The 72,089-nt window shown below is 33.6% G+C and overlaps 4 protein-coding genes, 1 long non-coding RNA gene and 1 pseudogene across 8 annotated transcripts in view; 4 read left to right on the top strand and 2 right to left on the bottom strand.

Annotated features, from left to right (window-relative positions):
• The first annotated feature begins 11,935 nt into the window (after positions 1-11,935).
• On the top strand, positions 11,936-12,775 carry LOC140180565 (uncharacterized). Its single transcript, XM_072221795.1, has 3 exons — positions 11,936-11,962; positions 12,044-12,179; positions 12,273-12,775. The coding sequence occupies exons 1-3, from the start codon at positions 11,936-11,938 to the stop codon at positions 12,773-12,775; spliced, it is 666 nt and encodes a 221-aa protein (XP_072077896.1).
• Positions 12,776-19,324: 6,549 nt separating this feature from the next.
• On the top strand, positions 19,325-22,478 carry LOC112766979 (DEAD-box ATP-dependent RNA helicase 39). The gene is made up of 7 exons (XM_025812865.3): positions 19,325-19,808; positions 19,897-20,037; positions 20,461-20,601; positions 20,889-21,058; positions 21,346-21,475; positions 21,590-21,638; positions 21,770-22,478. Exons 1-7 carry the CDS (start codon positions 19,671-19,673, stop codon positions 22,177-22,179), a joined length of 1,179 nt encoding a protein of 392 aa, XP_025668650.1. The 5' UTR covers positions 19,325-19,670; the 3' UTR covers positions 22,180-22,478.
• A 1,211-nt stretch (positions 22,479-23,689) lies between these two features.
• LOC112763115 (WAT1-related protein At3g02690, chloroplastic-like) lies at positions 23,690-26,933 on the bottom strand (annotated as a pseudogene).
• Positions 26,934-39,177: 12,244 nt separating this feature from the next.
• LOC112765460 (uncharacterized) lies at positions 39,178-41,681 on the top strand. The gene is made up of 3 exons (XR_003183785.3): positions 39,178-39,906; positions 40,752-40,859; positions 41,487-41,681. It is a non-coding gene; the product is annotated as an uncharacterized lncRNA (long non-coding RNA).
• A 4,803-nt stretch (positions 41,682-46,484) lies between these two features.
• LOC140180933 (uncharacterized) lies at positions 46,485-47,921 on the bottom strand. Its single transcript, XM_072222679.1, has 2 exons — positions 47,174-47,921; positions 46,485-46,839 (listed from the first exon to the last, which is right to left on the bottom strand). The coding sequence occupies exons 1-2, from the start codon at positions 47,510-47,512 to the stop codon at positions 46,639-46,641; spliced, it is 540 nt and encodes a 179-aa protein (XP_072078780.1). The 5' UTR covers positions 47,513-47,921; the 3' UTR covers positions 46,485-46,638.
• Positions 47,922-64,074: 16,153 nt separating this feature from the next.
• Positions 64,075-72,089, top strand: part of LOC112764888 (uncharacterized) — an 8,964-nt gene continuing 949 nt past the window's right edge. The window contains exons 1-6 of one of the 4 annotated variants that reach the window (XM_072222683.1): positions 64,075-64,797; positions 65,604-66,624; positions 66,698-66,754; positions 67,242-67,326; positions 67,784-67,967; positions 69,068-72,089. The exon at positions 69,068-72,089 is cut by the window's right edge and continues 949 nt beyond it. In XM_072222683.1, the coding sequence (XP_072078784.1) occupies positions 64,332-64,709 (378 nt within the window). In that variant the 5' untranslated portion in view covers positions 64,075-64,331 and the 3' untranslated portion in view covers positions 64,710-64,797; positions 65,604-66,624; positions 66,698-66,754; ... (1 more) ...; positions 67,784-67,967; positions 69,068-72,089. Of the gene's footprint in view, positions 64,798-65,603; positions 66,625-66,697; positions 66,755-67,241; positions 67,327-67,783 lie in introns of all 4 variants that reach the window. The other 3 variants (XM_072222681.1, XM_072222680.1, XM_072222682.1) reach the window with 3 other exon arrangements.

Raw genomic sequence — 72,089 nt, 5'->3', positions numbered from 1 at the left:
AGGACGGGAGGTAGCCATTGACAACGGTGAAACCCAACATGAGCTTGCCATGGAAAGGAGTATGAATGATTGGAAGAAGGCAATAGGAAAGCAGAGGTTCAGAAGGAACAAAGCATCTTCATACGCTTATCTGAAATTCTCACCAATGAATTATATAAGTATCTCTATCCTATTTTATATTTTATTTATCTTTTAATTACCAATTCTCCATAACCATTTGAATCCACCTGACTGAGATTTACTAGATGACCATAGCTTGCTTCAAGCCGACAGTCTCCGTGGGATTGACCCTTACTCACGTAAGGTTTATTACTTGGACGACCCAGTGCACTTGCTGGTTAGTTGTGCGGAGTTGTGACAAAGAGTTCAGATTACAATTGTGCATACCAAGCTGTTGGCGCCATTGATGATCACAATTTCATGCACCAAGTTTTTGGCGCCGTTGCCGGGGATTGTTCGAGTTTGGACAACTGACGGTTTATCTTGTTGCTCAGATTAGGTAATTTTATTTTATGTTTAAGCTTTTTACTTTTCAATTTTCGAAAAATTTCAAAAAAAAAATTATATTATTTTGTTCTTCAGAACTTTTAAGAATGAATTCTAGAGTTTCATGATGATTTGTTGAAGTCTGGCTGGCTGAGAAGCCATGTCTAATCTTTTGGACTGAGGTTTCAACTTATCATCACAAGGGCTTGTTGATTTCTATCAATCTTGCTGTTGAACGTAATGATTTGCTAAAGCTTGGCTGGCCATTGGCCATGTGTAGTGTTTTGGACCGAAGCTTTCACTGAAAGCTTGGCTGGCTAGTAAGCCATGTCTAATTCCTGGACCGGAGTTTTAGACTAACATTGCATGATTCCTGGAATTCTCATTAAGAATTTTAAAGTCCTTTTTTTCTCTTTTTCCATATAATTTTTGAAAATCACAAAAAAATTTACAAAATCATAAAAACCAAAAATATTTTGTGTTTCTTGTTTGAGTCAAGTGTCAATTTTTAAGTTTGGTGTCAATTGCATGTCTTTATTTTTCTTGCATTTTTCGAATATATGCATTATGTTCTTCATTGATCTTCAAGTTGTTCTTGATGATTTCATTACTCTGATCTTTAATTTCTCTTGTTTTGTGTCTTTTGTTGTTTCTCATATGCATTCTCAAATTGTTAGAGTCCTTAGTATACAAACTTCTAAGTTTGGTGTCTTGTATGCATTGTTTATTTGATCTTAGTTGCATTCTTTTTTTTATTGTTTCTCATCATTAAAAATTCAAAAAAAAATTTTAAAATTGTGTCTTTTCAAGTCAATAACACAGAGAATTGAAGATTCAAAACATTCAACAAAGAAATTACACAAAAAAAGCTGGGCGTTCAAAACGCCCAGTAAAGAAGGAAAACTGGCGTTTAAACGCTAGCCAGGGTACCTGGCTGGGCGTACCCTGGCTGGCGTTTAAACGCCAAGAGGACACTAGAGGGAAGATTTTGTTTTTGATTCAAATCTTTTTCAAATTTTCATAATTTTTTAAAATCAAATCTTTTTCAAATAATATCTTTTCAATCATATCTTTTCAAAATCAATTTCTTTCTATTTTTTATTTATTACTATTTTCGAAAATCCTTGCATTTAATTCAAAATTTTCAAGTTGTTACTTGCCTATTAAGAAAGGATCAAACTTTAATTCTAGAATCATATCTTTTAATTTCTTGTTAATCAAGTAATCAACTTTAATTTAAAAAACTTTCTTCTTTTTAATTTGATTTTTTAATCATATTTTCTCAATCATATCTTTTCAATCACATCTTTTTCAAAATTAAGTTTTAATCATATCTTTTTTATTTCTAATTTCAAAATCTTTTTCAAAAATCACTTAATTTCTTTCCCAATCTTAGTTTTCGAAAATCGTCAATCAAATTTTCAATTTTTTTTAATTATTTCAAATTTTTTTACTTTAATTTCGAAAATTCTTCCCCTCTTCCCACATCCTTCTATTTATGGACTAACACTCCTCCTCAATGTACAATTCGAACTCTATCCCTCTTGATAAGTTCGAATTCTCTCTTATCTACCTTCTCCTTCTATTCTTCTCTACCTCTGACACCTCAAGGAATCTCTATACTGTGACATAGAGGATTCCATACTTTCTTCTTCTCTTTTCATATGAGCAGAAGCAAGGACAAAGGTATTCTTGTTGAAGCTGATCCTGAACCTGAAAGGACCTTGAAGAGAAAGCTAAGAGAAGCTAAAGTACAACTCTCTATAGAGGACCTAACAGAACTTTTCAAACAAGAAGAATACATGGCATCCGAAAACAACAACAATGTCAACAATGCAAGGAAGGTGCTTGGTGACTTTACTGCACCTACTCCTGACTTCTATGGGAGAAGCATCTCAATCCCTGCCATTGGAGCAAACAACTTTGAGCTTAAGCCTCAATTAGTTTCTCTAATGCAACAGAATTGTAAGTTTCATGGACTTCCATTGGAAGATCCTCATCAGTTCTTAGCTGAATTCTTACAAATCTATGACACTGTCAAGACCAATGGGGTTGATCCCGAGGTCTATAGACTTATGCTTTTTCCCTTTGCTGTAAGAGACAGAGCTAGAACATGGTTAGATTCACAACCTAAGGAAAGCCTGAACTCTTGGGAAAAGCTAGTCAATGCCTTCTTGGCAAAGTTCTTTCCACCTCAAAAATTGAGTAAGCTTATAGTGGAAGTCCAAACCTTCAGACAAAAGGAAGGTGAATCCCTCTATGAAGCTTGGAAAAGATACAAGCAATTGATCAGAAGGTGTCCTTCTGACATGCTTTCAGAATGGAGCATCATAGGTATTTTCTATGATGGTCTATCTGAACTGTCCAAGATGTCATTGGACAGCTCTGCTGGAGGATCTCTTCATCTGAAGAAGACGCCTGCAGAAGCTCAGGAAATCATTGAAATGATTGCAAATAACCAATTCATGTATACCTCTGAAAGGAATCCTGTAAATAATGGGACAAATCAGAAGAAAGGAGTTCTTGAAATTGATACTCTGAATGCCATATTGGCTCAGAACAAAATATTGACTCAACAAGTCAATATGATTTCTCAGAGTCTGTCTGGAATGCAAGCAGCAATAGGTAGTACTAAAGAAGCTTCATCTGAAGAAGAAGCTTATGATCCTGAGAACCCAGCAATGGAAGAGGTGAATTACATGGGAGAACCCTATGGAAGCACCTATAATCCTTCATGGAGAAATCATCCAAACCTCTCATGGAAGGATCAACAGAGGCCTCAACAAGGCTTCAACAACAATAATGGTGGAAGAAATAGGTTTAGCAATAGCAAGCCTTTCCCATCATCTTCTCAGCAACAGACAGAGAATTCTAAGCAGAGCCACTCTGACTTAGCAACTGTAGTCTCTGATCTAATTAAAACCACTCAAAGTTTCATGACTGAAACAAGGTCCTCCATTAGAAATTTAGAGGCACAAGTGGGTCAGCTGAGCAAGAAAATTACTGAACTCCCTCCTAGTACTCTTCCAAGCAATACAGAAGAGAATCCAAAAGGCGAGTGCAAGGCCATTAACATGACCCACACGGTCGAACCTGGAGAGGAGGAAGAGGCAGTGATCCCCACTGAGGAAGACCTCAATGGACGTCCACTGGCCTCCAAGGAATTCCCTAACGAGGAACCATGGGAATCTGAGGCTCACACTGAGACCATAGAGATTCTATTGAATTTACTTTTGCCATTCATGAGCTCTGATGAATACTCTTCCTCTGAAGAGGACGAAGATGTTACTGAAGAGCAAGTTGCTAAGTACCTTGGAGCAATCATGAAGCTAAATGCCAAGTTATTTGGTGATGAGACTTGGGAGGATGAATCCCCCTTGCTCACCAAAGAACTGGATAACTTGACTAGGCAGAGATTACTTCAAAAGAGACAAGATCCTGGAAAGTTCTCAATACCTTGTACCATAGGCACCATGACCTTTGAGAAGGCTATGTGTGACCTAGGGTCAAGCATAAACCTCATGCCTCTCTCTGTAATAGAAAAGCTAGGAATCCTTGAGGTACAGGCTGCAAGAATCTCACTAGAGATGACAGACAATTCAAGAAAACAGGCTTATGGACTTGTAGAGGATGTCTTGGTAAAGGTTGAAGGCCACTACATCCCTGCTAATTTCATAATCCTAGACACTGGGAGGTGTATGGATGAATCCATCATCCTTGGCAGACCCTTCCTAGCCACAGCAAAAGCTGTGATTGATGTTGACAGAGGAGAATTGGTCCTTCAAGTGAATGAGGACTCCCTTGTGTTTAAAGCTCAATGATCTCCCTCTGTAACCATGGAGAGGAAGCATGAAAAGCTTCTCTCAATGCAGAGTCAAACAAAACCCCCACATTCAAACTCTAAGTTTGGTGTTGGGAGGCCACAACCAAACTCTAAGTTTGGTGTTGAGAGGCCATCATCATGCTCTGAGTATCTGTGAGGCTCCATGAGAGCCCACTGTCAAGCTACTGACATTAAAGAAGCGCTTGTTGGGAGGCAACCCAATTTTACTTATCTATGTTAAATTTCTATTTTCCATTGTTATTTTATGTTTTCTATAAGTTGATGATCATGTGAAGTCACAAAAACAATTGAAAAAGCAAAAACAAACTGAAAAATAGAATGAAAAATAGCACACCCTGGAGGAGAAAGCTACTGGCGTTTAAACGCCAGTAAGAGCAGTAGAATGGGCGTTTAACGCCAAAATGGGCACCATACTGGCGTTTAACGCCAGAAAAGGGCAAGAAGCTGGCATTAAACGCCAAAAATGGGCAGCAACCTGGTGTTTAACGCCAGGATTGGTAGCAAAGGGCGTTTTGCACGCCTAATGGGTGCAGGGATGAGAAATCCTTGACACCTCAGGATCTGTGGACCCCACAGGATCCCCACCTACCTCACCATTTAAATTCAAACCACTTTCCCTCCTAAACCCACCCATACATGGCCGAACCTTATCCCCCTCTCCACTCCTATATAAACCCATCTTCACTCCTTCATTTTTCCACATCTTAAACACCACTTCTCCCCCTTGGCCGAAACACTAGCCCACCTCCATCTCCTCTATTTCTTCTTCTTCTACTCTCTTCTTTCTTCTTTTGCTCGAGGACGAGCAAACCTTCTAAGTTTGGTGTGGTAAAAGCTAAAGCTTTTTATTTTTCCATAACCATTTTATGGCAACAAAGGCCGGAGAAACCTCTAGAAAGAGGAAAGGGAAGGCAAAAGCTTTCATCTCCGAGTTATGGGAGATGGAGAGATTTATCTCAAAGGTGCATCAAAACCACTTCTATGAAATTGTGGCCAAGAAGAAAGTGATCCCCGAAGTCCCTTTCAAGCTCAAAAAGGGTGAATATCCGGAGATCCGACATGAGATTCGAAGAAGAGGTTGGGAAATTCTCACCAACCCCATTCAACAAGTCGGGATCTTAATGGTTCAATAGTTCTATGCCAATGCATGGATCACCAAGAACCATGATCAAAGTGTGAACCCAGACCCAAAGAATTGACTTACAATGGTTCGGGAGAAATACTTAGATTTCAGTCCGGAAAATGTAAGGTTGGCATTCAACTTGCCAATGATGCAAGGAGATGCACACCCCTACACTAGAATGGTCAACTTTGATCAAAGGTTGGACCAAGTTCTCATAGACATTTGTGAAGAGGGCACTCAATGGAAGAGAGATTCAAGAGGGAAGCCGGTTCAACTAAGAAAGCATGACCTCAAGCCTGTGGCTAGGGGATGGTTGGAGTTCATCCAACGCTCCATCATTCCCACTAGCAACCGGTCTGAAGTTACTATAGACTGGGCTATCATGATCCATAGCATCATGATTGGAGAGGAAGTAGAAGTTCATGAGGTTATATCCCTAGAACTTTACAAAGTGACGGACAAGTCCTCTACTTTGGCAAGGTTAGCCTTCCCTCATCTCATTTGTCACCTCTGCAATTCACCTGGAATTGACATAGAGGAAGACATCCTCATTAATGAGGACAAGCCCATCACTAAGAAAAGGATGGAGCAAACAAGAGATCCCACTCATGGACAAGAGCATGAGGAGATTCCTCATCATGAAATCCCTGAGATGCCTCAAGGGATGCATTTTCCTCCACAAAACTATTGGGAGAAAATCAACACCTCCCTAGGAAAATTAAGTTCCAACATGGGACAACTAAGGGTGGAGCACCAAGAGCATTCCATCCTCCTCCATGAAATTAGAGAAGATCAAAGAGTCATGAGAGAGGAGCAACAAAGGTAAGGAAGAGTCATTGAGGAGCTCAAGCACTCCATAAGATCTTCAAGAGGAAGAACTAGCCACCATCACTAAGGTAGACCCGTTCTTTAATTTCCTTGTTCTTTATTTTCTATTTTTTTCGAAAATTATGCTTTATGTTTATCTATGCTTGTGTCTTATTACATGATCATTAGTGTCTTAGTGTCTATGCCTTAAAGTTATGAATGTCCTATGAATCCATCACCTTTCTTAAATGAAAAATGTTTTTAATTGCAAAAAGAAAAAGAAGTACATGAATTTTGAATTTTAAAATAGTTTAATTATTTTGATGTGGTGACAATACTTTTTGTTTTCTGAATGAATGCTTGAACAGTGCATATTTTTGAATTTGTTGTTTATGAATGTTAAAATTGTTGGCTCTTGAAAGAATGATGGGAAAGGAGAAATGTTATTAATGATCTGAAAAATCATAAAAATGATTCTTGAAGCAAGAAAAAGCAGTGAATAGAAAAAAATGGCGAAAAAGAAAAGAAAGAAAAAAGAAAAAAAAAGAGAGAAGAAAAGCAAGCAGAAAAAGCCAATAGCCCTTTAAACCAAAAGGCAAGGGTAAAATAAAAAGGATCCAAGGCTTTGAGCATCAGTGAATAGGAGGGCCCACAGGAATAAAATCATGGCCTAAGCGGCTAAACCAAGCTGTCCCTAACCATGTGCTTGTGGTGTGAAGGTGTCAAGTAAAAACTTGAGACTGAGCGGTTAAAGTCATGGTCCAAAGAAAAAAGAGTGTGCTTAAAAGCTCTGGACACCTCTAATTGGGGACTCTAGCAAAGCTGAGTCACAATCTAAAAAGGTTCACCCAGTTATGTGTCTGTGGCATTTATGTATCCGGTGGTAATACTGGAAAACAAAATGCTTAGGGTCACGGCCAAGACTCATAAAGTAGTTGTGTTCAAGAATCAACATACTAAACTAGGAGAATCAATAACACTATCTGAATTCTGAGTTCCTATAGAAGCCAATCATTCTGAACTTCAAAGGATAAATTGAGATGCCAAAACTATTCAGAAGCAAAAAGCTAAAAGCCCCACTCATCTAATTAAGACTGATCTTCATAGATGTTTTTGGAATTCATTGTATATTCTATTCTTTTTATCCTATTTGATTTTCAGTTGCTTGGGGACAAGCAACAATTTAAGTTTGGTGTTGTGATGAGCAGATAATTTATACGCTTTTTGGCATTGTTTTTAGTATATTTTAGTTAGTTTTTATTATGTTTTTATTAGTTTTTAAATAAAAATCACATTTCTGGACTTTACTATGAGTTTTTGTATTTTTCTATGATTTTAGGTATTTTCTAGCTGAAATTGAGGGACCTGAGCAAAAATCTGATTCAGAGGCTGAAAAAGGACTACAGATGATGTTGGATTCTGACCTCCCTGCACTCGAAGTGGATTTTCTGGAGCTACAGAAGCCCAATTGGCGCGCTCTCAATAGCGTTAGATACAGGAAACCAAAACCATACCTTGGCCGATTTCCGTTCCACCCGGAACACTTTCAAATTCACTTTTCCTCAACTTCCAATGTCTCAATGCTTCACCAACAGATTTCCAAGTACAAGCTCCACTCCAAGGCTTGCCAAAACCACCAATCAAGCTCCAATATACATATATACAAAGCCTAAGCCACAATGTCACACCCAAACACAATAACACAATACCCAACACCTCAAACTAAACATTTTCACTAGGGTTTAAGAATATCACCATACCCAATGATGAAGGGAGCAAGAACAAGCCTTCTCCACAAGTTAATTTGAACCTACAACACAAGGAGCTCATAAATTTCAACATTTTTGCCCATGAAACTCGAAACTAAGGGCTGGAATTCGAAGAAGATATTGTGTCTTACCTCAAAAATAGTTGTATGGGTTTTGTAGAGCTCAACGCTGCGGTCGCGTGGCCGTAAACGGTGCGTCAATCGGAGCTCCGGATCGAAAGATATGATCAATTAAAGTTGGAGCAAGGGTTTGTGTTTTCCTCCCGCTTTCCCCTCTCAATCTCAGCGTGAATGTGTTCTTGAGGGAGGGAGAGGCTGAGCTTCATTAATTAAATGAAGCTTGGCTGGGCCATGGGCCTAACTTGGGTCCGGTTGGCCCGGTTTGGCCCAATCTTGGGCCGATTTCTTTAAAATTAGTGTCGAAATTCTCATTTTAAATTTCTCTATACCACATTAACCCATAAAGACCTCATTTCTCACTTTCTAGAAAAATTTCTAATTTGTGGGTTAATTATTTACTAATTAATCGGGTTTTATAATAACAATGATAAATGAGAATATAGAACACAATTAAACTTGAACTTACCAATATCCAAGATTCTGTCGGAGAGCAACACGGTCAGGAATTCTGCGAATGTTGTATTTCTTTACACCCTATATTATTGCATCTCTGCTTTTGAATCTGTGCCCAACCCGAAATTCCACACTACCATCTAAGTTGTAATCGTCTTTACCCGTGTTGAAAAATGAATTTTTCTCTTACATCGCGTCTAGACTGGGTACAGATAACAAGGCCAAAATTGGGTGTGGGGCAGGCAGAAGATACCGACGTGATGCCTTGACCTGGATCTCTAGTACAAACTCCTCCTCATCATCATCTTTAGAAGAACTGCTCTCGTTACTATCCGCAACATACTCCTCGTCGGAGTCCTCACCATCAACATCCATGTCTTCCACTGGACTAGCAACGTGTAGCGGTTTCGGTGTGAAAAAGGTGGGCCATCCTACACAAAGTTCGACTAGCCAGATCCACTGCCACCGACATCACCAACCTCCGCAGAAAGCTTCATCACTTGTTCTGCCATGATTCTCCCTTGGATGTCAAACATCAGGTACACATGCTCGTCGCCATAGAGCTAAAATAGACGAAACTGAAAAGCTCTATTTTCCATCGGTGCTGGCAACCTATACCCCACCCTTCCAATCTCATTTCTCCCGCTACCACTGACGCTACTCAATATTAGACTCTTCAACTCCGACAAAGAACTTATTCACTGGATACACAATATCATTATTTTTCATATGGCAATTGGGATACACACTTACAACTAGAGAACTAGTACTACTAGACATTTTGGTTTATTTTTCAAAAGAAAAAGGGTTTAGAACAAGAAGTGAAATGTCTGTAGAGAATACAAAGGGTTGCACATCCTTTTATAGCTGCTAAAAATTTGTCGTAACATATCTCTTTTACATTGTAAACGTCATAAATATTCACATATCTCGTTTACAGTGTAAACGAAATAAGAGTACACGTATCTTGTTTACACTATAAATAAAATATACACGTATTCCATTCCGTACCTTATCCTGTTTACAATATAAATGAGATAAAAGATAAGATGCATTTTGGTAAAGATGCTAGTAATTACATATTTTGGTAAATAAAATATTTATTTTACTTATTTAAAAAAATCGATTTTGGATGTTTTTCATCATAATTTGAATTGATGTTCCTTCCAAAAAAAATTAAAATTTTTTTGGATATTTTGATATTTTTTAAATAAATTTTAGAATTTTTAAAATAATTTTTGGAATTCTAAAATGAATTTTTTAAATAATTTTAGATATTTGTTATTATTTAATTTTAAATGCTTTTTATATTTTGGATGTCTTTTTTTAGAATTTGAATGTTTCTCATTATAATTTGAATTGATGTTCTCTCCAAAAAAAATATTTCAAAAAAAATTGCTAGTTGGCTACATCTTTTATTAGTTACCTAGTGAGATTGTTTGAATATATAACTAGTAAATATGTCCCGTATATTTTTGTCTCAAAAAATTTATTACGTTGAAATTTTTAAACTTTACAAAAATAAAATATATAAGTTCATAATTTAGTCAAAATCGTTATTTTTATTTAAATAAATATATATATCCTTAAAAGTATAATAAAAAAAATTTTGTGTGTGTTATCTTTATAAAATTTAAAAATTTAAATATAATAAAAAATTTTAAAAACGAAAATGTCTTATTCAAACTTTTTTATAGACCTACTTAAGTATATACGTAAAAATCGAAGATGAGCGGTGGAGTGAGTGGGGAAGAGACTTTGAGGGTGAAACACGGTGAGGCAGCCGATAAAGTCGGCGGAAGAGATAAGGGGGAGAGCGGGGGAGGGATTGCATCAGGGGAAAAGGAGGATCATATTTCGGGAGGGGTTTCTAAGTCTTTGAAGGTTTCTTTCAGGGACAAAGTTGTGGGTTCCAAGATTGCTAAAGCTTTTTCACTTGTTGAAACTTTATCGGGAGATAACATTGCGGTAGTTTCTGGGAAGCAAGGAGGTCTCTTGCCATCGAGTGTCACGTTTTCCCAAGAAGCTAAGAATTGCTTGGCAGAACCTTATAAGGATGATATAGTGATTAAGGTGCTAGGTAAACATTATAGCTACACTGCATTGTCTCATAAACTCCGAACGGTATGGAGGATTAAGGGAGGTTTTGATTTATTGGACGTGGGATTTGACTACTTTCTTGTGAAGTTTGATGTGGCTGAGGAGCGAGAAAAGGTTCTCTTAGGAGGTCCATGGATGATCGAGGGAAATTATGTGGCTGTGAAGCCATGGGATCAAGAGTTTAGATCAAGTGAAAACTGTTTTGGAGCAACTTTAGTGTGGATTAGAATTTCCGGATTACCAATTTGGTGCTACCAAGAAGATGCAATACTCCGTGTTGCGGCTGCAGTTGGCATTCCCGTTAAGGTTGATTTGGCAACAAAATTAGCTGAAAGAGGACGATATGCTCGAGCCTGTGTTCAGATAGATTTAGGATTGTCAGTGACTAAGAAGATTCTTGTTGAAGGTGTTGAATATGAGGTTGAATATGAAAGTCTTCACCTTATTTGTGGCTCCTGTCTCAAGTTTGGTCATGATATGAAGGTGTGCAAGACTGACAACAATGCAGGCGGACGAACTAATGCCAAGGTGATCTGCGATGTAGCAAAGCAGCCAGAAAGCTCAAATTCAAAAAATCCAGTACATGTGGAAAAGGCAAGTTTTCATTTTGGCAAGAATCTTGGAGATAAGACTGTAAATGTTACTGTCCCGGATTTGGTGGAGAGTGATTTGCATGCTGTTCATGTAGACCATGCACAACATGAGGATTTGGAAGGTTGGACTCAGGTGATTAGGAAAGGAAAGTATAAAATGGGTCAAAAGCCTTCTCATAGCGCCCATCAGGTCCAACCAAAAGCAAAGAAGACTCCTAACAAGGCTACCAATACTTGGACAAGGCCTAATCACCAACGTACAACACATGCTACTGGATCCAAAGTAAAATTAAGTAGGGGCATCAATATTGGAAAACCGGTTAGTGTGGCTTCTTCGGGGACCCGGCACAATGTTCATCATCAGCAGCAAGGTGAGACAACAAATAGCACTGTGCGAAAGCGTCCTCGCCCAAACTCTTTGCAGAATTCACCAGTAGATAAGGATGGAGCATCGACAGCGGGTATGGTGCAAGTTTCGACGGAGAAAATTGGGCTGCAACTTGAAAGTCCATTAAAGGCAGGATCGTCGAAGACAGAGACATCATGTTGAGTCTCGGGTTTATTATTGGAGCTCCCTTTTTGCTGTTTTTATGGAAAGTTTCAATATCATAGCCTAGAATGTGAGGGGTGCGTCTAACAAGATGGCCCGTGTGCATTGCAAAAATTTGGTGAGAATATATAAACCATCTTTCTTCTTTCTCTTTGAGACTCATACCATATTTAATAATTTGAAGAATTTTTGGGATAAGTTGGGTTTTCATTGTGTTGGTATTGAGGAAGCAGTAGGACACAGGGGTGGCATTTGGTTTCTATCTTCTATTGCTAATGCTTCTTGTGTGGTTATTGATCAATTTGACCAATGTATCACGGTGAAAGTGAGTGTGGGTAACTTAGTTTGGCTTTGTAGTGCAGTATATGGAAGTCCTCAATTCGAAAAAAGATGTATGCTTTGGGATCATTTGCGTTCTATTAATTCAGGCCATAATAGACCGTGGATGGCCGTTGGTGATTTTAATGAGATTGTGGCACCAGATGAGAGTACAGGTGCTTATTTTTCTTCTCACAGAGCTAGTCTATTAGCTACTACTCTAGATGACTGTGAGCTCTTTGATCTTAAAGTGACTGGTAGGAGATATACTTGGTATAGAGCAGTTCAGGCTGGTAGGGACTTGGTTAAAAGGTTGGATAGAGCTCTAGTTAATGAGGCGTGGATGACAATGTTTCCTGAGGGTTATTCTGAAATTCTTAGCAGGCTTCATTCTGATCATTGTCCTATTTTAGTTCGTTGTTATGGTAGCCCCAGAGTGAAAGGTTCTCGTCCTTTTAGGTTCCAAGCTGCGTGGGCAACACATCCTTCTTATAAACATGTTATTAGTAAGGCTTGGAATCAAGAGTTTGGAGGCGTTACTGAAAGGCTTAAGATGGTTCAACAGGCTTCTTTGGACTTCAACTCAAAGATTTTTGGAAATATTTTTGTGTGAAAAAATAAGCTGGAATATCAGATTGATCAGATTCAACGGCGTTTGGAGGTTACCGATGTGTTATCTCTGAGAATTAAAGAAGCTGAACTGAGGGAAGATTACAATAGGCTTTTATTGCAAGAGGAACTTTTTTTGTACCAGAAATCTAGAGAGCAGTGGGTCAAGTATGGGGATAGAAACACTAAATTCTTTTATTTTCAGACTTTGGTGCATAGAAACCATAATAGAGTACATGGATTATATGTTAGAGATGGGTCTTGGTCTACTGATCCAGATATTCTCCAGGAAGAAGCCCTCTCTTTTTACAAGAATCTCTTTGGTATAACGGAAGAGGTTGAGGTTGATTGTTTAGGGGATGTTCCGATGCCCACTCTAAGCACTGAGGCTTGTGCTAGGTTAATTGACCCTGTCTCTTTTGCGGAAGTCAAGTCAGCAGTATTCAGTATGAGCCCTTTTAAGGCTCCTGGTCCAGATGGCTTTCAAGCTTATTTTTTTAAAGAATATTGGGAGATGGTAGGCACTGAGATTTGGAATATTGTCCGGTGCGCTTTTTTGGGAGAGTTCTTAAATCCTAGCATCATGGAAACTCTGATTGTGCTTATTCCTAAAATTGATAACCCTACCTTTATGAAGGATTTCAGGCCTATTAGCTTGTGTAATGTTGTTTATAAAATTATCACCAAAGTATTGACTAACCGACTTCGGCCTTTTCTTCCAGATATTGTTAGTCCTTTACAAGGAGGTTTTATTCCGAGTCGTGGTGCTCCTGATAATATTATTGTGGCCCAAGAAATGCTGAATTTCATGAAGCACACAAAATCCAAGAAAGGTACTCTTGCTTTTAAAATTGATCTTGAAAAAGATTATGATAGGATGGATTGGAGGTTTTTGGAGAGTACTCTCATTGCTTTTGGTTTTCCTATCATCACTGTTAATTTGATTATGAATTGTGTCCGTGCATCATCTCTTTCTATTATGTGGAATGGGAATAGATTGGATAGTTTTGCTCCTAGAAGGGGGCTTAGACAGGGCGATCCAATGTCTCCTTACTTATTTGTGCTTTGTATGGAAAGACTTGCTAGCTATATATCTCATAAGGTGGTCGAGGGTGTGTGGAAACCAGTTTCTGTCACTAGGGGTGGCCCAAAATTTTCTCATTTGATGTTTGCAGATGATCTCTTACTCTTCTGTCAGGCTACAAAGAGTCAGGTCCAAATGGTCATGCATTCTCTTAACATTTTTTGCAAGGCATCTAGCATGAAAGTGAATCTTGAAAAGTCTAAAGCTTTTTGTTCTAAAAATATGACTGTTCGTAGAAGAGATATTTTTACTAGTATTTCTTCAATACGTTTTGCTTTGGACTTAGGAAGATATCTTGGAGTTAACCTTAATCATTCCCGTACCAGTAGGGCTTCTTTTTATTCGGTGATTGAAAAAGTGAGGGGAAGATTAGCTAATTAGAAACAAAGGCTTCTAAATAAAGCAGGGAGACTTTACCTGATCAATTCTGTTGCAGCATCCATTCCTGTCTATCATATGCAGGTATCTTTTTTTCCAAATTGGGTTTGCGATAAATTGTCTTCTATGATGAGACAGTTCCTTTGGAAGGGTCAAGTTGATGGTAGAGGTCTTTCCCTTGTTAATTGGAGGACCGTGATCACTCCAAAAAAATTTGGCGGCCTGGGTGTTAGAGATCCTGCGTGTGTTAATATATCTTTACTTGGTAAATTGGTGTGGCAACTTTTTCATTGTCAGGACAAGCCTTGGGTTGCTCTATTGAGGGCGAAGTATCTGAGGAATGAGGGAGTTTTAGATGGCCCTGACCCTTGCAATGCTTCTCATGTTTGGAAGAGTATCTCAAAGGCTTTTGGTGCTCTTAAGGATGCCTTCTCTTGGTGCGTTGGGTCACTTGATCAATCTTTTTTGTTTGACAATTGGAGTATTGAGGGCCCAATTGCTCAAAATGTCCCTTTTGTACATATATCTGACTCTGATTTAACTATTAGAGACGTTTGGAAAGATGGTCAATGGAATCTCCATGATATTTTCTCTATCATTCCAGAAGATGTCAAATAGCGTTTGAATGCTTATAATCCGGATTTGAATGCTGGAGAAAGTTCGGGTTGGTCGTGGGGTGTGACATCTTCTAGACTCTACTCAGCTAGGAGTGGGTACAGTTGGCTAGCCAAAAGAAAGTTTGACTAGAATGAGCATGATAATTGGTTGTGGGTATGGCGACTACATATTCCTGAGAAGTACAAGTTCTTGATTTGGCTCAGTCTTCATAATGCTATTCCTACGGCAGAGTTTCGTTTGGGTCGTGGTTTAGCTTTATCTAGCACCTGTCATCGGTGTCAGAATAGTTCTGAATCCATTCTTCATTGTCTTCGGGAGTGCCCTAGTGCCAAGGAGGTCTGGAACCTTTTAGGCCTGTATTCAGATAACTCGAATTTACATGATTGGCTCTACAGAGGTGCAAGGAGTGGAGATGTTTTTCTTTTCTTTTCAACCATCTGGTGGATTTGGAGAAGCAGGAATCATGACTTATTTAATATAGATGATTCATGGAGTGCTAGTAAAGTGGTGAGTTTGATCCGTAGTTCAGTAAGGGAGTTTCACACTATTTTTGCTATGCATCAATCTCTGTCTCCTCCTTCACTTTGTTTGCATTGGGTTCCACCTCCAGTTCATTCTGTTAAATTGAATTGTGATGCTAGTTGGTTTGCTCCTTCTGGCTATGCTGGTTTTGGTTGTATCATTCGTAATCCTGATGGATGTTGGTTGAAAGGTTGCACTGGGAAAGTCGAAGTGTGCAGTGTTCTTTTTGCTGAATTGTATGCAATTTGGAGAGGTTTACTTCTTGCTTGGGAGAGTGGATTTCGTGAGGTTATCTATGAAACAGACTGCTTAGAAGCTCTTTTCTTGGTAAACCAAAGAATGCTTGGTAAGGATATTCCGGAATGGGATTTGGCAAAGCATATACAGGAGGTTATGAATGAGAATTGGAGAGTCTCTAATAGTGTTGCAGATTGTATGGCTAAAGCAGCTGCTTCTGTCGCAGACATTCACTCGAATTGGAGCCAACCTTAGAGTGAGTTTCAACATCTAATAGATTTAGATATGACCCTAGCCAATTAATTTGGTTGTCTCTTTTTTTTTTTTCTTTCTTTTCTATTTAGTCACCAAAAAACTTAAGTATAGACGTACTCTAGTTTTAATTATGATTATCGGTATAGATTATCATAGAAGAAATTTTGAGGATAATATGTATGTAAAATGATAAAAATAGGTTAGACCATGCTCTTGTCTTAAAAGGCTTGGCCTATGACCTAAAACATGCTATATTTTTTTAGCCTAAGGCTAATTTATTCAAAAACTTAGCCTGGTTTCAGACCTATAAATCTATTATATCAATTTAAAATTCTGACGGAAAAAAATAAAAAAAAATTAAAATTTAAAGTTTTAAACCCCTTATCTTTCATTTTTAAAAAATTTTGAGGATAATATGTATGTAAAATGATAAAAATAGGTTAGACCATGCTCTTGTTTTAAAAGGCTTGGCCTATGACCTAAAACATGCTATATTTTTTTAGCCTAAGGCTAATTTATTCAAAAACTTAGCCTGGTTTCAGACCTATAAATCTATTATATCAATTTAAAATTCTGACGGAAAAAAAATAAAAAAAAAATTAAAATTTAAAGTTTTAAACCCCTTATCTTTCATTTTTAAAAAGAAAAAATTACAAATTACAATATGATACTTTACTCACATTTAAAATAAGATTCACGAATCTTCCATACCCCATAATATAATAATAATCAATTCATCATCAGATATGCAAATAAATTAAATTGAAGGAAAAAATATTTAACAAAAGCTAAAATTTAATTCTCAAACTTCATCTCCAATATATATAGTAGACAGGGACGGACCCACATTCATCCTTGAGGGGGCATTTGCCCCCACAAATTTTTTTAAAAAAATTAATACTTATATATATATATATATATATATATATATATATATATATATATTGTTAAATTTAACATATAATAATAATTATATTGTTAAATTTGATTTAATATAAAAAATAAGTAAACTAAAAAAATAGTGATAATTAATTTTATTATATTAGTTAATTAATTAATAATTAAATTAAAACTTAGTTTTTTATTTAAAGACAACTTAAATTATTAATAATTTTTAAAAATAATTTAAGATAAAAAAAAACATAATATCTATATGTTAATATACTGTAATTATTTTAGTTAAAAAATTTATTTATACCATAAAAAATATAATAAATAGAATTGACAATTAAATATAAGATAATAAAAACTAAACTAATTGTTTAAGAACATATATAAAAGAATAATATTTAATTATGTTAAAAATAAAAAAGGTTATTATAAATTATTTTTTTGTTATTTTAAATATTATACTGTGTGTATGAAATTATATTTTTTATTATTTTAAATATTATAATAAATAATTATGTATATATATTTAGTTTTTATTAATATGTATAGATAGTTTTAATTTAAAATAAGTATTGGGATTCGAATTCCGTCTCGTATGTGTAGCAATTCATTGCCAGCCAATTGCAGACCTTTAAATGGAACTCAAATTCACGACGAATTAATCTTTAACTTGCTAGATATTGTAGGAAGCCGAAAAAAAATCTATACTTAAATTTTATTATATTTTTGCCCCCACTACTAAATTTTTCTGGGTCCGTCACTGATGGTAGATAAGTTTAATAACATCCTCAACTATGTTGTAAAGTGATGCAGCTTATTATGAAGAGATAATTGTAGCTTTAACAAGCATTGATTAACAATAAGAGTAAGATGACTATCAATGGTAGTTTATTGATGAGATAGATAAGGAGGAGGGATCTTGTATGTGTGTAAGAAGGATGAGACCATAAAATGGAAAAATGGAGGATAAGAAAATGAACATATGGATTACTTACTTTATTTATATTATTAGTGTATTAAAACTTAAACGGAAAGTAAGTTTGAGACTGCAAACATGATATTTCACTAAGAAATCTTATATGTAACTAGGTTTGACAGTAGTATCCGAATTTACAAGTACTCATCCTACCTTATCCAGTCATTGCGGGTAATAACCCAATTCGGAGTATGGTGCAAGTTTTCTTTGGGCAGCACGGGATCAAGTTTGGAATAAATTCGTCTCGGAGTATATATTATATAATAATAATATAATATAAATTATATAAAAATTAATAAATTTTATATTTTTATTTTAATTTAAGTATAAATATATAAATTTTAAATTATTATTTAATTATTATAGAGATAGATAAAGATGGAATAGATATCAGAAAAATAAATTAAAATACAATAGTTTAAAATTTACGAATAGAAGTGGGAGATAGTATTTAAATTGAGAAAGGACAAAATGGGATCGAATAAGACAAAAATTCGATCCTATCTGTCGTCCGGTGCTACGTCTATATATAACTTTTGTATATAAAACTGTGAAAATGATACTGAATAATTATTTTAATCGCAGTGAAATTTATTTCTACTTTTACAATGATTTAAAATTTCTTCCAGTTTTTATTTTTTATTTTTATCCAATTTTAGGGTTTTTCTACGTTAAATATGGTTATATAAGTTACTATTTGCATAATAGCTTTCTATAATATTATTACAGTTAATAATTAAATTTATTTTTAAAAAATCACTCATTCTTTAAATTAAATTAGTTTTTAAATAATTTTTTAGTCATATTAATTTTTAAAAGATAAAATATAAGTCAAATTAGTCCGTCCGTTAATTAGATGATGACGTGTCACGTTAAGCGCCACGTAGAATGATGATGTATCATGTTAAATGCCACGTGTCACTAGATGATTGATTGACGTATCAAGTCAATTAACACGTGGCGTGGTAGGTGTCACTACCTAACACATCAACCAATTATTTGGTGACACGTGACACTTAACATGAGACGTCATAATGCCACGTAGCACTTAACGTGATACGTCATCATCTAACTAATAAAAAGACCAATTTGACTTACATTTTATCTTTCAATGACTAATATGACTAAAAAAATTATTTGAGAACTAATTTAAAGAATGGTGTTTGCTACGGTACGATAATAAATTCATACGTACCGATACGTTTAAAATATGGACAAATAACAATAAGACATGTGGTATTTATTTTCCACGTCAGCATTTAATTTTTTCTTTTTTAAATATATAGTATATCACCACTTTTACTAAAACACCATTTTAATTAAATAAAAATAAAAACATTTATTTATTTAATTTTATAAAAAGACTTAAACATCATTTCTTTATTTGATTAGACAAAAATACCCTTTTAAATTAATCAAATTTTAAAATTCAATTAATCCTAATTTTATAGTTTCAAATAATTGAAACAACAAAACAAAAAACATATTAAAAAAATAAAAAATTAAAATTATTCTTCATCTGTGTTAAACATATTAAAAAAATAAAAAACTAAAATTATTCTTTATCTGGGTTCAAAAACCTTCTCGTTCACGCCTCTGAAAATTTAAGTCTTCTTCATCTTCTTCTCTCCTCTTTCTCTCCTCTCTCTCTCTGCTACTCGATCTCTCTCATCTGTCGCACTGTGCGTCGCACACAAGACGCCATTGTTTTGATGGGATGCCCTAGCCAATTACCCAAGCGACCGCGTGCTGTTGTGCTGTGCCCTACGACGGAGTTGTGTGAGCAAGTTTTTTCTTTTTACTTTCTTTTTTTGGTCATTTTGTAGAACACTTGAAAACTCTCTTATGTTGAGTTACATGAACTAATATCAAATGGGATTTCTTTAAGTTTTTCGAGTTACGAAATCAATTAGTCATCATGCACGGTTCAAGTGCACAATGGTAAGTGGTGGTGGCTGTATTAGGCCTCAAGAGGATTCACTTAATAACCCCATTGATATGGTAGTTGGTACCCCTGGAAGGATTCTTCAACATATTGAGGAGGGCATCCTAGTGTATGGCGACATCAAATACTTGGTGAGTAATCCACAATCGACTAATTCCAATATGCAATAATTTGCTACAATAATGAATTGGTACAATAATTAATATATTTGTTCTGCAGGTCTTGGATGAGGCAGATACAATGTTTGATCATGGCTTTGGTCCTGATATACGCAAATTTCTGGCCCCATTGAAACATCGTGCATCAAAGTCTGATGGCCTAGGTTTTCTGACCGTCTTGGTAACCGCAACAATGACAAAGGTATGCTGATCTGTGCCACAATCTACTAAGTAAATTTAAGGGAATAAAATTCTCACGAAGTGGTAGTGTTTTATTTCTTTCTTTTATAATTGCATCACTATAATCTCTTCAATCTTCCTTCTATCATGTGAAGATATAATATTTCCTATTACAATAATATAACTATATAATTCAACACATGCTTGTGTTCAATTGTAATTTCTGGCTTTTCAGAATATACTACAAATGTACAATAAATAAAGTGCATTTATATGAATCTGGAAACAAAATATGATGTAATGATCTTTGTAAGGGGACAGTATAGTGGTTATGTTTTAGAATGTTGCTCACTCACCTTCCATTTGTTTACCCTTGGTTGAAATCGTTCTATAGCTAGAAGTTAAGAATAAGTCATCAATTTGACTTTTTTTTTAAGTCTTGCAGGCTGTGCAAAAGCTAATTGATGAGGAGTTTCAGGGCATTGTACATCTGCGAATATCAACATTGCATAAAAAGATTTCTTCTGCTCGTCACGATTTTATTAAACTTTCAGGTTCTGAGAACAAGCTGGAAGCATTACTTCAGGTATCCTGCATTTTTCCACCAGTCTCATCACGCCAAACACATTGATATTTATGGTTTATTTTGGGAATCACTGTAGCTGAAGTAGCACAAATTGACTTTCTATTCATGTTAGGTAGTGGAATAATTGTCGTTTGTTGCTGGTGTTAGTTAGGAGTTAGGAGTTAGTAGATATTGGCATATTGGTGCTGTGCTAGCAATAAAAATACAACCTCTTTCTCCCTTTCATTTTTTAGCAAGTAAATATCACTACATTTTGTAATCTTTGTTTTCCGATCATGTGATGGCAGGTACTTGTGCCAAGCCGAGCAAAAGGCAACAAGGTGATGGTTTTTTGCAATACTTTGGACTCTAACCGTGCGGTGGATCACTACCTTGTTGAAAATATGATTCCTACTATCATCTACCATTGGAAAGTACCAGCAGAGCAAAGGGGAAGTACCAGCAGAGCAAAAGTGAAGTACAAACAAACACCCTCCCCCCCCCCCAAAAAAACACCCACACACACAAAATTTATGTTAAGCTACCTGGAAATAGGCATATTGTCAATTGTTGAAACTGTAGGGATTGGTTGAAAAATATATTGTTGAGAGGGAATAATATTAAATATATTGTATTAATGAGAATTCAAATAGTTGTGTTGATAAAATAGTCTTCATATCTTGGCAACAGTGAGATCTCCCATTTCCTGCTCTTCCATATTCCCATTTACTTATTTGCATCATCAATTTTTTTTTTTGCTTACAGGGTTGAAAACCTCAATAAATTTAAGAATGACATTGATGATCGTCCAACATTAGTTTGCACAGACTTGGCCGCTAGGGGTCTGGACTTGGATGTAGACCATGTTGTTAAGTTTGACTTCCCCTTGAACTCTGTGAGTATCATAGCCATGGTTCTATAATTTGGGTCTGAGTACCTTGCACTCTTTTTTACTTCTTTTCTTGATATTACTTAGTTTCTCACCTTTACTTTTCCTTTCAATTTTTAGATCGATTACTTTCATTGGACTGGTAGAACTGCTTGTATGGGTGAAAAGGGTAAAATCTTATCATGTACTTCTCAGTATAGCCAAATTCTTATATTTTATTTTGTTAGAACAATAGCCCTAAACACTTAAGCACATACCCTTTAAAATCATTGAAGAATAAATACTCTTTTTTTATTTTAGTGAAAGTAACCAGTTTGGTTACAAAGAAGGACTTGATCTTGGCCACTAGAATAGAGGAGGCAATGAGGAAGAATGAGAGTTTGGAGGCTATCACGAAAGGAGTACGAAGGGATATCGCCAGGACCCAAGTTAATGGGCAGAGTGGGAAGGACAGAAAATTAGTTAAAGTTTCTAAAGTTAAGAACAATCCTGGTGGACGTGCCAGTTTAGGGAATAAAGGATCGGATTTGAAATCCGGAAAAGGATCATCATCAAAAAAATCTATGAAGAAATGGATTAAGGTTTCAAATTCTGTAAAATCCTCCAATGCAAATAGCTCGAGAAAAGCTTCTTCAGGGTATAAGCAAACAAGTAAAAGGACCAGTGCCACCAAATCGACAAATTCTAAACTCAGTACTATAACTAGTTGAACTTCATTCTAGCATTCCACGGCCTATGAATATGTCATTGCTGCTAAAGCCGAAAGAAGACCTTAAGTGACTCTGTAAAAAATCGGGGTACATAGAATACAAAAATTGGGGTATGTGAAGTATATGGTTCAAGTATGAATAATATAAGAGTTGGTTATCAATAGCATTAATGTTAACATCTCGTGTCTTTCTTTTTCTCGCTACATTGAAGTGATCTGGATGATTCTCGCTTACCCATATCAAATACTCAAGCATATATGTAATACAATTAGAATTATAATGTGAATATAATTTGCTAATGATATGCTGAAAAGTGTTTTTATATATGGAATAAAATTTTGTTTGTTTATTCTTTATTATTGAAAAATATCTTTCAAAAAGATTTTATTGTTTTATATATATATCATATAATATAATTATAAAGAATGTGTATCTATGATTGTAATTTAAAAAGATTTACTATTTAAAGTGGATATTATTTTTATTTACAAATTATTTAAAATAGATATTATTATTCAAATTTATTATTTTAAATTGATATTATAATGTACATGATAATATAATGTGAAAAGCTTTGCGTATTAATACATAATATTTATTAATAAATATTTAATTTTTTTTAAAAGACCATAACATTACCAAAATATGTTAATTTTAATTTTACTATTCTATGTGATAATAAATACGTAATATTTAATAATAAATATATAATATTTTTAAAATTATATATTATTATAAATTTATTATTTTTATGTCGAAATTATTCATAATAGATATTATTATTTAAATTTATTATACAACGTGACAATAAATATGTAATATTTTTAAGTTACTGAAAATTTATTTTGTTTATTAAAACATGATTTAAAATAGATATTATTATTTTAGCTTATTTTAACTTATAACTCTACGTAATACTAGCATTTAAATTTGTAATATTGATTTAGATATAATATTGATTTTGACGGAATATATGATTTACTTATAAATAATATAATTGATGTGATTTATGTTGATTATAAACTAATTAGATTGCCAATAATTAGAATGAATTTGCATTTAATATAGATTTAGCGTAAATTGATATATAATAACAACTCTATTTTATTATTGTTATGTATTTTTATTCTCAAACACATAACACTACAAGTTAATTACAATGGTAAAAATGCGAAGAAATAATCGAGCTACTTCTGTTGAGGTAAGTTCTATTCCTAACATGAAGATCTGTCAAGAACCAACTCTTTATTATATCTCCATTTACTAATTAAACCTGATGATGTTCACATTGAATAACACAGCCTATGGCCTTGCCTTGTTCTTTCTCCTGAGAAGAACAAACAGCACATCAAGTTTTAGTTTATCTGTGTCCATGATGTCTGGAAATTCTTTAATTTTCTCGGCAAAGCGTTTGAAAAGCTCATCAACTATTTCTACTCCAAAGTGTTTCTCAATCATCCCTTGCAGCGCAGCTCTGAACCATGAAACAAATATTTGCACAGTTGGCAATGACACCATGTTCTTGAATTCCAATATTTCCATCCACTCAATGCTGAAACATTCATCACATCCTCTAAGAATTTCCTTCACAGCCTTAGCAGAAGGGTATATCAAAGGCACATTGAATGAATCCACTTTTTCTTCACTAATCACTCCCTGCATTAATGATAATTAATCAATTAATTTGTTTCACTCTTCAAGATATGTAACAAAAGGTTTACTAATTCTTCTTACCACTTTGGCCATATCCACAAGGCAAGTCCCAATGAGTTCAAAAACTTTAGCAAGGTCTACATCTGAATCAAGAAGAACATTAGACACAGGAAATTGAAATAACATTAGCCCATTTTCCACAAGTTCTTGAGCTCTAGCATGGAGGAAATTCCCCATGTCTTAATTATCATAATCATTAACAATGGAGTAATTCACAGTAAAAATAGTAAGATTTACAGATTAATTAACACTTATTCAACAATTATTCAACCCATAACAAGTTCGCAAATTAACTAACAATAATTATTCAATAATTGTTATAAAAAAATTACCTAGAAGCTAGAAGCCCTAGAACAGAGCAGAGCAGATCTTGAGCAAGAGGGGGACAAGGACACGACCGAAGGGATGACAGGTGGAACAGAGATAGCGCCGGCGACGATGGAATAGAGCTGCTCGACGGATATATCATTTGAACAGGGAAACTATATATCAATTGAAATATATCAGTTGAACTGTACTCTTGAAGACTCTGACCGAGAGCAGGATCATTGTTAAGAATGGAGAATGCCACTAGAGGGAGGCCACCAATAACCATATGCTGCAACAAATATGGCAGGGTAAAAATTTGAGCTATGCTTCCACCTAAACAATGCTGCCATCTGCTAAATAGCTTCTTCCTATCACTTGCCCAATCCTCTTTTCTTAGACAGGTATAGTTTTCTTTTAGATAAAATAATCAATAAGATACAAGCCTAAGATCTATATGATACATTTTCACTAGTTATAGAGAGTTTAGAGACAATTATCTTTATTATATATGATGATCCATAACACAAACTCCAACACATCCAAGGTCATATAGTTAAGCAAAAGTTGCCATCTTGTATTACCAAAAAAGTATTACATTTTGTCTGATCATTCCTAGATTGAAAGAACAATACTAACCAAGCAATTTAGTTTCATAGTATCCAAATGTGGTAACCAACATGAAATCAACAAGCATTAGATTCTATAAATAGATTTGGAGCCTACCCATCCAGTTGCCATGACAGGATCAGAGTACTTGGAGACCCATCGAACCATAACTGTGCCAACTGCCATACTCTGGGCTGCAAGAAGCATCCACCACTCCCCACTTTCTCATAGTGAGAAATTGCTTTCATCAAATGACAGCATCGGTAACTGCAACAAACACAGTGATCCTTCACTACCAAACAAACATATAGAAGGTAACTCATAGGTAGTTGTACCTTTTGGGCTGGTAACTATTGCACCCTTCATATATTTATAAAACGGGTAATTTCAGGTTGTGTTTAATGAGTAGGATAAGTAATTTAGTGCCTTAGGTATAAATGCAGACTCGAAGTTTACCTCGAGTAATACAAGCCCAACTACACCAAGGACTAGACCAGCAGCACCAACAATCCCAATGGATTCACCAAATAACAAAGCTGCAAGCACAGCTACTGTCAAAGGTTGTGAATCAATTATAACCTGCAGTAAAAAGCACCGATACTTATTTAACGTAATGTGATTAGTTGAAGTGCAGTTACACTAATAATAACAATAATAGTAGTCATAAATAAGAGATTAACTGCAAACATACGCTGCCCAAACCAGCCGAAGTCCTCTGCAACCCTTCTGCAAGAAAACCCTGTTTACATTAACATCACACCAATCAATTAGCATTGCTTTCAATAGGGCTGCACATGAATCGGATAATATCTGCATATCCGCGGTAATTATCCGCATCCGATCCGAATTTTGTGGATATTATCCGATCCGCAGAGCCATCGGATCGGATCCGCACTATGGTCGGATCGGATTGCAGATTTGGTAGTGATATCCACGGATTCGATCCGCAAATTCGCATATCCGCACATCACATATAAATAGCATAGTTTAAGAAAATAAACCCTAATGTGATATGAATTTTAGTGTGTTATTTATGAATTTTATGATATTTTGTTTTTAATTTTTTATGTTGTACTTCAACTTAGAATAATTAAACTTAAATCTTGTGTTATTATTTTGTTTTTGTTATTCAAAAGAACTATTATTGATAATATTTTAGGAGTAAATAGGCTTAAACAGATAAAAAATGAATTTTTTGAATTTTTTTTATAAAAATAGTCAAATAGAATCTTAAAATAGTTTTTTTTTGCGGATCGGATCAGATCGGATCCGGCCTAAAAAATGCAGATATCGTATCCGATCCGATCCGATCCGTGTGCAGCCCTAGCTTTCAATTCCCCTTCATTCTAAACAAACAAACTAACGAAGTAACAAATATACTGCCATGGAAAATTTCATAACTTTTGAGAGCATAAGATATGAACAGACCTGAAAGCAAGCTGCATCAACTAATGCAAAGAGAGAGATTGAGAGCCAGGCATTGAGTCCCGAAGGGAATGGTCTTCCCCTTGAAGCAGCGAACCCGATGAGGAGGAACCCGGCAGGTATTAGCCGGAACGCCGACACAAAGAACGGGCCTGTCCTTGGAATCACCTCCTTCATAGCCACCATTGCAGTTCCCCAGAAGAAGAACGGTGATACCGGCACTGTCAATTCCCAAAGCCCTTCTGCAAGGCACTTCAATGATTCACCTTCTTCAATCCACACACAAGATAACTTTAGTTAAACGGGTTTCTTTTATTGCTGACCGTTATTAGTTAGTAGTGTGGTCCGTTACTGACAGTTACAGACTTACAGTTAGTTATTAGTTAGTTAGGGAAATTGTTACTAGTTCATTTTGGTTACAGACTGATACCTTGTTCCTTATTGTTCTCCGAAGATAACGATACAGTGCCGTTTTGTCCCTGTTCTTCATTGGCAAAGGGTGCAACGCACTCGACGTCTTGGCCGGTGCCGATGCAATCTACGATGGAAGAAGGAGGGGGATCTTGGAAGTCGAACTGTTGTTGTTCAGTGCCGGTGGGAGTGCAGGAGACGGTGAATGGAACCGAGCTGCGCGACGGTGCTTTCAAAGCTGAAACAGTAGCTGCACGATGGTGGAACAGAGCGCGATACCGACGGTGGCTTCAAAGCTCGTTTCGGCGACGGCGGCGGGAGATGGACGGAGGTGAGGGAGTGAGATCGATGACGGAGAGAGGAAGGAGGAGCTCGAGGGTGATGGGAGGGATGGGTTCGCGTTTAGCCGTTGTGTGGAGCTAAGGTTGCTGGGTTGGGTAATTGGCTAGGGCATCCCAGCAAAACGATGGCGTCTTGCGTGCGACGCAGAGACAGATGAGAGAGATCGAGGAGCAGAGAGACAGAGAGAGGATAGGAAGAGGAGAGAAGAAGATGAAGAAGACTGAAACTTTCAGAGGCGTGAACGAGAAGGTTTCTGAATTCAGATGAAGAACAATTTTGATTTTTTATTTTTTTAATATGTTTAACACGGATGAAAAATAATTTTGATTTTTTGTTTTTTTAATATATTTTTGTTTTGTTGTTTCAATTATTTGAGACTATAAAATTAGAATTAATTGAATTCTAAAATTTGATTAATTTAAAAGGATATTTTTGTCTAATCAAATAAAGGAAGGATGTTTAAGTCTTTTTATAAAATTAAATAAATAAATATTTTTTATTTTTATTTAATTAAAAGGGTGTTTTAGTAAAAGTGGTGATATACTATATATTTAAAAAAGAAAAAATTAAATGCTGACGTGAAAAAATAAATTTCATATGTCTTGTTATTATTTGTTCATATTTTAAACGTATCGGTACGTATAAATTTATCATCGTACCGTAACAAACACTTTAAAAAATAAATGATCTTTCAGAGACGAATTTAACTATTAACCCATATTATCGTAACATATACATATGCAATACTATTTACTTTTACATACTCGTATTGTTCAAACTTATGTAGTTGGTAATGCACTTCTATATGTATATACAGTACTGTCCATCGTACGGTACTACATCACGAATATGGTTTTTGCCAAATTTATTTATAATAAAATTAGATAAACAAAAAAAATCAAAATTTATTTTATTTAATATTCATTAATTATTGTAACAATTAATAAATACCAAATAAAATAAATTATGATTATTTTTAATTAATTTTTTTTGGTTATCAAATATTTCTATTTTCCTAGCTACTCCTTTGGTGTGTATAATACAGGTTATCAATATTTCAAATTGTATAAACCACAATAACAAAAGAATTTTTCTTTATTTATTATTGCACAAAGTCCCAACAGTTTTATATGATTTAGACAAATCTTACATTATAGTGTTGATTGATATTAGATCATTATCATAAATCACATGTTTGTAAATAAGAGAATAAATTAATCATTTTTCTCCTCTCAAGCTGTTATGAGGGCTGAGACTTTAGTTGTTCTCAACTTTGACAATAGCATCAACAGGCTCAGAAGATACTTCTTCTACTTTCTTCTCTTCTGTTGGTTCTTCTTTTTTCTCACCCTCAGCTTCCCCTTCTTCCTTTTTCTCCTACACCAAACCCCATCAACCAAACATATTAGAATTAAATAATAAAAGCAAAGGCAAACTTAATTTAAAAAGGAAAATAATAGGAATGAATGCTTGGCTTCTTTGAAAGAAAAATTCTGAAAAAAACGATAACTTTGTATATTATTAGATTCAACAAATTCATTGCATTAACAAGATTTTTCTTTTCTATAATATAAAAAAATGTGTCTTTTCAGTATTAGCACATAAAAAAAATCCTCTCTTTTAATTTCAAGTAACATGGTGTCATGGTTTAAACGTCATTATAGAAAAATATTATACATCATTGATCATATTGTTTCTTTCTTTCTTCTTTTCAAGGTTAAATATGTTATAGAAATTAAACAAGTATTTTTATATTATTATTATTATTATTATTTTAGGGGATCGGAGAGAGATATTTCATTATATAAGTAACTAGCTAGTATAAAAATGTGAAAATTATAACCAAACAATTATCTTTTCAAATTTACCACACGCAGGCTTTAGCAAAAAATTTAACTAAATTTATATGAAAAAATTGCATAATATATATTGTTGAAGATTGAGTGTTTTGAATTATCCTCTTAATTCTAAATAAAAAATATTGAATTTTTGTTCTAGTTTCCAAAAATTAAATATACATTTGAGTTCTTATAACTAGAACCATACATGACAAATGGAACTCCTAATTAATACTCATATATATTATATTTTTATTTTTTAATAAACCATACAATTAGAGAAATCAAATCAAATATTCCCTCTAAGCAACCTTATATATACTAAAGAGATTTTAGTATATAATAATGACAAACATGGAATAGTATTAGTTAAAGATAGTAAGTAATTTATTCTGATCGATCTCTTGCTAAAAGTTGTGTGTCTAAGTTTTAAGAATATCAAAATATTATTTTATGAATATATTAAATGTATATTTTAGAAAAAAAAAAGTATTGAATCAAAACAACTCCCCTTTTTATATAATAAATAACAATCATGCCTTTATGAGATAGAAACATGCAAAGAAAATAAATGAATAACCTCGGAGCTAGCAGTAACCTCAGCCTCAGGTTCAACCTCAGCTTCGATTTTCTTTGGTTCAGGAGCCTCAACTGGGAGCTCCTCTTCAAGGGTCTTGGGTGTACTTGCACAGCCTCCCATTATTGCAGATTGCTGAAAATGAAAATAGGAGGTTGTGTTTATGTTTTGAAGGAAGAAGAGGAGAAGAAATATTATTGCAAAAATTTGCTGAGGGTGAAGAGAAATATTGCAGAATAATGGACTTATATAGAGTATTATAGAAGCATTATTAGGGTAAAAAATGTAGGAGCATATTTCGGATTGCTAGAAGAATTATTAGCCTAAAATAGAAGGTATTTCTATATATGTTATGTACCGATTTGTGTTTGGGGTGATCATTAATTCATTATTGTTATTGGTACCGTTGAGAGAGAGAATTGACCACTTTCACACAATTTCTTTTTTATATGAGTGTGGCATTATTATTGAATGTATTAGTGAACTAGTTATTTTTTTATTTTTTAATAAATTAGAATAAAATTAATTTTTTATAATAATAACAATAAATCTAATTGTTATTAGATTCGGTTGAATCGACTAATTTACATTATCTATTGGATCATAGATTTTTTTGATTTTTTAAAAATAAAAATCAGGGATATATTTATTTTTTTATCAAAAAATTTAAATATAATTCATTTTAGATTGTGTAAATTGGTCGGATCAAATAGGGTCTAATAATTATAGTGCGGACAATTGGTTTATTATTGTTATTATAATAAACTGATTTTGTTCTAATTTATTAAAAAATAAATTATTAACCGATTTAATAAAGACATCTAATAATCAAGGTTCTGAAAACCGGACCGGACCGGCCGGTTCAACCGGTTTAACCGCGAACCAGCGCTACAAACGGTCCGGTCCTCATCTGAAAACCGCGAAAAGAAGAACCGTTCAGAAACCGGCGAACCAGTCAAAAATCGGCCGGTTGGACCGAACCGGTGACCGGCCGGTTACACTAAACGACGCCGTTTTATGTTTTGAAAAATAAAAAAATGAACCCGACCCGACCCGCCCGTGGAGCACCCCACCACCCCCCTTTCTTCCCCCGAACCCCGACCCCATTCATTCATCATCTGAATCATCTCCAATGGAGAAGGAGAACCCTAGTCGCGCTGAACCATAGCCCCCTGTCGCCATCCTTCGTCCCCTGGTGTCGCCATCCTCAGCCCCAGCAACCCTCCAATCTCCATCGTCGCCTGGTTCCTGCCCAGTAGCCCTCCATCTCCATCGTCGTCATCTTCTCAAGTCTCAACACCAGCACGCAGTAGCCTCTCATCGCGCGGTCCTCAACAGTCAACACCGGTAGCCCTCCATCGACCCCAGGTGAGTGACTCGTCCTCTGCTCATCTTGTTTGTCCTTCGCCTCTGCTCATGTTCTTCCATCGACCCCAGTAGAAACATGCATGAAATTGATACTCTGTGAACTGTTCAATGTGAACTGAACTTAAATTTCTGTTTAATTTTCTGTGAACTATTCAATTTCTGTGAACTTGCTCTGTGCATTTTCTGATTTCAGTGCTCATCTTCTTCCTTCTTCGTCGCCGAACCCTAGCCCTAGGAACGCCGAACCATAGCCCTCCATCGCCGCCGCCGTTCAGAGGTCGTCAGCGCCGCCGCCGTCCCCAAGTCTTCAGGAACCCAGTAAGTCAGCAGGTCTCTTCGTCTTCGCTGGCTTCTCGAACCCAGGTGAGTGCTCCTCGTCTTCATCTTCTCTGAGCTTCTTCTTCAATTTTTTATCCATATTGCTTCAATTCTTCTTGGGTCTTGGCTTGAAGTTTGGTTCTTCTTCTTCTTCAGTCTTCAGTCTTCGTTCTTCGGACTTTAGTCTTCGTTCTTCGTTCTTTGTTCTTCGGTCTTCCTTGTATGTATGGTTCTAATTGCTGTGGAAATTCGTTCTTTGTTCTTCAATTCCTTGTATCTATGGTCTTCCTTGTATGTATGTTTGGATTGGTTGCTAATGCTGGAAACTGTCTCTGTTATGTGATTTGTATCCAGAACACCTAATAGGCTAATATTGTTGTTTTAGTGTTTTGCTGTTTTGTAATTCTACTGTTACTCTGGAAACTTGTAATGTTTTGCAATATTGTTGAATGCTGTAGGCAGAATTTAGATATGGTCTTGTTAATTTCATATCTGTTTTTAATGCTGAAAACTTATTCTGTTTTGCTGTTTTGTTAATGCTGAAAACTTACTCTTCTTGGGTCTTGGCTCCTGTTTTTAATTGCTGATGGCTCCTGCTTTAGGTTAGGAACATGGTTAATCATTGTGTTGTGGCTCCTGGTATTTAACTTTTGTTGCTGTTAAGTTCTGTTAAGTTGCTACATTCAAACTTGTGCATTGGCCTATTCATCTTCACTTGCAATAACAAAAAGCTTCTCATTTGATGATCCATTAACTACCTCATTTTCTGGTACCATTTCTTTTGTTATGACTTTAGTTGAGGAAATTGGAGGGGCTGGATGAAGAGACATTGATGCCTTAGAAGACACCACCACCATCAACATATCCTTGTTACTTGAAGGTTTCTTTAGCACAATAGTTGAAATTACAATCATAATTACATAATATGTTTAAATAATTATCCCAAAAGAAAAGAAACTCACAAGAACATCTTGAGGTTTTGATAATTGATAAATCTTTATGTTGACATTTAATATTTGAAATTTCTTTATACTATTTAACTTGAGTTTGTATATTAATAAGATTATATGAATTTGATTGATGACATTTAATGTAGTTTTTTAAATTTGAAAACTATTTTAATATTTATATTATACTATAATTATATTTTAGGATGTTTATTTATAATTTATTTATTATTTTATTTTAAAACAGTTTTTTCGGTTGAACCACCGGTTAGACCAATGAATCTGTGAACCAGTAGCTAGAGCGGTTTGATGACCGGTCCGGTTTTTCGAACCTTGCTAATAATATCATGGTATATATAAATATTTTTAAAAAAAAACATATTTTTATTGCCAGTATCAAAGTAGTCTCCTTTCTTTTCTTTTTTTTAGTATAAGTAGATCCTTATATATTTTTAGATCCTCAAGATTGCTCTGGGTTTATTAATCCTTTGGTGTTAAAAATCCGAGATATCATGTCTTGAAAATGGCGTGCTGATCTTCGGTTGATCTTGAGAGATGCAAATACAGTAGCAGACATCATGGCAAAGACTGCAATGAGGACTATTTCTCCCCAAGTGGAGCTTCCATTGCCTTGGAAGGAGTTTGAGAGTAGTATTCAGCGGGACTGCCTTTCTTAAGCAGTTTCTTGTTTTTTTTTCTTTCTTAGTTTTTGTTTATTTTCTTTTAAGTCACCAAAAAAAAAAAATTTGTAAGTTGCGTACGAAATGGATTTTTATAGTTTGAAAAAGTTTTTAATTAAGTTCTTGTAATAACAAAAAAGTTTAACCGAAATAAAATATTATTTTAGGTATAATTATGTAGGAATTTAATTGAAAACAAAAAATTGTATCAAATAAATGTTGAACCCTAATTCGTTTCTGCGGATATCCGTTCTGTTCTTATCCACCTCTATAATTATTAAAATTCAACAAATAAAATTAAATTTTAAAATTTATATAACTATCATCACATACAAAACATAAATTAAAATAAAAATTTAAATATGATATAATATTATTAATTATTTACTAATTATTTAACATATATTATACATATTATATATTAAAATTATATATATTATATATATATCAGGACGGATAAAGGCGGGGTGGGTACCTGCAAGTTTGGGTAGTATTGTCATCTCTAGATTTAAATTCAAGATGTTATTGTAAGAAAATAATTATATGGATAAAAAATTAATTTTACTACAACTAATTTTAACACTAAAATTATAAAATCTTGTTAAAAATGAGAATAATAAATAATAATGAGCTGAGATTTTAATTTGCATGAATAAACCAATAAAATTTTTACTTTGTAAAAGATTATTAAAATCAAATCCAAAGCGTTAATATTTAAAATTAAAAATAATTAAATAAATATAAAAAATAGAATTGATCCCACAACTCTAATATAAAAATATCAAATATATATCAATTGAATTATATATTTTTTTTGTAATATTACTATTATTTTTTTATAAAAAAATTAGAAGACCATGACCCTCGTGGCTAAAACTAAGCTCCACTCCTATAGTTAGGAGTTATTTACCTATACCTTTCCTTTTAAAAAAATGAGTCATCATTGCTAACTGATGCCATTTCATGATCATCACTATAAGTCTTAGCATATCACATTTTCTGCTATAAGAAACAAGACGAGTTCACAATTACACTATTTTGTTAAATTTTTAATATCTTTAAAGTTTTTTTTTTTCGTTTTAATAGGTTAGTATTCTTTTTGTCAATGTTAAATCTTTCATTATTGTCTATTTTAGTAATTTTTTATAAACAAAAAAATAAACTATCATACTACAAGATTAAATCATTTTAATAATTAAATAAGTTTAACTAAATTAGTCTAATAATTTAAAAATTAATAATTAAAAATTTTAGTTAAAAAAAGATCAAAAGAAAGAAAGACATGAAAAAAAAGAAAAAAAATATTTAATTAGATTTACTTATAAAAATAATTTATTTATTTATTTAATATTTTTCAAAAATAAAATAGTAAAGTCTAAGTGTTGTCTCTAATATTTTTTTAAAAAATTTTAAAATATTACTAATATTCAATTTGTTTTAATTTTGTCCTAATTTTTTCAATAGAGTAAATTATCAAAACCACCCCTAACTTTTGAAAAATTGACAAAAACAATCCCAAATTTTACTTTAAGCAAACTCTTATATGTATAATCTAAAATTTTGTAAAAATATTTTGATAACTATTTAAAAATAATACATAAAAAAAATCAAACCAAAATTTAATATTTAAAATTTTCTTTTCATTTAAAGTAACTTTGGCCATCGACAAAAAGTTCCAACAAAATCTATTTGACGTAAAATCGTTAAACTTTAAAAATAAAAAAAAATATTATTTTTAATTATATTTACAAAAAATGTGTCAAAATTTAATTTTTAAAATATTTTTTGAAAAAATATATTTAAATATTTAACATCATAAAAAATGAGAATTTTTTGCCTGCATCTTAAAAAATCGGAGGCAATTGAAATAGTTTTTACCTATTTTCAATAAATTTAAAAAATACTTATACTATTAATTTTTTTACAATCAACCGCTGATATTTTCTTTTTCCAATTTTACACTTTAATCGTCCCCAATCTTATAACTTTAACTTTAATCCCAACCTTGACTTTTTTTTATTTAAATAAAATATTTTTTATTTATAAATTTAAATTAGAATATAATAATTTATTAATTTGTATATTTAGTTGTGTTTTTGTTGGCAAAAACACCAAAAACAAAAATTATAATATTTATGCTGATGCCGATAATGAAACTAGCATTTTTTTTTTTTTGGTTGTTGTTGCTAGTGAGAATAGAATAATTTTTTTTCTTATTTTTTTTAATCACGGCTAACGAAAATAAAAAAGAGAGAAAAAATTATTGTCATTTCTCACTCTTTGTTTGCACATAAATTAATTGACAATGATTTTTTCTCTTTTTTTTTGGCTCATTTTCGCCAATAACAATGGACAAAATGTGAAAAAAACATTTGTTCTATTTTTCTAAAAACAACTGTAAAAATACAAAAAAAAAAAAAGATTAGTGCTGTTTTCATTTTGAGTACCAACATAAATATTATAATTTTTGTTTTTCTTTTTTTTTGTCAAAAAAAATACAACTAAATATTTTTTTTTTTATAATAGAGTTCCACAAAAAGAGTCCAATCTCACATGGACATAAGATTTAGTAAAATTCACAACCAAAAACTAATACTACTAAACTCTAAATATTTAAGAAAACTAATCTTTTGTAAAGTCAACAGTTTTACTTGGTTTAACTTTTGCCTTCCTCACACCTATTTTAAGTCTTTCATTTGTTTTCACACCAAAAATTTTTGTCCTGGACAATGATGAAACTGGTTGAGGTGGCAGAGGCAGTGGTAGAGCTATAAAATTTGTTGGAGCTGGTGCAGGTAGTGGTGGAGCTGGTTGAGCTGTTGGAACTGGTGGAGGCAGTAGTAGAGCTGTGAAACTTGTTGGAACTGGTGCAAGTGGTAGTAGAGCTGATTGAAGTAGAGCTGGTGGATCTTCTTGAGGTAATGGTGGAGCTGGTGCAGGCAGTGGTAGAGCTTGTTGTGAAACAGCAGCTGCAGGTGGAGCAGATCTACCCTTTTCAAATCTTAATCCTCTGCCACGTCCCCTTGAGAAGCAGAAATACTGCCTTGAGAAGCAGGAGCACTACCCTCAGGAACAGTACTTAGTTGAGGTGAACTTCCAAATCCAGGATTGTTTTTTGAAAATATGAGCACATAGTCAAACTGCAAAGAAATATAGTTTAAAACTACAACAAACAAGCCAAGATTTAAAGTCAGAGACATGTTATGTTTGGATTAGGACAATGCCTCCTATTGTGTCCATATGGCTATAGTTGCTGAAGGTAACTGATATTCCATTCTTTCTCAATTTTGTTTGTGATCTATCCTCATCATGTTCTCTAATCTTGACTCTCTTAGGTCTTCCAGGCTTGACTCTAAAAATTAGAGATCTAATTATGTCAAGGTTGATTTTTGGCCACATATTTTCACCATTAATTGGATTAAGTGTTGTTCCATAGCATGCCAAATATGATGCTAGTGTGTAATAGTTGCTACAATAGTCCTCAGGATTGTCTCCTTTCATGAAGATTGTACAACAAACATGTTGACAAGGTATACCAACCAGTCCCCAGAATCTACAACTACATGAACCAGCTAGTAAATCTACAACAAATATTTCTTGAATCATCCTATTTTTATGTGAAATCTCATACTTCAAATTTAGCCCACCTAACTTGCCATTCCATGGACCTTCTACATATGATATCTCACCTCTTGCTAGACTTGGGCAATATTTTTTCCATGAACTTAGCTACATTTTTCTTCCTCTCAGCAAATATCTCCATCCAGTAACATCTAATCCACTCAAACATGGTCAGAATTAGCTTGTCGTGAGCCTCCAAAATTCGTTCATTAAAAGTCTCAAATATGTTGTTCATGAGCATATCACTCTTTGCATAATTAGTGAAGTGAGATTTAGTCCATACCTTTAGATTCAGGACTACCAACTTATCATAACACTCCTTATTCTCTTTTTTAAGACGATTCATCTTTATTCTTCCACATAAGTTGCTTTAGCCGTAGAGTGAATCAAATCCCTCAAAACTGTACCTCCTCCAAAAGTCTTCTTACAGTTGGCATATAGGTGCCGAAGATAAAATCTATGCTCAACTCTCGAAAGAATTTCATGAAATACTTGAAGCAACTCCTGTTAAGTAATTAATTTTTCAGGTAATATTTTAACAAATTATGAAAGAATAAAATTCATTGAAAATGTAAATATGTGGTCACATTATTTAAAGTTAGTTGTTATTTTGCTTTTTGTTGGTCAAACATAAAGACTCATTTCTTAGATGTGAAGTCATCAATATCATCAAGTAACAACTGCAAGAACCAAGCCCATAAATCTTTAGTCTCTACCTCTACTACGGCAACTGCTAGAAAAAATTAATTATCATTAGGATCTCTGTCTACAGTAATCAACAGTTGTTATCCATGATCACCCTTCAGATGACAACCATCTAGTCCTATAATAGGCCTACAAGCACAAACCTCGACTGAATTGTTGGAGAAGGTCTATCCAATTTCAGCCTTAGTGCAGACCCATGATTTTCTCTCAGTGCCCCTGTACAATAGTCTCTGACTTTTTCATATTGCTGTACTGCCTTTTCATGCACAATTTCTCTTGTCTTTATCCTTGCCCTATGAACCTTCCACACAGATATATTTGCCATGTATTTTATCTTGAATTGTTTGAATTACAGTACCTAGCTTCATATCTTTTCCTCTACTTAGGTTATTCGTTATTTTTTTGGCAATCCAATTGCTGGATGCACTGTAATTCCTCCCACAAATGTGTTTGCTCTTCCATGTCTTCAGCCTAACACATCCAAATTTTTTTACTTTGCTTGCAAATGTCATCCATGGACACTCTCCACCTAAATTCTTGTATCTGACTCTGCATCTAACCTGATCATTCTTGACATATCTAATGTTTCTCCCATTCAGCAATGCATGCTCCTTAATAACCTCCTTAAACTCAGCAATAGACTTAAACTCAGTTCCAATCGAAATTCATAATCAACACTCATGTCAGCTTCATTATGTCTAGGATACTTCTTCCTCCTTATTGGCTCATCAAAATCTCCATCATAGCTGTCCAATAACTCTGTTTCATAACCTAAAGAAATGTCTCCAATATCAATATATGCACCCTCTTCACTCGCCCCTCCTGTGTTAGTTCCCACACCAACTCCCAATTCCCATGTCAATATTATTATCGTTTTCAACTAATGAGTCATTGTTACCTCCAAAAGCATTTGGATGCTAACCTTGTTAATTTTCATCTTCAACATCAAAGCTAAAGTGATCCTTATGATCACCATTATCAGCATTGTCATCAAACCTGTTATCTTCATTTAAAGACTCTGATTGATTGACTACTTTCACTTCAACTAAACCATCACCACTGTACTCACCATCAGAAGGTACATAGTCCTCATTATTTAAGGTTATTTCAATTCTATTTTCTTGTCAGCATCCATTAACCACATAGACATGGCAGGTGTTTATACTACAAGAAAATAGAACATTTGTGAGAAAAATTGTATCAAATTTAAAATTGTTACAAATTATAGTTTTTTGTAACAATAATTAGTTATTATTACAAAATAACAACAAAAAAATTTGTTACAAAATATTTCAATATTTTGTAATAACGTGATTTCTTTTGTTACAAATTATGTTGCCTTTCGTATCGAATTGTTGTTTTGTTGTAAAATGTTATAATATTTTGTAACAAAAGATTATATTGTTGTAAAAATTCAAAACATTTTGTAACAAAATATCTATTTGTTTCAAAAGTTCTAAATATTTTGTAACAAAAAATTAATTTATCACAAAATACGATATTTTTGTAACAATTTATTTATTTATCACAAAATTCAAAGATTTTTTGTAGTTAATAAAAAATTTTGTTTTAACATATTAAATGTAAGACTTCGAATTTTTAAAAATTAACATAATGAGTTGTTTATGATTTATTATATTTATTTAAAATTTTATATTCAAAAATTTATTTTACTAAAAATATTTAAGCCAAATTAATAATACTTTGAATTTAAAATTATTTTAAAAATTAAATAATAAATCATTTATAATTTATTATATTTATTCAAAATAAATTTTTAGAGATTTATATATTAAATAGAATATTTTTTTATTTATAATTTAAAGTTTTAGTAATTAAAAAAATAAAAAAATTATAATATTTTAAGAATAATTAATTTAAAATTTAATAATAAAATAATATTTCAAGAATAATTAATTTAATTACTCTAATTCTTAAAATTAGAATATTTATTTACAAATAATTTAAAATTTACAATTAAATAATATCTTTACATAATTATTATTAAATTAAAATTAATTTTTAATTACTATATTACCTTTTTTTTTATTAAAAATACTTAAATTACCCAATTTTTAACCCTAATACAACTCACACACCCCACCCCCTAAATCTAGTAGCCGCCAGCCTTCCCCTTCACAAAACCCTTACCCAACAGGAAAGAAAAGAAAGAAAGAGAAAGAAAAAACAGAAACATACACACAGTGGGAATCAGAGAAGAGAGATTGGGAAGGGAAAAGGGAGCCGCGCTCTGCGCCGTCCAGCCCAAACCGTCGCCACTGAACCACCGATCTGTCTTGGAGCCGCCGCTAACCCACGCGTCGCCGCCGGCACTGACAAAGAAGAGAAAGAGAAATGTTGAGACGGAGAGCGTGCGAGGGAGCAAAGGCTAAGGAGAGGAAGAGCGCTGTCGCGAGCTGGCTGTCGGGGGAGCTGCTGCGAGCTCGCGTCGTCTGCGGCGTCACCCCCTGCCCGTGTCGCCGTCGTGCCCTAGTGCCGTCGAGGGAAGCTGCACCACGGTTGGAATCGCGAACTATGGAGGAAGTCATCGATTCTGTCACCGGCACCATGTCTCATCACCGTTGCTGCCACCAGAGGAAGCCACTGTCACTAACGCAAGGAACAAAACTCGAAGAGGGGAGGCAGCGGACGGTGATGCTACTGTCGTCGTCGCTGTGGAGGTGAACCAACGTCGTGTCTTTGCTTCCCAGAACCACTGCTGCTGCTGCCATCATCCCCTAGCTTGGTTGTCATCGCTACTGGAAACTCTTATTGCTGTTGTTGCCCATTAGAGAGAGGAATTGTTCTGTGAAGAGAGGGCTGCCAGGGTTGCTGCTGCTGGTTCTGATTCTGTTACATTGATTCTGGTCTGTTCTTTTCCTTGGTTGTGAACCATTTGCACGTTCTGTTTTGTCAATTTTAATTGCCATGTTCTTGTTTTAATTCAATTCTAGTCTTGGATTTGTTTTGAATTTTCCAGAGTTATGTTTGCTTTTGATTCTTATCCAATTTAAATCCTTGTCTTGCTGCAACCATCGTCACTGCCATAAGAAATTGACACTGCTGCTGTTTTGATTGCATGCTTGCTGTTGCCATGAAATTAAAAGAGAAGGGAGTTTTCACATTTGATCTATATGAATTCAGCTAATTGAGGTAGAGAGTTTAATTTAAATGGTTTTAATTTAAGAATACCTACAAGGTTTATTGAATATCTGCAAATAGGATTAATACCTGGGAGTAATTGATTGATTATATGCATGTTAGATTGTGGTTGAGATTGTATTTGGAGTTGTGATTGAATTGAGTATAACTATGTGTGGTAGATGATTGAATTATTGACTATTGGTTGTTGAAATGGTTATTTGGTATGTTGTTGTGGCTGTGAAAGTGACTCGAGACTAGGTAAGAATTGTGATTTTAACTTATTATGTATAATTGGGTTTTGATGGAGGTGATTGTGGAATGTGGTTACTGGGATTTACATTATATTATTTTGCACGTTTGAAATTGTGTTCATGGTGTCATAGAGCAGAGTTTCTATAATGTTATGATCGGGTTCATCTATTTTTTTGGGGGGGGGGGGGGGGAATGTTGGACTGGGTTTCTTGAGGGGTAAATTACTGCAATATACGGTATATGGGAGTTTATGGGGGAAGGGGGTTAAAAAATGGAATATAAGCTTGATAGTGTATTGAATTTTCTATTGGTGCAGCATAAATTGAGATTGGGGGAGTACAAGAGAGATTTGTATTCTTTGCAAAAGGAAAGGGAAAACTCTCAGGCCATGTGGAGCCCTAAAGGCAAATTAATCGCCATTCTTGTATGTTCTTCTGAATGTTGATATGTGAATAGTGAATTAGTGAGCATTTTGAAAATATTTTGATTATACATGTTTGATTAAGAGGTAATAAGTAATCCTGCATATTTGTGGATGATTATGAAATGTGGCTTACAACTTTTGGAGGATGTATGCAAATGAAAAATGAAACTGTCCGTTGGAATTCATATTATCTGATTGTTAGTAGGCTATATTGTGAAATGCAAAATACTGTTTGCTCAGTCTATTCTAGATTTAGAAAGCTTATTGGATTAGCCCTTGTATCTAAAATAAGAACAATTAAAACCTTTATAGTTATATATTTTTTCATGTCTATATCCAAGTAATAGTGAGATATCATATGTTCAATTTCATTTAGGGTCTTTGTTTCGTTCCCAAATTCACAATCCTAGTAACTTATGCCTTGAAATTACTATATTGTGTATTGGATGAGAAATAAGTAATGAATTGGCTGTTTTTTATGGAACCATAGACGGTGAAAATATCCAAGTTTTAGGAGAAGTTCTGCTAAATTTTTTTAAAAAAATTTAGATAAAAGTTAATGGAAAAAATTATAATTGGTATTATATCTTGTTTCTAATTTTTTGTTTCGATTTTTCTCATTTACAGGAGTGCTAAAATGGTGACAACATGCTACCTAAAGGATTCAAGAATATTTTGACTCATAGAGACACTAATCTATGTTAGACTTTTAACTTTTGGTTGAACTAGTGTAAGAAATATAACTTGTAGAACTAATCAATGTAGACACTAATGTTATTTTGTTTTAAAACAATTTTAGTTAAATGAAGCATGTTTGAATTATCTATGCTTTTACATATTATATAAATGTTGACTTGCTCAGGAAAGTAGTTAATATATTAGTCAATTAAAAAAATAAAAAATTATTACAAAATAAATATTGTATTTTTGTAACTAAAGAAAAAAAATGTTACAAAATCAAGTTATATTTTGTAACAAAATTTTATGGTAGAAAAAAATATTTTGTCACAAAAATTATTTTGAAGATCAAAATTTGTTATCACTTTTGTAACGAATTTCGGTTTTTGTATCAAAAAAATTTGTTACAAAATATTACTTTGAATTGTAACAGTTTCATTTTTTTGTTACAAAAATTTTTTGTAACGGGACATACTGCAACGACCCCGTTTTTTGTTACAAATTTTTTTTTGTTTCAAAATTTTGGTTTTTTGTAACAAATTTTTTTGTTACAAATATTACTTTTTCTTGTACTGATAGTCCTTTGATCTACTACAAATTTACCCGTTCTCATCGCATCTCCGTCAAACTTCAACTTCCTAAGACCGTCCTTCAATGCAACTCTAAGTTCATTTCACCAAACTCTGGTATTGCCCATGTATCAAAGTTCTTTCAGCTTAGTAACAATTTTTTGCAAGGGCTACTCATCTAAGTCAAACTGCAATCCTCTACTACCATTTCACCAAGATATTTTTTTTCTCCTTTTCTACTAACCAACTGACCACCATGGTGGAGATCAACAGCAAATAGTGAATCTTTCATCATTGTCCAAAAAAAATCACAGACTTATCAAAAAAATATTAAATACAGTAGATAGTTTAACCTACATTAAAAAAATAAAAATAAAAAATAGAGTAAAACCATAACATTCACATCACAGCTGTATAGGGATAACGATTACGAACTCTTACCTGTTTTAGTGTTACTCTTGCAAGTTTCACTATTCAGCTTCCGACAATGTCAATCAATCACCAACTCCACATGCTCAACGATCAATTCCAATGATAGAAGAAAGACATGTGTGGAGAAAGATTTTGAGATATTGTGAAATGCAAAATATTGCTTGCTCAGTCTATTCTAGATTTAGAAAGCTTATTGGATTAGCCCTTGTATCTAAAATAAGAACAATTAAAACCTTTATAGTTATATATTTTTTCATGTCTATATCCAAGTAATAGTGAGATATCATATGTTCAATTTCATTTAGGGTCTTTGTTTCGTTCCCAAATTCACAATCCTAGTAACTTATGCCTTGAAATTACTATATTGTGTATTGGATGAGAAATAAGTAATGAATTGGCTGTTTTTTATGGAACCATAGACGGTGAAAATATCCAAGTTTTAGGAGAAGTTCTGCTAAATTTTTTTAAAAAAATTTAGATAAAAGTTAATGGAAAAAATTATAATTGGTATTATATCTTGTTTCTAATTTTTTGTTTCGATTTTTCTCATTTACAGGAGTGCTAAAATGGTGACAACATGCTACCTAAAGGATTCAAGAATATTTTGACTCATAGAGACACTAATCTATGTTAGACTTTTAACTTTTGGTTGAACTAGTGTAAGAAATATAACTTGTAGAACTAATCAATGTAGACACTAGTGTTATTTTGTTTTAAAACAATTTTAGTTAAATGAAGCATGTTTGAATTATCTATGCTTTTACATATTATATAAATGTTGACTTGCTCAGAAAAGTAGTTAATATATTAGTCAATTAAAAAAATAAAAAATTATTACAAAATAAATATTGTATTTTTGTAACTAAAGAAAAAAATGTTACAAAATCAAGTTATATTTTGTAACAAAATTTTATGGTAGAAAAAAATATTTTGTCACAAAAATTATTTTGAAGATCAAAATTTGTTATCACTTTTGTAACGAATTTCGGTTTTTGTATCAAAAAAATTTGTTAAAAAATATTACTTTGAATTGTAACAGTTTCATTTTTTTGTTACAAAAATTTTTTGTAACGGGACATACTGCAACGACCCCGTTTTTTGTTACAAATTTTTTTTGTTTCAAAATTTTGGTTTTTTGTAACAAATTTTTTTGTTACAAATATTACTTTTTCTTGTACTGATAGTCCTTTGATCTACTACAAATTTACCCGTTCTCATCGCATCTCCGTCAAACTTTAACTTCCTAAGACCGTCCTTCAATGCAACTCTAAGTTCATTTCACCAAACTCTGGTATTGCCCATGTATCAAAGTTCTTTCAGCTTAGTAACAATTTCTTGCAAGGGCTACTCATCTAAGTCAAACTGCAACCCTCTACTACCATTTCACCAAGATATTTTTTTTCTCCTCTTCTACTAACCAACTGACCACCATGGTGGAGATCAACAGCAAATAGTGAATCTCTCATCACTGTCCAAAAAAAATCACAGACTTATCAAAAAAATATTAAATACAGTAGATAGTTTAACCTACATTAAAAAAATAAAAATCAAAAATAGAGTAAAACCATAACATTCACATCACAGCTGTATAGGGATAACGATTACGAACTCTTACCTGTTTTAGTGTTACTCTTGCAAGTTTCACTATTCAGCTTCCGACAATGTCAATCAATCACCAACTCCACATGCTCAACGATCAATTCCAATGATAGAAGAAAGACATGTGTGGAGAAAGATTTTGAGGGAGATGAAGCACGAAGACAATGAAGCATGCGAGTGGGATTTTTGGTCATTATAAAAATTGGAAGAGAGAAATAGAGAGTCGTTTGCTCTCCACGTATTACACGTGCAACTCACATGATCAACATAGTGAATATATTTACGAATATTCTATTAAATCAAACGGTATTTAAATGATAGGGACCCAATTACAAATTTTATTTTATTTTTATAGGGATCTAATTACAAATTTTTAAAGTATAGAGATTAACTGTGAAATTCAACCTTATTATACATGGATAATGAAATTGATGAAAATCGAATTCATATCATCTTTCTTTTGTAATTTTAACATAGATTTTATTATAATTTTATTGTTCTTAATTTTAATATAGATTTAATTTTATATTTTTATTTTATTAATATTTTGTGAAACATTACAATAATTAAATATTGTAGTTGATTGAAAAGATTGATTTGTTATGAGTAGGATTACGTAGGATTGGATAAAAAATTTTAGGGTGTGAACAGATATAGAATTAAAAGATTATTCTCAAGTTGAATTTAAAATATAAAAAAAAACCCACAAATAGAATTATAATAAAATTTAAATTTGGATGGTTATCTTGTCTTTATTGAGAAGGGAGCTACTTAGATAAAAATGTTAAACATTTTTTTTAAAAGATGTTTTTTAAAAATTAAAATTTAACACATATAATTAATTAAACTGTCTTATTTTTATTAAAATTAGATTGGACAAATCAATTTAGCCAAAAAATTAATAAATTTAATTTTGAACCGGTATAAATTAATATTTTTTTATAAAAAATGACTACAATATTTCTATTATAAAAAATAACTAAAATACTCTTATTATATATATATATTAATTTTAAAAATTCTAAATCCTAACCTATGACGACAGAAAAGAAAAATGCTAGAATTTAAGATTATCAAAATTAATATATATAATAAGAATATTTTAGTCATTTTTTTAATAAGGGTATTGTAGTCATTTTTTATAAAAAATAAAATTAATTTAGACAGTTTTAAATTTTGATTCACCATTTTTCGGTCAAATTAATTTGTCTGATCTAATTTTGACAAAAATAACACGATTTAATCGATTATATGTGTTAAATTTTAATTATAAAAAAACTCTTTAAAAAAAGACATTTTAGACATTTTTATCAAAATGTCCCTATTAAAATAGTAGATTGGTCAATAATCTTGATGGCCACTTCCTTCATAGCTAGGATGAATTTAGAAATTTCAATAAGAAAAAGCCAAGGTTTACACAAACTTTTTAATTATTTTTTTACTTATTTCTTTAATTATATAAAAATAATTTATGCGTAATACGCAGGTATTGAGCTTTTTAAAAAGCTTATCGACTTATAAAAAATTTTTAGAATTTTTTTCAATAGTTTTGTTTTTGATATATTAATTACATAAAAAAGACACAATAATATTAAAATATATTTTTTAAATTTACAAAATACTAATACTTTTATGGTTTGTTAGTTAAAAGGATTTCACATATTTTAATAACTAAAATTGATTCTTGAAAAAATTGAAAAATTTTGAAAACACATAAAGTATTAATTATGTAAAAAATACTGGTATTTTTATAAAATATAAGATAATACAAATCTCAAAATGAAATAATAATTAAAATAAGAAATGATAAGAGTAGAATAAAAATTTGTCCTTTTAATAATATAAATTTAGAAAAAACTAATATTTTTGACAAAAAAATATCTAAAATATATCAAGTAATTACTAAACCATAAAGATGTAAGTCATTATTAATATTTTATATAATAATATGAATATTAAATATTATGCTAATATTTTATATTATTTAAAAATTTCCTGATTTTAAAAAAATGAATAAAAAAATGAGTATATAAAAATTAATTTAAAAAATACAAAAACTTAAATGTATGATATTAAACTGTTTAGTAATAAAAATATTAATAAGTAAAACCATTAAAATTTAAATTCATCATATAATAAAAAATAAAATTGTTATATCGCATAAAATTTTTTATTTCCATAACACATCTTATACAAAAATATAATTGTTCAAAATCTGAGGCCGAAGCCACTACGAAAGAAACAAGGAAATAGATCCAAACCGCTCGATCACAAATGAATGCTTGTCAGGAACAATCCATGTCCCCCCATTTTAGAGGAGTAATGTTAAAGTTCCTTACCAAACAAATTAAACAATCAGAAATTCAAATTTCAGTCTCAATCACAGGTCAGGAACATAATTTTCAAACTACACATAGACAATCAAAATTCAATCTTCAGACATTAAATGGACTCAGAATTCCTCAATTATATTTACATAAATAATTGACCAATCCAAAATGTTATATTTTCAAGGCCAACCCCATGAAATTGAATTCCCAAGCTCCGCTTACACGGGGTGGCTCTTCAGTTGTTTTCTCAAATGACTTGTCAACTTCCACAAAAGCATCATCAACAGGCTCGGAAGTTACTTCTTCTACTTTCTTCTCTTCTGTTGCTTCTTCTTTCTTCTCACCCTCAGCTTCGCCTTCTTCCTTTTTCTCCTATACAATCCCCCATCAACCAAAAATATTAACAATAGCAAAGGCAAATTTCTATAGGAGTGCTTGGCTTCTTTGGAAGAAAAAAATCTAAAAAATATGATAACTTGTATATTATATTAGATTCAACAATGGTCTATTGCATTAATTTTATGAATATATCAATGGCATATTCTAGAGAGAAAAAGTTTGAATCAAAACATTATCCTTTATGTATAATGAAGGAGATTTTTGGTGCTTATAAAAATAAAGATAGAGTAAGGTGAGAATAGACCTATAATAAATAACACTGATGGCTTTATGAGATAGAAAGATGCAAAGGAAATAAAATAATAACCTCGGAGCTAGTACCCTCAACCTCAACCTCAACCTGAGTCTCAATATTTGGTGTAGGAGGATCAACTGGGGGCTCCTTTTCAAGAGAAGTATCCTCAGTCTCAGTCTCAACCTTGACCTCAGTTTCAGCCTCAACCTCAGCTTCAATATTTTTTGGTGTAAGAACCTCAACTGGGAGCTCCTCTTCAAGGGTCTTGGGTCTGCTAGCACAACCTCCCATTTTTGAAAAATAGGAGGTTGTGCTTATGTTTTGGACGAAGACGATGAGAATAAATATTATGAGAATTTGCTGAGGGCAAGGAGAAACATTGCAAAATAATGGAGTTATATAAGGCATCATAGAAGCATTATTCGGGTAAAAAATGTAGGAGCATATTTCGGATTGCCAGAAGAGTTATTTGCCTATAATAGAGGAATTTGTGTTTGAGAAAGAGAGAATTGACCACTTCCACACAAATTCATTTTTCTTGAGCATGGTCAATTTTTTTTTTACTAATCTTGAGATCTCAAAAATATTATTAAATTTGTAAGTATAGCAAATCACTAAATCCCATTTTTTAATTTTGTAATTTGTAATTTGTAATGAGGCCTTTATAGTGTGAAAAAGTTTTTAGTTAGGTTCTTCTAATAACAAAAGAAGGTTAAACGAAACAAAATATTTCTAGGTATAATCATGTAGGGATTTAATTAAAACAAGTTAAAATTGGATGCTAGTTACAATTGTATATAAAGTTGCATTATTGTTGATCGATGTTGTTACAATGCTTGTAAGGCCTATAACAATTCATCGGTGTTGTTATTGGTGATGATGGAGGACTAATATTTCATGGTTGAGGGTGCTCGAGAATCGGGGCACAAATAGTTTATTCGAAGGATGGATTATTAGCCAATACTGATTGAGGTTGTTGTGGTTGATGTTGACGGAGGAGATTGGTTAAAGCTGCTACTTGGTTAAGTATGGTGTGGTGGCCATGGTAGCAAGCGATAGTGATGATTAGATATTTCAGAGCGTCAAGTCTGTTGACAAATGTTTCGATGCTTCCTTTGATTAGGTTTTTTAAATTTCTTCACTTTTTTGTTTCGATGCTTCCTTTGATTTATTTTGTTTGCTTGAATTGACAAATGTTTGAATTTTCAGTTGAAAAAATCTTTTTTAATAATTTTTTTTATATTTTTAGCGTGTTTAGCAAATTTCTAGTAGTAAAAATAAAATCACTAAAAAAACAAAAAAATATTTTTTTTGAGAAGCTGTAATTTATATTTTTTTTTAAAAGATCTTTTTTCTTTAAAAAAAATATATTTTTCATATAATAAATAAACAAAAAAGTATTTTTATATCGTTATACTTAAATATAATTGATAGATAAAAAAAAAATTTCCATTAGATACCCAAATATAAAATTATTTTTACTTTTTCATAAAATCTTTTAAAAAAAAGATAACTCAAAAAAAGATATTTTCTTAGAAACTCACCCAAATAAATTCATAGTCTTTAACCTGTGAATAGATTCTCTCAATTTGTTAAAAAAAATTGAGAGTGTAAAGAGTAATCTTTAACTTTTTATTATTTTTTCTTTTATATTTATTTTTGATCTCGCTTATAAAATTAATAGTAAAAAATTATACTTTACTCTCTTAATTAGTAAAAAAAATTTGAGAAATCCATTTTCCTTTAAATTTATCTGGGAAATGATATCTTAACACGTGCTTATGCTTTCTCTGCATAACGCGGACATTTAACTAGTTTTCTCTAAGGGATAGAACAATTAGTGAAAATTGATCCTCTCAATTTTTTTTAACAATTGAAAGAATAAAGTGTGATTTCTATTATTAATTTTATAAATAGGATCAAAAATAAATATAAAAAAATAAAAAATTAAAAATTATACTTTATATATTCTCTCAATTTTTTTTTAACAATTCAGAAAAACCATCCCAATAATTAGCTTGACTTCAAATGAAAATAAGTAATAAATAAATTAGGAAGGACTTAAATAAATTAGGAAGGACTTCAGACGAGAAACGTATGCACGGTACCTTTAGGAAAGGAGTTTTATTAGGAAGATAATGAAAAATTTTGATAATGTAAATAATAAATTGATTTATTAGTTTACGATTGATTAAAAATTAAAAAATATTTTTTAAATTTTAATAACAACAAATTTTTATCTTTATTTTTAAATTTTAATAATTTTTTATCAACTACCAAATTCCCAAAATATATGATAAAATAATTATTAAATTTTAAATTTTAAATTTTTCAATTTCAAATTTCAAATTTTAACAATGGAGTTCAGCAGTAACCGGTTGCGCGATAACTGGACGTGGCCACGGCGATGGAGAAGAAAAGAAGGATCTACCGAGGAATCCGATACGCCAACAGAGAGATCAAGTGCAGTCTTGGTCAGCCAGAACTATGCAACGGCAGTAGAACGGTCAACGAAAAATTACTGCGGCGTCGATGTCCGACAACGATGGACGGGAAGTTTTGATTATTAATTATAATTTATTTTTTCTATTTTAATCTATGGTTCACATTGTTCATAATAGTCATTATTTTTCTATTTTTTTTCGAAAAAACGGTTTAAAAATTTTTTAAAACAAAAAACAGTAATTTTATGATTAAATATTTTGTATAAAAATATTTTTTATTTAATAATTATATTTAAATACTGACGTGTACCCCAAGAAGCTCAGTAACAAATCCCACTATCCTAACCAACCACAAAATCCGAGAACAAGCAAGATGAACAGAAACCACAACCTGATCGCAATCACGCACAAGTCAAATATCATCTCCCAGCCGTTACCAACAACAATGGAACTTACTATCTAAATCGATAATATCGGAACAAACAAACAAAAGATAACACTACGCTCATCTATAAAACGAAACCAAATAGCTCAGAGGAAGTCAGGTCACAAATATACCCTCATTCATTTACTCACATTTAAATTCTTAAACACTCTTCTAACTTGAGCATCGGAGTGCTTTTTGCAGGTGCTCCTGCCACCGTGTTTCGCAGCGCCGAGGTTAATCTTGAAGGCTGTCTTCCGAACGACTTATAGCTCACCTAAGGCCAAGCAGTCTCATCGGGAGCTATATACCTCGGCCGAATCAGAACGGAACATTTGGCGCCACCGTGGGGTCCGAGAATTAATCTAACCCCACTATTTCTTCTATATTGCACTTTGTTTTTCTCTTCTACGTAGGATTTTCCAACCTTCCAACATGGCCGATAACGGAGTTCACCAACTCACTCAGGCCGAACTTATGGCTCAGATGGCCGAGTTACAAGCAGAAGTCAAAAGACTCGCTGAGCTGTCCACCCAGCACAACGCTAGAAAACACGAGGAGAATGATTCCAAAGGAAAAAAGCAACGCAGACCCACTAAGTGTCAACCCGCCAAAGAAGAAGCTGACCTTAGACAATCCGTTCTCCGAAGAAATCACCAATTACCAAATGCCAAAGAATTTCACACTGCCTTCCTCGCTCGAGCCATATAAGGGGATTGGTGACCCCTGGGCTCATATTAAGAAATTTTAATCCATGATGTTCTTTAACGGCCCTAACAATGAGCCTGTACTTTGCAGGGCTTTCCCTACTTAACTTGACGGCGCTGCCTTACTTTGGTTTTCAAAATTACCTGCAGGTTCGATCTCTTCCTTTGAAGAACTGGCGAAGTCCTTCATCGACTACTTCGTGGCAGCACGGATATACGTGCACGGATCAGATTACCTCGGCACCATTCGCCAAGGTCCTCAAGAAATCCTAAAAGACTACATGACTAGATTTGTAGAAGCAACCATGGAGATACCAGATCTGGACCCTGCTGTCCACCTACATGCCCTGAAGGCCGGTCTCCGACCCGGAAAATTCAGAGAAACAATCGCGGTTACTAAGCCGAAGATGTTAGAAGAATTTCGAGAAAGAGCGGCAGGACAGATGGAGATTGAGGAACCCCGTGAAGCCAAAAGAACAGAAAGAAAGCAACCTAGGAGAGATGAAGACAGAACCACAAGGTCGGCGAATAACAAAGACTCCAGAATGCCCTTCAAGCTCACCCCAAAATTTGACAATTACACCAGATTCAACACAAAGAGGGAGAAGATAATTAAAGAAATACTCAACGCTAAAATCATAAAACTTCCAGCAAGAGCAGGAAGTTACCAAGACCAGCGATTTGTTGACAAAAGCAAATACTGTGCCTTCCATCAGAAGTATGGACATACAACTGGCGAATACGTGATAGCTAAAGATCTGTTAGAAAGATTGGCTCGGTAAGGCCTCCTAGACAAATACATCGAAGGAAGAAAACACAAAGAGAACAGCAGGGACCGTGAAGAACGCCATCAAACCCCGGGAAACAAGGAAGACAATAAATGGTCACACAACACTCCACCAAAAGGCATTATAAATTGCATATCCGAAGGATTCGCCGAGGGAGGTGAAACAATCTCGGCGCGAAAACGAAGCCACCGCGCAATGTTGGCAATCGAAGGAGCAGCTCCACAAAGCAACAAAGATGAGCCCGGTCTCAAAATCACCTTCAGTCAGACAGACATATGCTCGGCAGCATCAAACCTAGACGATCCAGTGGTAATCTCTATCCAAACAGGCAATTTATTGGTAAGAAAAGTCCTTTTGGACCCAAGTAGCAGTGTAGATGTCCTCTTTTACTCTACTTTTCTTAAAATGAAACTATCTTAAAAACTCATGCAACCCTCCTCCGGAGAATTAATAGGATTCTCTGGAGAAAGGGTCCCGATCAAGGGTTACATATGGCTAAAAATGATGATGGGAGAAGACTCATTATCACGAACCATTGATATACAATACCTAATAGTTGATTGCCCAAGTCCTTACAATATTATTCTCGGAAGACCTGCTCTGAACATGTTCAGGGCGGTAGTATCCACTTTTTTTCTATGTGTTAAATTTCAGGCACATGACGGTGGGATAGCTACTCTCCATTCAGACCGCCAACAAGCTCGGCAATGCTACAATGCAAGTCTAAAGAGGTCGGTTACGAAACAAGAATTTCAACAATAAGTCAAAGCAATTCACAGCACAAATGAGGTATTGTCCCTGGCAGAACTTGACCCCAGAGGGGACACTCAAGAAAGACCCCAACTTGCAAATGAACTCCAGGAAGTTCCACTGACGTCAAAACCAGGACAAGTCACATATATCGGCCAAGCACTACAAGGACAAGAAAGATCAGAACTCATAAAGGTATTACAGGCCAACGCCGATATGTTTGCCTGAACTCTGGCAGACATGCCAGGTATAGACCCGGATATCATTTGCCACAAGCTCGCTACCGACAGAAAAACTGACCTATAGCTCAAAAGAAGAGGAACCTCGGAGCAGAAAAATCAAAGGCAGCCTTAGACGAAACCAGAAAACTTCTCAGTGCCAACTTCATCAAAGAGATCCGCTTCACCACATGGCTATCAAATGTGGTAATGGTAAGAAAAAATTCAGGTAAATAGCGCATGTGCGTCGACTTTACAGATCTGAACAAGGCATGCCCTAAAGATGCCTACCCTTTGCCAAGCATTGACAAGCTTGTAGACAACGCTTCAAGTTTCAAAAGCTTAAGCTTCATGGATGCATACTCTGGTTACAACCAAATCCTCATGCACCCAGAAGACCAGAGCAAAACAGCCTTTATAACTGAACATGGAAATTTTTGTTACAAAGTAATGCCATTTGGTCTAAAGAATGCAGGTGCAACATACCAGCGGCTAATGGACAATGTCTTCCGCAATCAAATAGGTCAGAATATGGAAATCTACATCGACGATATGGTCGCCAAGACCACCCCAGGAAGATCCCACTGCAATGACCTCAAAGAAATATTCGAGCAGATCCGAGCATATAACATGAGACTAAACCTGGAGAAATGCACCTTTGGGGTACAAGGAGGCAAGTTCCTCGGATTCATGCTGACCTCACGAGGAATCGAAGTTAATCCTGAAAAATGTGAAGCAATACTTAACATGGCAAGCCCTAGAACAATGAAAGAGGTACAACAATTAGCAGGGAGAGTAGCTGCTCTGTCACGATTCTTGCCAGCAGTATCAAGCCAATCATACCACTTCTTCCAGACAATATCAAAGATAAGAAATTCGAGTGGACAAAAGAGTGCGAGACAGCATTCACTGAGCTCAAAACCATCTTATCATCACTACCGGTGTTACAAAGACCAGATGTCGGTAAACCTTTATACTTATATTTATTCGCTTCCAATTACTCTATAAGCTCGGCTCTTGTCATTGAGACAAGGAAAATACAACAGCCAGTATACTTCGTCAGTAGAGTCATACAATCAACAGAACAAAGATATCCGAGAATAGAACAGCTGGCCTTAGCACTGGTGATAACAACAAGAAGACTCAAGCACTATTTCCAGAGCCACACAATAATCATAAGAACAAACCAACCACTAAGGCAGATACTGACAAAGCCAGAGCTGGCTGGACGACTGACCAAATGGTCTGTCGAGCTCTCCGAGTTCGATATCCAGTTCCAACCAAGGCCGGCCCTGAAAGCACAAATCCTCGTAGACTTCGTCTCTGAGTTCACACCTGACGAGCACCATCACAACAAGACCTGTGAGTTACACATTGACAGGGTATCAAGCCGAGAAGGAAGCGGGGCCGGGGTGGTCCTGAAAAAGGGAGATACGGTGATAGTCGAGCAATCCCTCCACTTCCACTTCTCGGCAAGCAACAACCAGGCCGAATATGAGGTGCTCATAGCAGGACTCAAGCTCGCCCTCAACCTCCAAGTGCATAGCCTAACAGTACACTGTGATTTCCTCCTGGTGGTCCAACAAATCCAAGGAGAATTTCAGGTAAAAGATCCCTTGCTAGAGCAGTACTAGCTTATAGCAAAGGATCTGATTTCAAAATTTAGTTCATTCATCATATTACACGTACACAAAGAAAAGAACATTAGAGCCGACATATTATCTAAACTTGCTACCACTAGGACGGAAACACAAACATCAACGTTATCACAACTTACACTTAATAGACCTAGCATTGAATTATTATCTATAACAAACATTAACCACCTCCATGACTGGAGAATACCTTTTCTAGAGTACATTAATGCAGGTATCATACCCAAAGACGAACTTAACCCACAACAATTCTGACGAAAAGCAAGTCTCTACACCAACATAGCCGGGGAGCTATACAAACGAGGTCTCTCACAGCCATTGCTAAAATGCCTAGACAACGATGAAGCAAAAGAAGTAATGGATGAAGTCCACGAGGGCGTATGTGGAAATCACATTGGAGGACGAGCTCTGGCCGCCAAGATCTCCCAAACAGAATACTATTGGCCAACCATGAAGAGGGATTGCATAACAAAAGTCAAGGCATGTGACAACTGTCAAAAGCACACCCCCGTTGCTATGACGCCAGTCGAAGTATTACACAGCATGGAGGTAAGCTGGCCTTTCCACAGATGGGGCCTCAATATCCTCGGCCCGTTTCCAGTAGCACCAGGCCAGGTAAAATTTCTTTTAGTATCAATAGACTATTTTTCAAAATGGATAGAAGCACAACCACTAGCAAGAATAACCGCTGAAAAGGTACGATCTTTCATATGGAAAAACATCATATGCCGATTTGGAATACCGAAGGAAATAATATCGGACAATGGTAGACAGTTTACAGATAACAAACTCGCATCATTTCTAAATAACTTTAGCATACAACATCGTTTTAGCTCGGTCGAACATCCACAGACAAATGGGCAGGCCGAAGCTGCTAACCGAGTAATATTGCAAGTAATAAAGAAAAAGCTTAATAAAGCTAAAGGAGAATGGGCGGAGCTCATCGCAGAAATATTATGGAGCTACAACACAACAGTACAATCCACCACGGGCGAAACGCCCTTCAAACTAGTCTATGGGTCGGAAGCATTAATCCCTGTAGAGGTCGGTGTTCCCACCTTACGAATCGAGCTATACGACAAACAACACAATTCAAACACGAGAAACGCCGAGCTTGATCTAGCTGAGGAGGACAGAGAAATCACTGCCATTAAACAGAGATCTAAGAAACAATTGGCAGAAAGAAAACACAATAAGAGAGTTGTGCCGAGGATATTCAACGAGGCGATTTAGTCTTCAGACGAACAGAAGAGGCCATATGACCTCCTTCGCATGGAAAGCTCGCCGCAAACTGGGAGGGACCATTCCGAATATCCAAAGTGCTCGGAATGGGGGCTTACCAGCTCCAAACACTACAAGGTAACCCAGTTTCAGGAAATTGGAATATTTCTTTGCTAAAGTTGTATAGATCATGAATTATACATTTTGCGGATGAAGGTACTCTTTTTCCCCCTTAAAGGTTTTCTCCCAAAAGAAAGGGTTTTACCTAAAGAGGGTTTTAACGAGGCCGGACGCCCAAATTATCAAATTATGAAATCAGACTGACACGTATATCAATCTGAGTCCTATTTTCTATCTTCATCTTATTTTATTTTCAAATGCAAAAAACATACAACTACGCATTATATATAGTCAAAACAGAAAACATCACCAAATCGTCCCAACATCAGTCTATTAGAGCAAAACATGCTTAAGTTCAAAACACCCAATCGAAAAACCAGTAATAATTAGCAGTCAAAAGTTAACCGATTAGCTAAAACACAAAGTCACCAAAATACAACAAAAGGGAACACATGCCCAAAACAAACAATCTACATATCAGAAATCAAGTAGGAGGGATATTTTCACCATGATCCTCCACAGTACCATCCACCACCAATTTCCCACCGACCACTATCTTGGTCATGTCGAGACGATCACAATCGAACTCCGGGGCCAACACAGCGATTTGGCTAACAGCACGCTCAAAGTAATAAGAAAACATCTCCATCCCATTTTCTTCCAGTTCATGAACCCTAGAAGTAAGCTGACCTTTGGCAACATTGGTGTCTTTGACCTCGGCTTGCAACAGCCGGATCTGTTCCCGCAAACGACCAACTTCCTCCTCGGATTCTTTCATTTTGGCTGTAGCATTTATAACAACGTCGTCCTTCTCTTTCGCAGACTTCTCCAGTTCAGCAATTCTCTCCTTATAAGTCCTCTCCAATTCAACAATCCTATCCACAGCCACCTGGTGCTCGGCACCAATAAGTTCAGTCGTCCGACCAGCACACATTAGTCGCAAAGCAACAATCTACGAAACACCAACCACATAAACTCGGTCAAAATGAAGACAAACAGAACAAACAAAAGAAGCTGAGAGCAGAGTATTAACCTGAATGAACTTCCCTAAACTCTCTACCCCAATCCGGCGAGTCATGAGCATATCACCAGGATATTGAGACACCCTGTCGGAAAGCTCGGCAAAGGGGAATTGATCGCTCCACAACGAATGAGAGCTGGTACCGGGAATAAATCCATGCAACCTCTTTTGTCTATCAAACGCAGATTTACCAGCTCCAACAGCTTCTCTATCACCTTCATAAATCACTTCCACAGATTTCTCAGCATCATCCCTCTTCCTCTTGAAAGAAGACACTGGCTGAGCAACAGACTGAGTGGCGTCCCCACCACCTTCCTTCACAACTTCAGAGGCATCAGTAGCCTTTTCCTTCTTCTTCTTAAGGAAGGACTGAAAATGTGACGGGTCGAGGAGAGGAACTCGTCCACCTGCACAGGGCAACAAAAGTCAGATTAAACCTAACATATGAAGAAACAAAAACAAAAAGCCAGACATTACCTATGTAGGCCTTCAAACCCTCACTATCACCTGAATCGTGATATTGAAGAACATCGGGGATAGACAAACACTCCCCATCAGCAAAACACTCTACTAAAAAATATAACACCCTCTCTTCCTCTTCACTCCGTTCAACAGCCTCAAGAATCTGACACGGCTCCGAACACCAATAGAGAGGAAATCTCTCTATCATCTCGTCGTCCAGATAAAATGGATACTTAGCCTCGACTGACCGCACTTTCACAAATAAGGACTTAAAATTCCTAAAAGAGGATTTATAAAGAAGGAAAATGGAACGTCCAGTGAAACTGCTCAAACATACCCACAACCCCCTCCGCACCCCTTTTGACTGGAATAATGAGAAGAATACAGAAAGAGAACAAGGAAAAGACAGAAACTCCATTAAACATTGAAAAGCACGAAAAAACGCCCAAGAATTTGGGTGTAACTGAGAAGGCGCGCAATTCAGTTGAGTCAACACATCACACTCAAACAGCGAGAAAAGAAGCTTCACACCAAGTTCAAAAAAGCAAGGCGTATACATATAAAAGTACTTCCAGTCACCCCTTCTCTCGAAAACCCTATCGTCATTAGAACAGTAAAGTAGCTCGACACCCACACCTTCCCTTACCACCCGCAAGCCCTCGAGTTCACGCATGGACTCAACATCAATGTACGACGAAGACCGAGTCTTGACGTCATCATGAACCCAATGATATGGGTTATCTTTCTTCCCTTCAACAGCCGTTTTCTTATCTTTCTCTTTCGCCATTTCAAAAGAAAAACAATAGTAAAATTAGAAAGGGAACTAACCTTTAGAAGTTATAATGCAGCTTAAACAGGCAGAATGCGAAGAAGCAAAATGTCAATTCCAAGTCAAAAATGGGATATTATTACAAAGCCAACTAAACTTAGTGGGCACACTAAAAGATAACCGTTAAAGACATCGAAAACCGAAAGAAATGAAGGGACGCATTAATGCCAGCACATTCTACAACACAGAAAACTCCTTGACTTCCTTGCAACCAATATCTCTTCTTCAACACCAAAGGGGGCCCAAAAAAAACTAACTACAAAATGAAGAAACTGGCTAATTCTTACAGAAGGACAAACACATAAAGCTTGCCTGCCACTTGAGGCACAGAGCCAGACAAGCTTGGGGGCAATGACGTGTACCCCAAGAAGCTCGGTAACAAATCCCACTATCCTAACCGACCACAAAATCCGAGAACAAGCAAGCTGAACAAAAACCACAACCTGATCGCAATCACGCACAAGTCAAATATCATCTCCCAGCCGTTACCAACAACAATGGAACTTACTATCTAAACCGATAATATCGGAACAAACAAACAGAAGATAACACTACGCTCATCTATAAAACGAAACCAAATATCTCAGAGGAAGTTAGGTCACAAATACACCCTCATTCATTTACTCACATTTAAATTCTTAAACACTCTTCTAACTTGAGGGTCGGAGTGCTTTTTGCAGGTGCTCCCGCCGCTGTGTTTCGCAGCGCCGAGATTAATCTTGAAGGCTGTCTTTCGGATGACTTATAGCTCACCCAAGGCCAAGCAGTCTCATCGGGAGCTATATACTTCGGCTGAATCAGAACGGAACAAATACAATATATAAAATTATTTATTTATTTATTTATTTATTATATTATATTAAAATATTTTTTAAATAATTTTTTTAAAAAAATATATAAATTATAATTTCTTAGAAGAAAAAAATGTGCTCTAAATCATGATCACAAAAAATTATACAAAAGGTCCAAATCCATAACCGCTCAGCTCCCTTGTAACTCGAAACTCTACAAAGACTCAACCAGTGAAAGGTCCAACCAGTTAAAGGTCCATCCTACACCAACATATATTCGTGTTCACATCAACTCTCTTTCTCTTAATATCAGTCCTTCACATATTTTACATTAAATTTCATCGGTGTAAAGGGATGAAAGATTTTTTTTTCACTAGGATATCTATTAGGTTGAAAGTTCAATGACTAATTCTTCTAATATTGTAAAGATATAAAGTGGGCGACCCTCCCAAATAAATAAATCTAATTCTTATCTTCCAATGAATATCGAATTCGGAAGAAATGATTAAGAGACACAAATCTTCCTCCATTTATACCAACTTGTGTTGGTAGACTAAACTTTCAATAAAGTACAATGACTTATCAAAATCATTTCCAATAAATTGAATTACTTTCGGACTTTAAGTGACTCTAGCCATAAAATTAAAATTTATAAACTATTTTTAGGTTGTGTTTAAACTTTAACCCTATGAAATTTTGGGACAATTCATGTAAATAAATTGTTTCACCTTCAAAATTACGCAAATGCATTGTTTCCAAAACGAAGACGCAAATGCATTGTTTCACCTATCTATAAAAATTGCTACTGGCAGTAGCAGTTTACACAAACACAGAATCTGCTGCTGCCAACCGCGGATTATGTTGAGTTGTGGCAGCATGAAAACCGCTCTTGTCTGCCGTGGTTTCTGCATTATAATGGTTGGTCATAAATCGCTATTGCCCAGCAACGGTTTATGTGCATTGGAGCTTGTGAGTAAATCGCTAGAGGCTATAGCGGTTTACGTAGATAGTGGCTGCCTATATAAACCGTTGAAGGTAACTGCGGATTACTCATTTGGAGTGTTTTTGAGGTTGGTTAGAGAGAGAAAATTTTAGAGAGAGGTCAGAGCAACTTGAGAGCGGGTCCGAGGTATCTGAGTGCCGACCTCCGGTAGGATATCATGGGAGATAAAAGGAGCTTGTACCGACTGAACGGTGTTGCACATATTGCCGGTGTCGTTGGTGACGAGGTAAGTTAAAATTTTTTTTTGTTAGCATTAGCATTTGTTAATTAGAAAAATGGTATGTAAGGTAGAGGAACTAGAATTTATAGATTAATCCTTATAGTTTGAAATTAGGCTTGTCATGTTAGGATGTTAGTTTAGTCGGTTTGAGTACCATTTTTTTTTTTCGTTAATTTCCAAATATGATTAAGTAAATGAATTTAGTTCCCTTCAATGAATATTATTGTATGTGTTGTTGGTTTATTTTATGGAATTCTTATTGTTTAGGCTCAGATGAGTCTTTTTTTTATGATCCGTTCGTTTTTTATTTTTTACAATTATTTTCTGGAACATTGTTTGTTTTAAATTCACAAAGTTTTATAGTTGTGCTTGTTATTTATTTTATGTTGGGTTATTATATTTTTATGATATGAAGGGTTGTATTCGCTATTATTCTATTTTTATATTTTTATATTGTGGCTGTTATTTATTCTATAGTGTTATGTTATATTTACTATTGTATAATGTTTTTAAGATATTTGTTATCATCAGATTGGGGAATTTGTTGTGGATAGTAGAATTTAATTGTTTTTTTATCTATCTTTCATGTTCTGTGCAGCCAACTAGGTGTATATACAGTGTGAGACGGCAACAAATATGCCCATGCATAAAAAGGATTATCCCATATTTAGAGAGGGCTGAATTGTACCATTTGGCTAGGCTAAACAGCCACCGATTCTGGTTGGATGAGCCATTGGATTGTACTACAGCCTCTAGCGATTTACTCACGAGCCCCAACACATATAAACCGCTACTGACAGTAGCGGTTTATGACTAACCATAATCATGCAGAAACTGCGACAGGCAAGAGAGGTTTCCATACTGCCACAACTCAATGTAATCCGCGATTAGCAGCAGCGGATTCTGTGTTTTTGTAAACTGCTACTGTCAGTAGCAGTTTTCATAAATAGATGAAACAATGCATTTGCGTCTTCGTTTTGGAAACAATGCATTTGCGTAATTTTAAAGGTGAAACAATTTATTTACGTGAATTGCCCGAAATTTTGAGAATTTTTATTTTCAAATTAAGCTTTTTAATGTGAATAAATTGATAAAATAAAAATAGAAATTTCATCACATTTAAATTAAGATAGAAGAATTTATATAATAAAAATTATAAATTTAATAATGATTGTTTTTTTATTTTATTATTTTTATTTTAAAAACTTTTTTTCTTAATTTTTCATTTTTTTTCTTCTTTCATATTTATTTATGGTATTTTGTATTTTTCAGTTGTTTATATATTAATATATGAGAAAATCAAGAAGGTCAGTACTTTTATTAAAATTTGGCCCGCACTTAGTCAGCAAAAGAAAAATGAATTATTCTCCATCATTAAATGAAGTTTCACACTATTAAAAATATTATTGATGACTAATTGATGGCTACAAATCACAAAATCTGTTGGCCTCCTAACACTCCTCTTAATATATAACTATGCTATATATATATTAAAATCGGTCTTTAATATAAACTATATATTAAAATATAAAATATATATATTTAAAATAAGTTAAAATATCACATATATTGATACATAAATATATTTATTAATTTTAGTGTTTAATTTTAGGTTAAATTACATAGTTGGTCCTATATTTTTAGTGACATTGCAAATTGGTCCCTACACTTTAAAAGTTTATAATTAGATTTCTAAAGAGAATTAAAATTTGCAATTTATTCCCACGGTTCAAAAAGTATTTGATTTAACAGAATATTATCAGCGTATTTTCTATTTTAAACATGTGAGCTGCACATATTTAACAATAAGGACCAATTTACAATTTTAGTGAAAGTATTGGGACCAACCGTGTAATTTAACCATTTGAAAATGACCAAAAACTCCTTATGCTATCTGAACCCATCTCGCCCCTCCTTATTTCTCTCACTCTCACTTTCTCATTTTCCAAAATGACACCCTAATCTCAGCGCCCTCTGTCTCTTACCACAGCTCACCATCGCCGTGTCTCTTGCCTTTGTCACTGCACCGGATCCACTGCTAAATTGAGTTGTATTTTTATGTTAATTTGTTGTTATTTTTTTTAGACATTAAATTATTCACTTTGAGCATGTTTGAGATTGAAATTATTCTATTCTATTTATTGGTGTTCAATATTGGGATTGGAAGAGAAGAAAAAGTCGCCAGATGAGAGAGGCGAGATGAAAGAAGGAGGAGAGACTCGACTCGTGAGCACAAATGCAGTGGATCCGGCGCGGTGACGGTGAACTGAGGTGAGAGATAGAGAGCGCTGGGGTTGGAGTGTCATTTTGAAAAGTGAGAAAATGAGAGTGAGAAAGTTGGGGAGGGGCGATGTGGGTTCAGATAGCCTAAGAAGTTTTTAGTCATTTTCAAATGGTTAAATTACACGGTTGGACCCATACTTTTACTAAAATTGTAATATTGTCAAACATGTGCATCTTACATGTTTAAAATAGAAAATATTCTAAGAATATTCCGTTAAATTAAACACTTTTTAAATAGTGGGGACTAAATTATAAATTTTAATTCTTTTTAGAGACCTAATTATAAATTTTTAAATTGTAGAGACTAATTTATATTTTACTAAAAGTGTAGAGATCAACGGTGTAATTTAATGTTAATTTTAATGTAGTTCCATTTTACATTATGCGTTGAGCAATTATTTTATTAAACACTTTTATTTTACTTTCTTCTGATAATAGTGAAATACATTAAATAAAATATTTTATAATATTCATCATAAATTTTCAAATAGTATACCGTTAAAACAAAAGAAGACTAACAAAAATTCAGTAGAAGTATTATAAATCACATGGAGTAATAAAAAAAATTGTGAATATCCATCCTGACTCTGAATAATTTTTTTAAAGAACAACGGAAGTTTTAGCCAAAAAAAATATCTTTTTTTTATTTTTTATTTTTAATTTTGTAAGATTGATTAGTTCTTTTATTAATAATATTTCTCTTAAATTAAAGAAATGTGTGTACGTGATATATTTAAGATAATTGTCAAGATCGTTTAAATTTTTTTTTTATTTTTTATTTGTTACATTTTTTATATATATTAGCTAAATTTATTAGATAAAAATTGAAAAATATTAGTAATTTTAATTTTTTTTACTTATAGAAATTGAATAGAAGATATACATATTAATAAAAATAACAATGCTAATTGTTATCATTAGTCTTACATATTTATTATTAGTTATTCTAAAATATTGAAATTTAAATCTTTGATGTTATATATATGTGAATAGTTGAGATAAATATCCTTATTTATTATATCTATTTTAGATACAATATTGTGTCAGCAGTTTATCAAATAAATCAATAATTTAATGTATAGTATAGATATATTTCGTTAATCTAAAGAAAAAATATTGTCAAATGGACTAATTAGTTTGACGGAAATCAAATTCAAGGGCTGAAATTAATTTTTTTCTTGAGTATTTTAATAATTCTTGGAGTAATTGTCAGAACTGTTTAGATTTTTTTCCTAAAAAAAATTATTCTTAACATAGTTTATATAGTTCTATTGGTAACTTTTTTTTAATTGAAAAATTATAATATTAATATTTAGTATAATTTTTAAAATTAATTTGTAATTTTTTAAAAAAATTATTTAAAATATTTATAGATAAAATAAAAAAAATTATAATAATTTTTTAATTATTTTTTAAATAAATATTTTGTGACTAAAAAATTGAATTATAAAATTAAAATAATTTATTTATAGATTATTTTTAATATAAGTTTTTATATTTAAATTTTTTAAAAAAAATTAATTAAATTATTTATTCAACTTATCTCTTATTCTTATGTGCCAAAAATAAAAAATTATATCCATTCAAACCACCAGAATAAAGATAACAAATATTCCTTTATGTAAGCAGAACTAGAAGATAAGAATCTTTCTATAAGAAAAGAAATTGTCCTGCTTAAAGAAGAGACTTATGCGGCTATGCAACACTAATATGTAGCTTTTGTTGATAAAGATGAAAAGTTTATTTATAATTAAGTTCAATTTAAGTAAATAGTTTAATTAAATTTTTTTTAAAGATAATTTAAATAATAAATATTTATATTAAAAATAATTTATAAATAAATTATTTTATATTTAATATTTTAATTTTAAAAATTATATTAAACATTAATATTATTATTTTTATAAATTAAAACTAAAAAAAATAACTTTTAAAATTTTTAAACGGATCTTAAAATTAATAAAGCAATTAATTATTTTTACGATAATAATTAATGATTATTTTACTATTTTTTTCTCAAAAGAAAAAAAAGGAAAAAGGAAAGGAACGGACCTTTCTCTTCGTTGTCATTTGTCGTCTCGAAGTCTCCTCTCTTTTTCTTCTCCAAGAACTCAAATTTCCCCAATTAGCCAATTAGGGTTAATTTCAGTCTTAATCTCCATCTCAATCTCAATCTCACGCCCTTCTTCCAGCCACCACCATCTTGAACCTTCTCCGGGATCTCGAAATTTAACCCAACGAGTCCTCGGTTCCTTCACGGTGAGCCGTTGTAGCTCGTAATTCAATTTAACCCCATGCCGAAATCCGTTTTATACATCCTCTTCTTCTCTCTATGCATCGTCTTCTCCGTCGCAACATCCGCCGAGTCCGAAGGGAAATCCTCCTCTGTCATCAGGCTGCCGTCGCAGTCCGCCGGACTTTGCGCCGGAACTCCATCGCCGTCCTCTTGCCCCGCTAAGTGCTTCCGTACCGATCCTGTCTGCGGCGCCGACGGCGTCACCTACTGGTGCGGATGCGCCGAGGCGGCTTGTGCCGGCGCCGAAGTTGCCAAGTTAGGGTTCTGCGAAGTCGGAAGTGGTGGATCTGCAGCGCTACCCGGTCAGGCATTACTCTTGTTACACATTGTGTGGCTAATTGTGTTAGGGTTTTCAATGTTGTTTGGCCTATTCTAGTTCACGAGGATTCTGGATTTTGTTCTTCGATTTTGAGTTGCGGACGCCATGCCAATTTAGTTTTCTGAAGATTTTCAGCATTGATTTGGTAGGTTTTGATCTATTCCAGCAGTGTATATTTGGTATTAATTTGTTACTTAAATTGATTTCTTAAATTTCTTTACACTGTGAATATGAATATATCTTGGGAATGGTATGTAATTATTGCAATTCAAAGAAAATCTATAGAGGACTAAATTGATATCAGCGGGTGTCATTTTTAGGGTAATTTGATTCTTTTTATTATTCGGAAGAGGGATTCTGATGGTGGTGTGTTGTAGTATGCATTGTGGCAGCTTAATGCATTCATAGAGGGATTTCGAGTTTTGTTGATTGAGGATTCAACATATTATTGTACTCATTATTCTTCTTGTATTTGTATACTTTAATACAATGATGTTATTCAATACATTCTTGAGTGTTTATTGTGTTGTTTTAAAACTGTAATTATACTTAAAAGATGTTGTACTTCAATTCATTACATTTATGTTCTTTCCTTACGATTTTGGAATTCCAAAGTATGTTGTTCAAGTGGAATTTGAGCACCACTTGAGGGCACTGCTGCAGATGATTTTTTCTTATCAATCTTAACCAAGACAGGCTAGACACACAAATTATGAAAAATGAGAAATGTATGCAAATTACATGTAATGGTTGACCAGATCACCTTAATTGGTCATGGTCAAAGTGAAAGAATATTGCTGTGGGAATTGGTATTTCTAGGATGTTGTAAAATTTGAATTTCCATTTATATGCATCTTCCATTTATATGAATTTCCAAAATTTATAATAGAAAAGCTCTATTCACTATTAACACTATTTTGTACCTTTGATTTTAATGTACACTAATCTCAGTTAAATCTGGGAATCAAACTCGGATACGAACTTTAAAAAGATAACAGAATTGCCACTTATATCCGGCCTCGTCCACGAAAGTAGATTTGTTCAATGCCATATGATTCAAGCAACTACCAACAAAAGTGGAATTGATGGTAATGCCCAATACAATTTCCCAAGGGATGGATATCATTTCGTGGCCATGATAATTTCCATGCATTGCGTTATGAAATTAATATTTTTATGTACTTAAATAGGTATGCATCACGGTGTCGGTGTGGTGTAATTATGCTTAGATGCTTAATTATGTGTTAAAACGGTGGTTTAGTTATGTTCTGCATGTTAGGCATATACATGTTACACAAACGGAGGTTGATGCATTAATTATCTTCCATTGACCATTGTGCATTGCATTCTCTATATCTCTATCTCTATATCTAATGAACGAGAAGGATTGTGTTCAACAATTCTCTCCTTGGTTCTACTATATTCAGACAAGATGCTTTAGTTGAGTGGGAATCTTCTTCCAAAAAAATTTTGAATTTCAAATTAATCCTTTAAATATCTTGTTTTCCCATATTTTGTTTGTTCCTCCATTCAATTCCTGAAACAGAGAATTGGTCCGTCTCACTCACACTCGCTCGTGATATTTCGATCACTGTTTTTCTGCATACATTCCAGTCAGTGCTGGGCGTGCGTGTCGCTCTTGGTCCTGATCGTGACGACTTTAGTGGCACTGATAACTGGGATGCCGAACTCTTCTTCTGGAAGAAACCGTCGGATTCGAGCACAATGGAAGCTGCTTTTTTTTTTCGTTGTACCCTTAACTGATGTGCTACAGTTCTGATTTGAGGGTTTCTCCTCTGAACAATACTTCTGAACAATACTTTGCTGTAAACATAGCCTTTCAATTTTCTCAGCTCTTTTCTTCTAACAAGTAACAACCAACAATGGCTTCAACGGCAGCGTCTTCTTCTAGCACCTTCTACACCAACCTCAAGTTTTACACCAAATCCAACAACAGCAACTTAAACTGAAGGTACACTTTGTTATGAATTTAATTACCTATTTTCTGAAATTTCTAAAGTTGAAATCTTTTTACCATTTTGAAGGGAACTCATATTGAGAAGCAATGAAATAGCAACTGTTGGTGCTATCTTCAATTTCAGGTAACCCCTTCTCTATGTTCTTTTTTTCCCCCTGTTTATCAGTATCACCATTGAAAGTTGTTCAATTTTTTTATATTATAATTATTTTCATGCAAATTTGGAATATCTTAGTTTAAGATTTTATATTTTTCCTTATTGCATATTTGTGCAGTGGAAAAAAACTTGATTATCTTGGAGTGCAGAAAAATTCTCCATCTTTAGCTTTGTATCCAGCAACTAAGAACTGCATATCAACGTCTGTGAATGTCACTGTCAAATTTTTTGGTGGATATATATACACAAATATAAGACTATAAATAATTTTACTTGCCTGTGATGTGTTTTGCTAAAACTATAACCAAGATTCACAATATTATCTCAAATTGCTTGGGTTGTTGACATCCATGTTGCAATTGGGGATTTAGATATATTTTTCTTTAGCAATGATAGTGATTACAAGTAGAAGATAGTTACTTGAAGTTTGTCTAAAGGCTTCTCTTGTTGATAGTGTATTAAGGTGGGATGTCAAGGTTTTGGGGCTTAGTTCGGAGTTGGAGAGGAAGGGGAAGGAAATTGGGCAGCTCACCAAGGAGGTATTTTATTTTATTTTGTTTGAGTACCGATAAAATATAAGTGAAGATAGGTAGGTAATCAGAAGTTCTATAATTCCAATGGAATGATAACTGGAATTCAAAATGAATTGAAATGTTCAATGAATGTTGGCATTGTTGTTTTGTCTAGCTGGAGTTGGATACTAACATTTTTTTTGGTTTCGTATGGAGAGTAATGGGGCACTTTCTACTGACATGAAACTCTATTCATCCTTTTGACTTTAATGCTTATGTTGTCTAGATTTAATTTCTGGGTGGCCGAATTGTGCCACTGTCAACAGCTTTTTCCTTGCTTTTATGACAAACAAAATTTGAAATTTGAAATTAGTTGAGCCTAAAATTTCCCAAAAGAGCTTTTGAATCTATCATTTGAATTTCTCTTGCTCTCATTCCTTCATTTTGTTTCTCTCATTCCACCGGGTGCTTCTACGTGATGAAGGTGGTGGACACAGATGTGGTGGTCCTCGGAAGGCTGCTCCTGCTGGTGGTCCGGCTGCTGTTGCTGTGGTGGCAGCTGAAGCTTTAAGTGGCGACTCCTGTTCATTGCTGTCTCTGATCCTGCCGTTGCTGTGACTGCATTGCGGCTGGCACCCATGGTTCTGCCTCCCATTCATCACAACCAGGTCAGTCACGTAAGCTATGAAATTTTTAATCTATATTTGAGTTGGTTTTGTTCCCCCCATTTTCGCCCTGTATTCTTTGTTATTCCAGAAGTTGTTGCATTGGCCTTTGTTTCTTCTTGATTTTTTAAATTTTAAACATGATTTTCCATTTGTTCAAATTTCTGATTTTATATATGTGTTGATAATTTGTGTTTCATTATTTTTGAATTAGGTTAAGGTCGTGTATCGTTTATTTTGATTTGAGGAAAAGGATTTGATTTTGAAAATTTTCTGTGGTGATTTGTTGGACTTCTTTGCTTTGATTTATGCCTTTGTTTGCTCTAATTTTGTATTATGGTTTGTTTCTTTCTTACATATGCAGTGTGCCTTCTCATACATTTGCTCTTTCTTTTAAAAAATTTAGAAACAATTTCATTCTTCAATTAAAATCTCTAGAAAAGGACAATCTCATTTCTATTCCCAGAATTGTTAACAGTAAAAGTCCTTTTTTTGGTTCTTTTCATATTTTACCAATCAATTCTTATGGTGATTACTTTTGACAAGGAAAAAAAGTTACTTTTGACAATAATGTTTGCTCTTATTTTGTACGATGGTTTGTTTATTTCCTGTTGATTGTGGGTTGAAGGATTTTTGACACACTGGTTTTTGCTAATCAAACTCATTGACGGTCGGATTGATGTTGTACGAAGGAAGAGAATAAAGTAATCTTTTCTCGTTGAGTTGTCCATGGTTCCTTTGAAAAGTATCCTTTGATTTATTCTCATTTTTCCTCATTGATAGTTGTAAACATTCAAGCATATCTTCTGTCGATATTTCTTTTTTGATTCTAAAAGTTCTAAACTAAACATCAAAATTTCTTTGTTTTTTGTGTGCTTTTCATTTTAAGAGGATTACTAAGTTACTTAAAGATTCAGATTAGGAATTTGGTCCCTCAAAAATAAACTTGACATGAGATTAAAAAGATTTGTGGTATTTTTAACCTTAAAATGCATATCATATTTCATCTTAGAAAGGTATTATATCTATTTGACTAAATTTGGGGTTTTAGACATAAATATACTCATTTTGTAAGGGTTTTGGACATCAAACTTTTTTTGCAGGCAGTCTCTTAGCACGTAAGGTAATCTCCTATGTTTCTCATACTGTTAATGAAGGGTCTTAGATAAATACTTTTTGCTTATCTTCATGGAAGTGTGTATTTATTTTACTTTTGGTTTTTTGGAAACTTTCTGTACTCTTTGTTGTTATTACTTTTAAAGTGTTTTGAGTTTTATTGCTTCATTGTACTAAGTAGTAGTATTACTATTTTGAAGTTGAATCATTCCAATTAAAATAAATTTAACCCTAAAAGCATGAACTACGAAATGGTAACTTAGAAGTAGGTATTTAGATAGTAATATATTAATATGTATGTTATGCTTAGGTTCGATTGATAATATGCATTTGTAGGTTACACCAAAGACAGGTTATGGTTTTGTATGTTATTGGACCTATAAAAGTAGGACTATGCTATGTGTACACTAAAATCAGCTACCAAAGTCAGCCATCAGTATAAAATACATGTTGAAATACAAATACACATTGAAAATAAATTAAATCACATATGTATTTATACACAAATATATTGGTAATTGATTGTAGTGGCTGATTTTGGTGTATAAATAGCATTTTCGATAAAAGTAATAGAAGGTTAAGGATAACTCTTTGACTTTTTGTTTCCACGAACCCATGTATTTACGGACCAAAAGCCATAACATGTTGAATGTGAAAGCCATGGTTTTATTGAATGAATAGATTCTTTGTTTTGGTGTCATTTTAAATGTGAAGGCCATGAAAATTTAGTTTTGATCATTATATATTTTTCTGCTGGTATTTTCAATATGTAATTTAAAGTATTTCAGTTTTTGTTAGAGAAAGTCAATCATGTATTTTATTACTAATTTATAGGCAAATGTGTTTTTTAAAGAAAATTCAATTGGGTGTTTTATATGTGAAAGTAAATTTGATGATTTATACTGTTTTAAATTTTAGAATATTTTTTTTGCTATAATAATTAAAAATTTTGACATTTTGATTGTTTGAGAAACGTTTGCATGAATAATGTATTTTTAAAATTTAAAATAATTAAAACAATTAATAGATAAACGTATTAGTTTTTAATTGCATATATTTTATTTTTTTTATTAATAAAACAAAGAGATCAAATAATAATTTAGCGAAATTATTAAAGTTTTGCTTAAAGAAATAACACGAATAATAAACAAAATTTTAAATTTTAAATAGTGTTCTTTTGATTGAATTTTATATCAAGGAAAAGCTCTATTTATTAAAAAATAATACATAATTGTTAAAACAATAATGAGTGAACTAATCGGGTTATATACAAATACTAGATGTTACGGTATTAGAGTATTTTCTTCAAGTAGCATTTTTTTTAAAAATTTTGTTATTTGAATATTTTCTATTCTCTATATTGTCATTCAATTATTTATCATGAAAAAGATTGTGTCTAATGAAATAAAAACAAATGAATTAAATATGTACTAAATATTAAGTTGGAATAGTTATACAAATAAAAAGAGATCATCTAAATATTGGATGAGTATAGTCTATTAATATATAGAAGAAACAATTTCAATAGTTGATTTTACTTTTATATAACAACTCATTTATTTATTTATTTAACTCTTTTTATTAGTTAAAATGTGCTTTAAAAATGACTCCAATTTTTAAATACTTACTTTTTGTAATATGATTAAATATCAATTAATTATGCTATATGTATATTAAAATTAGTTATTAGAATAAAATATATGTTGGAATATAAATACACATTAAAATTAAATTAAAATACACATATTTATACACAAATATATTAGTAATTGATTTGTTGTACAATAACATTTCTGTATATCAATAGGAGATTAATCTCTCATTCGATATAACATATAAAAATTTTTATTATTCATATATAAAATTCTTTATTCATAGATTAAAAAATTAAACTATCTAAAAAATTAAACGATGAAATAAATTTATAAAAAAATTATAAAAACAGCTCACGCTTCGCGCCGGAAACACACTAGTTGCTGAATATAATAGGACCGTAAGTCCATTATCAATTAATTTAGATACTAACTTGGAATTAGTTATTAGAAAGGAAAACGATAATTTTATTCCTATTTTCTATAATGTTTTTCTATACATAATCTTTTTATTGTATATATGCATAAATTTATAAAAAAAAAAAAGAGAAATGTTATCAAAATGGAAATAGCAATATTCATTCCTAATAGAAATTATAGCTAAGAGATGATATACTCAGCATACATATTGACTGGTAATTGTCTTGGATATTCTATTTAAAAGAATGCATCAGATACATCATACATGACATATCATTCTGTTCCGGCCCAGCCCACCAGCGATCTGGGTCCAAGCTTGAACGACTGACCCGACGGGTTGCTGGACCCGAGCCAGGAGGTGACCCGCACGTTACCCCCCTTTCAATGTGAAACCTAGACAGCTCGGAGAAGCTTTTAGAAAAGTGAGTCTGACCACCAGGGTTCCACCGAGTACAAGCCAAGTACAGACTATAAAAGAGGAGGGGTCTACCCCTCCCCAAAATACGTCATCTACCCTAACTTTAATAGCCGTCTTTTGTACGGACGTTGACTTGAGCGTTGGAGTCCTTGCAGGTGGCCCCACCACTTCGTCACCTCGTCAACTCGGAGGAGCCTGACTCCTGGAGTCCATCCAGATCCAACTTCCAGCAACCCACTCACCTTCGACACCCACCAGATTCGACCTGTTTAGGACGCGAGCAACCGATCAGAAAGTTTTCTAGATTGCTTTGCTGCTTTGGGGTACATGCAATATGCAAAAAATTAGTAGAGAGATGTTTGCATATTAGTGTCTTTTGTACTCCCGTGAGATTCATAAATTTAAAAATAGAATCTAAAAATTTTGTTCTTTGCGAATAATATTTTTTTCCTATCATTACCCTTTAGCATAATTTCTATATAGTAACACTTGGCCTCTCCCTTTCAACTACCTCAATTTGTTGCTCGTCATTGCTATTTTGTTTCTGGTCATTGCTATTTTCTGGTCTGTTTCTAATGC

The sequence above is a fragment of the Arachis hypogaea genome, chromosome 17 (genome assembly GCF_003086295.3).
Source record: "Arachis hypogaea cultivar Tifrunner chromosome 17, arahy.Tifrunner.gnm2.J5K5, whole genome shotgun sequence".
In the NCBI taxonomy this organism is placed as follows: domain Eukaryota; kingdom Viridiplantae; phylum Streptophyta; class Magnoliopsida; order Fabales; family Fabaceae; genus Arachis; species Arachis hypogaea.
This window is presented reverse-complemented; position numbering and strand designations above follow the sequence as displayed.

Bases quoted from the DNA above. Each gene is read 5' to 3' on its own strand.
- LOC140180565 (XM_072221795.1), top strand. From the start codon at position 11,936: ATGGCCCGTGTGCATTGCAAAAATTTG. The intron at 11,963-12,043 runs GTGAGAATATAT...TTTTGGGATAAG, and splicing joins GTGTGCATTGCAAAAATTTG to TTGGGTTTTCATTGTGTTGG. The intron at 12,180-12,272 runs GTAACTTAGTTT...CTATTAATTCAG, and splicing joins CACGGTGAAAGTGAGTGTGG to GCCATAATAGACCGTGGATG.
- LOC112766979 (XM_025812865.3), top strand. From the start codon at position 19,671: ATGGTAAGTGGTGGTGGCTGTATTAGGCCTCAAGAGGATTCACTTAAT. The intron at 19,809-19,896 runs GTGAGTAATCCA...TTTGTTCTGCAG, and splicing joins ATGGCGACATCAAATACTTG to GTCTTGGATGAGGCAGATAC. The intron at 21,639-21,769 runs GTAAAATCTTAT...TTTTTATTTTAG, and splicing joins TGCTTGTATGGGTGAAAAGG to TGAAAGTAACCAGTTTGGTT.
- LOC140180933 (XM_072222679.1), bottom strand. From the start codon at position 47,512: ATGATGCCTTATATAACTCCATTATTTTGCAATGTTTCTCCTTGCCCT. The intron at 46,840-47,173 runs GTTATTATTTTA...GGGATTGTATAG, and splicing joins TTGAGGGTACTAGCTCCGAG to GAGAAAAAGGAAGAAGGCGA.